The sequence below is a fragment of the Thunnus maccoyii genome, chromosome 13, assembly GCF_910596095.1.
Source record: "Thunnus maccoyii chromosome 13, fThuMac1.1, whole genome shotgun sequence".
In the NCBI taxonomy this organism is placed as follows: domain Eukaryota; kingdom Metazoa; phylum Chordata; class Actinopteri; order Scombriformes; family Scombridae; genus Thunnus; species Thunnus maccoyii.
In genome coordinates this window covers 1,785,990-1,840,451 of record NC_056545.1, presented here as the reverse complement: position 1 = coordinate 1,840,451, position 54,462 = coordinate 1,785,990, and the positions used below count along the sequence as shown (strand labels likewise).

At 38.3% G+C, this 54,462-nt stretch overlaps 5 protein-coding genes and 1 long non-coding RNA gene across 14 annotated transcripts; 3 read left to right on the top strand and 3 right to left on the bottom strand.

The window, feature by feature from the left end:
* Positions 1–4,406: 4,406 nt before the first annotated feature.
* im:7136398 (schwannomin-interacting protein 1) lies at positions 4,407–15,786 on the bottom strand. The gene is made up of 7 exons (XM_042431646.1): positions 15,773–15,786; positions 12,337–12,531; positions 10,024–10,133; positions 8,741–8,822; positions 8,459–8,572; positions 7,334–7,451; positions 4,407–5,520 (listed from the first exon to the last, which is right to left on the bottom strand). The coding sequence occupies exons 2-7, from the start codon at positions 12,523–12,525 to the stop codon at positions 5,426–5,428; spliced, it is 708 nt and encodes a 235-aa protein (XP_042287580.1). The 5' UTR covers positions 12,526–12,531; positions 15,773–15,786; the 3' UTR covers positions 4,407–5,425.
* An 863-nt stretch (positions 15,787–16,649) lies between these two features.
* On the top strand, positions 16,650–21,300 carry LOC121910146 (P2R1A-PPP2R2A-interacting phosphatase regulator 1). 2 transcript variants are annotated; one of them, XM_042431199.1, is made up of 10 exons: positions 16,650–17,579; positions 17,684–18,047; positions 18,734–18,818; positions 19,061–19,117; positions 19,595–19,641; positions 19,726–19,783; positions 19,975–20,039; positions 20,159–20,214; positions 20,997–21,081; positions 21,172–21,300. In XM_042431199.1, exons 2-10 carry the CDS (start codon positions 17,947–17,949, stop codon positions 21,293–21,295), a joined length of 678 nt encoding a protein of 225 aa, XP_042287133.1. In that variant the 5' UTR covers positions 16,650–17,579; positions 17,684–17,946; the 3' UTR covers positions 21,296–21,300. The 2 variants fall into 2 exon arrangements, with proteins under 2 accessions (XP_042287133.1, XP_042287132.1); XM_042431198.1 differs by having other exon boundaries at positions 16,650–18,047.
* LOC121910147 lies at positions 18,061–27,295 on the bottom strand. 7 transcript variants are annotated; one of them, XR_006099605.1, is made up of 6 exons: positions 27,019–27,295; positions 26,843–26,918; positions 19,689–20,009; positions 18,975–19,226; positions 18,707–18,805; positions 18,061–18,366 (listed from the first exon to the last, which is right to left on the bottom strand). It is a non-coding gene; the product is annotated as an uncharacterized LOC121910147 (long non-coding RNA). The 7 variants fall into 7 exon arrangements; XR_006099601.1 differs by having other exon boundaries at positions 26,843–26,931; positions 27,019–27,092; XR_006099604.1 differs by lacking the exon at positions 27,019–27,295 and having other exon boundaries at positions 19,689–20,012; positions 26,843–26,956.
* A 4,073-nt stretch (positions 27,296–31,368) lies between these two features.
* LOC121909807 (chromatin complexes subunit BAP18-like) lies at positions 31,369–33,924 on the bottom strand. Its single transcript, XM_042430532.1, has 6 exons — positions 33,601–33,924; positions 32,796–32,890; positions 32,501–32,602; positions 32,112–32,341; positions 31,902–32,006; positions 31,369–31,592 (listed from the first exon to the last, which is right to left on the bottom strand). The coding sequence occupies exons 1-6, from the start codon at positions 33,619–33,621 to the stop codon at positions 31,528–31,530; spliced, it is 618 nt and encodes a 205-aa protein (XP_042286466.1). The 5' UTR covers positions 33,622–33,924; the 3' UTR covers positions 31,369–31,527.
* Positions 33,925–34,041: 117 nt separating this feature from the next.
* rnasekb (ribonuclease, RNase K b) lies at positions 34,042–38,425 on the top strand. Its single transcript, XM_042430533.1, has 3 exons — positions 34,042–34,237; positions 35,662–35,744; positions 37,632–38,425. Exons 1-3 carry the CDS (start codon positions 34,160–34,162, stop codon positions 37,774–37,776), a joined length of 306 nt encoding a protein of 101 aa, XP_042286467.1. The 5' UTR covers positions 34,042–34,159; the 3' UTR covers positions 37,777–38,425.
* Positions 38,426–47,766: 9,341 nt separating this feature from the next.
* Positions 47,767–54,155, top strand: LOC121909806. Of its 2 annotated transcripts, none has more exons than XM_042430530.1 (6): positions 47,767–47,804; positions 50,300–50,605; positions 51,218–51,246; positions 51,743–51,777; positions 52,652–52,745; positions 53,069–54,155. In XM_042430530.1, exons 2-6 carry the CDS (start codon positions 50,302–50,304, stop codon positions 53,339–53,341), a joined length of 735 nt encoding a protein of 244 aa, XP_042286464.1. In that variant the 5' UTR covers positions 47,767–47,804; positions 50,300–50,301; the 3' UTR covers positions 53,342–54,155. The 2 variants fall into 2 exon arrangements, with proteins under 2 accessions (XP_042286464.1, XP_042286465.1); XM_042430531.1 differs by having other exon boundaries at positions 47,768–47,804; positions 50,423–50,605.
* Positions 54,156–54,462: the final 307 nt, after the last annotated feature.

Here is a 54,462-nt window from a genome sequence, read left to right as displayed (position 1 = left end):
TGATAACAGTAAAACTGAAACAGCAGCAACAGTTTAAACAAGTTTAAAGAATATAAAGGGGACAAAGAGTGCCAGGGAATTCATTTGTGACATTAAAAAAACATTCAGTGAAGGGATTGTGCAAGAAGCTTTATACATTCAATCAGAGCAAAATAATATATAAGAAAATAAATAAACAAATAAATAAAGGGGCACAGTTTAATAATTAAATAATACAGTCGATAATTTATATGTTTCAAATATTGTTTGGGTTTTTGTTGCTTTTCTATTTTTTAGCTTGACTATAGAATTGTAATAGAGGTTAGTATCAATTAGAAATAAAGTAAAGTTTGGTTTTCTATTGGTCCATTTCATTTTATGTATATGGAATTTGCCATAACTTATAAACAGTTGGATTAAAAAGCTAACATTTTTGTCCACTGAGCTATTTCCAAAATAAATGATAAACTACCAGAAAGCATGAACATTTGACCTGTTTTCTAGATAGAAAGTTTTGCATATCATTCCGAAATGGATCAGTGTTTCCTGAACGCCAAGATGACGTCCTCAAATGTCTTGTGTTGTCCAAAACTCAAATATATTCAGTTTACTGTCAGATAGGACTAAAGAAACCAGAAATTATTCACATTTAAGAAACTGGAATCAGAAAATGACTCAACAAAATTAATAGATTATCAAAGTAATTGGCGATTAATTCAGTAGCTGACCACTAATCCACTGATCTGACTAATCTTTGCAGCTCTTATAATTTCTAAGAATCTAAGGTGTCATTTCCAAATGTGTTTTTATGTTTGACCGACAGTCCAAAATTCAAAGTCATTAAATTTACAGTGAAAACCAGCATGTTTGACATTCTCCTTCATGAATAACTTAAAACTGTGTTTCCTGAAGGCCAAGATGACGTCCTCAAATATCTTGTTTTGTCCACAACCCAAAGACATTCAGTTAACTGTCATAGAGACTAAAGAAACCAGAAAATATTCACATTTAAGAAGCTGGAATCAGAGAATTTTGACGTTTTTTCTTAAGAAATGACTCAAAACGACTGATCGATTATCAAAATAGTTGGCGATTAATTTAATAGCTAGTAACAGCTCTTCTTAAGGTTTCTTCATTTTAAAATAATTTTTGCCCATGATTGTTGGCGGTGTAGTTTTTAGCTCAGAGCACCAGTACAGCACCAGTACAGCACCAGTACAGTCTCACTGAGCCACTAACATGACTGAAGACTGATTATACTGTGATCGTAAAACACTGACGCTACAAGGGGACACCAAAATATAGACCATCACCTTTTTGACTCTCAAAATATATTTCAGAATTAATGTTTACATTTACAAATACATTTGAAATAAATTTTATTTACATTTTTTTAAAAATACATCTCTAAAGTCACGGTGAAATTAAAAACAATCCGTTCACCTCGTAGCTAATCTTCAGGGCCATAATAAGAAGAACATATTACTTTTATCGTTCAACACTTTCAAACGATCCCTCACGATGATACATCCTGCTCGGATATGTTTCAAGAGGAAACACATCACATTAAGGATGCTTCGTTACTTTTACAGTCTTAAAATGACATTTCATTGTGACTTTAAATACATGTGAATAAAAAATAACAAAGAAACATTTTACAGTATATTGCCTTCCACGAATATGACATTCAGCTCCTTATTACAGATCAATATAAGAGACCACAGGAGAAAAAAAGTATCAAAATATAATTTCTTAGTAAGGCACTAGAAGACATTACCAGTGAAATATCTTAATTTGCTCTGCTGGTGGTGGTTTTTAATATCTTTTGAACATAAATGGCTGGTATATAAACCAACAGTAAATTTAAGCAGTCAGATGAAAACTTCTCATCCTTCAGGAAAAGTTTGAGGTTTTCACATGACAGCAGTAATATTTCACTGTACGTCCAACACTTCTCATCACATATACTAGGACATATTAAGTGGACAATTCCCTTGTATTTATTTATTATAAGTAAACAATTTAATCACTGACTGTACCTGAAGTGTTTAGCATCAAGAGGAATGCCACCAAAATTAACACAAAATTTATCAACTCCTGTTGTTTTATGCATTTAGGTGATATTATAAATTAATCTAATAGTATAAATTATAAAATAATATGGATGGATGGCCATGTTCCTGTATCTAATGTAAGAATAATATTTTTTGTCTGAAGTAAAAAAGACTGTCAGCAAAATCTGTACTTGCCAAATACTGATACCATACCCGGTATCAAAACTCAAAATAAATGTGCAGAAACTAGAAGAATATCTTCAAAATGATTATGGCAAAGCAAATTTGGTGAAATTCCCCTTCAAAATAGTAACAAACAAACAAACAAACAAAAAAATATAAATGTATCAGTTAAGCTGAGCTTGTCTTGCTACACATGCTGTATGAGTTTACTGTTCCCTTGTTACAATAACAGGTAAAAGTAATAAAGTATTTAACACAATACAATTTAAATAAGATAAGTTAAAATCCCTCATTTGCATATACATGTATGGATTTACAATACAAGTCCAAGGAGCGTTTTTGTCTCACTGTTCAACAAATAAAAATGAACTGAATTAGTAGTAAATTTAAAGATGAACACATTTTGGACTTTTGTGTTGAGGCTGACAGTGGAAATAGAAATGACATCTGAATGTTTTTTTGAAGATGAATTCTGTTTAAAATATGATCCGTTTTAAAATTTGACCCCAAATTTACACGCAAATCTAAAAGTACTGCTGTCAAACCTCACGTCTGGGAACCAATGGGAAGAGAGTAGGATCTTTGTTGGAGGTCATTTTTGTTCAAGACTTTAAGTAGCATTAATGTAATGTTTTCAGTGAGGTAAATATCTAGAGAAATATTCTATTTTGTAGGGCGTTAGATGTCAAATAAATACTTAAATTCCTGTAAAAATACAACCTGGTTGATGTTACATAAAATGCAGGTGATGTTAGCTGTTGGACAAGCTAATATTTACGTTCTGGGGACCCTACTCTCTTCCCATTGGCTCACAGACCTGAGGTTACCATACGCAGTTGGACCTTCTTGGTCAAAGTGCTCAACTGGTTCGATTTCCACCTGCGAGGGAACCTGCTGCTGGTCTTTCTACCTGAGAAAATCCACATTTATGTGTCCTACACTAAAGTTCAAAGCAATCGTTACATAGATAGTTTGAACACGTATCAAACGTCAGGCACTCATCCGTTTGAGAACTTTGAACTCTTAAGAAACCCTGCCATGGTTGTGAACATGTAACTCTGCAACGCTCTTCATATCATAAATTCCACGTTTCTCTTGTTCTTACTTGCCTGAAGTTTCTTATTTGCACGATTGAAGATTTCATCCTTTTTCCTTCAAGAACACCTGCATTTGTTTGTTGAGTGCATCTTTAAGATTTACCCGTTGACCACACCAGTCTTTTAAAACTAGAGTGTTGATTGTTTTTTAATGTAATGTTAATGCTAATCACGTTTGGATTCTCCGTTAGCATGTTGGAGCCCACGCATCTTGGGCAGACCGGATAGTTGTCTGATACCAAAAAAGCAAAGTGTTGAAAGCAGCCAAGAAGCATTAGAGACGGACTGATTCTGATTGTCGACACCACTTTTTCTCTTCTTCTTCAAAACACCAACGTTGTCTCAACTCCTCCCAAGTGTTGCACCAGCTGATCGTAAATCCATCACTCAGTTGCGCTTTTTAGTGCGGTTGAATCGGACTCTGATTGGTTTTTCCCCTTGGCGTGATTTGTTTGGGCAGATCTGAACACAGTGATCGTACTCATCTACGGACCAAAACAACCAAGACCCTTTAGACGAGGTGGTCTCAGTCTGGTCCCAAACAACTCTGGAGCGGTTCGTTTGTGGCGGGAATGTGATCCTACCTTGATCCGACCCAACTACCAGGCGTACTCCCATAGCCATCCAAGCTTTGTATACAATAACGTGGATGAGTGAATTTAACAGTCGCAAGCAGCTACCTGGAGAATTGATTGAGGTCCGACCTGGATTAGCACAGCATAGTAGGCTGCATTTGGCTGGAGGACTTTCTTCTTCTTCTTATGTTCTTGCTCCCGCCCCAAACACAACTAACCAATGAGCGGAGTGAATGTTCTCACAAGGCTTTTAGTGATGCATTTTGGTTGGTTTTTACCAACTCGTCCACTGACCCAGACCAGAACGGACTAACTATAGGTTTAAAAACGCCCTTATGGTCCTTAGTGACTACTAACTAGTTTCATACTAGTGATTTACTGAGTCAGGTTGCACCATTTAAACTTTAAAATTGTTTTATCTAGTAAACACTTCAGTCATTTGTAAACAGGAAGTGACTGTCACATTACGAGCTGTAACATAACTTCCAAAAATAACAGTTTTAGGGTCCAAAACATAAAATAATCCTTTGTAAATGTAGGTGTGACTTTGTTTTATTTCTATCTACATACCTGGAGAAATATGTGTGTTTTAGACTTAGTAGTATTCATGCAATTTACAGATTCATTATGCTAAGCTAACCAAATTATTTGGTCATTTAGTCTAACATTATTGGTTTAGTAATTTTAAGTTTACTGTGTTTATTCTGTGAAATGTTAACTGTCATGTCAGATATGTCAGATATTCCATATTACCTCTTTATATATTAGCTTCAATTGGTACATTAAGTTAGCTTAGCAACAGCTCCACCTGCAGTTAGTCGATGTAAATATTTAGTAACAACCAGTTTGTGGTGCAACTGGTTTTAATTGAGTGATTACATTAAAACTGCAGTTTGAACTTACGAACAGCTGGTGCAGCCGGCTCCAGGCCTTTACCTTCTTTTCCAGGTACAATACAAAGAACTGGTCTTAAAAATATAGATCCCAAGTAGCTGAATACGTAAACCACAGACCGAATGGCTGTGTGCAGTTTAGAAGAAATTATGACAAAATCCAAGAGCCATGATGTGCTCGTGTTCCTTTTTGAAGTTCTAAAGGCCTCGTAGCTCCGCCTGGTTCGACACTGTCCTCACTAGCCAGAAGCTGATCAGAGATGTTGACGTATCTTTGTTCCTTTGTTGGTTTGAAACATTCACCGTGACTTTCTGTCATTTCAAGCTTACTTCCTCTTGTTATTTCGAATCATCCGAATGCCACGTACCAACTCTTACACAAACTTTACTTTGGACGTCTCATCCTCATCGTCTTATAGATTTTCAGGTGATCCGATTTCCTTTTTAACCTGAGCATCCAGATGCATCTCCCTCTTACTGACACTGTTGGTTTGTCACTTTTGAGAAATTAGCTGGTAGAGCTAATGTTTAGTTGAAGTAAACGATTCCTGGGCTGACGTGGTCCCAGAGCAGCCAAAAGTCCACGCTGAGGCGGAGGAAACTCGGCTGAGTTTGTCTGGACCGTCCGGTCTGCGGTCCCGGCGTTAGGTCAGGTCCTGGACGTCCAGCAGCATGGCGTCCTGCTTCGTCCTCAGCTGGTCTCGTACCAACAGGTGAGCCACCAGCTCAGAGCTCAGAGCTGGAAGACAAGCAACAAGAACGAGTCAAAGAGGGAACGATGTGTTGTTTTTTTACCCTTGTTACCTTACGACAGTTGTAAATGGTCTGGGGAGTCCAGGTCTGGGAGCCAATGGGAAGAGAGTAGGATCCTTGTTGGTGGTCATTTTTGTTCAAGACTTTAAGTAGCATTAACGTAATGTTTTCAGTGAGGTAAATAACTAGAGAAATATTCTATTTTGTAGGGCGTTAGATGTCAAATAAATACTGAAATTCCTGTAAAAATACAACCTGGTTGATGTTACATAAAATGCAGGTGATGTTAGCTGTTGGACAAGCTAATATTTATGTTCTGGGGACCCTACTCTCTTCCCATTGGCAAACACAAACAGCTAGCCACCGCTTAGCCAAACCACGAGTGTTTGGAACATATTAAGTTGCTAAACGGAAGAACTGAAGAGGAAGTTGGGCTTAAAGAGTCAAAAAAATTTCAAAGTGACACATTTTTGGTCCTACTTTCAGGAATATAAGTAAAAGCATTTTATTTATTTGACCTTTATTTAAACAGTGTCGTTTGGCTCTTTTACAACAACGGCACGTTACCATATGAAATGAAAATAACAACAAGCGCATTAATAAAACAGAAATGAGACGGTATACAATGTGCAGGCTCAGTGAAAGCAGTCACAAGCAGGACGGTTACTGAGAGTGTTCTTGAAGTTACAGAGAGATTATTCCATGAGATTGCTGCACTAACAGCAAAGGCAGCCTTCCTTTGATCAGTTGAGGTTCTGTTTCCTGAAGCATAAATTAAACACTGGAGCGTGTTAAGTTTGATGGCAGAGTGCAGAGCAGCAAACATTAAGATATAAGATGGTAATTTTCCAGTAAGGGCTTTGTAGACTTTATTACGTCTCTTGGACAGGGAAAGCCAAACAACTTTACCATAAAGAATGCAGCGCTGAGTGTTTTAACTGCCTTCGCTAAAATTTCATGGAGTTGCCTCAGAGTGGAGGCAGCTGCATGTCGATAAATGAAATCCACTTAATCCAGAACTGAGAGGAAAACGTTCAACTTCATCAAGTTTATCAACTTTCATAAAGGACGGGTTCATGATTCTTCAAGTCTGTCTTAAAACAAGGTCAGAAGATCCCTTCATAATGCACTTACAATGGAAATGATGGAGGACAAAATCCACAGTCCAAAAGTTTATCTGAAGTTAATATGAAGCTTCAGCGTCCAAATGAGTCAAATCAAGTCTTTTTAGTGCCAAAGTCCCTCTTTTTGTTACTATAGATATTCTATAAATAGACTTTTAATAGCCAGTATGAACAGGAGGAATGATTACACCTCTGTTCATATGGACACCTGACTGCTGAAATGTCTTGTATCAGCTGGTGTTTAGGAGCTGCAGAGGAGTCCTAACCTGTTTGCCAGGAGATGACGGTCAGACAGAGTCATTCTGTAGGAGGAAAGATGCTTCGGGAACGCTTGATAACAATGTGCTTATTATAAGATAAGAGCGACACACACACACACACACACACACACACACATCAAAACACCCGTTTCACATAGAAAACGCATTGTTTGATGTGTGTTGTGGGCATAACGCGATGCTTCCTGACTCCAGTTTGTTCTCTGGATGTCACCTGCTTTATGGTGATAACGGAGGATATCTGCAAGTACAGTTTATGACTGACGGGTGCAGAGCTTCAAGTAAATGATCAACATGAAACTCTCATCAGTACAAAAGATGAACAACTGTGTTAGAAAATATCTGGTCAGAAGATACTGTAGAGTTTTCCTTTAAATAACATCATGTGTTTGTGTACCGTGTACGTCCTGTTGAAGTGATGTTCTCAGACTGCTGAGCTGCTGCACTGAACGCTCCTGCAGCTCCCAACGCTCCAGATGTTTCCTTTTGGCAACACCACTGCTGCCGGCCAGATGCTGCAACACACACAAACACACACACACACACACACATTCAGCAGCTTTAGTGATGAACCTACAGAGAATTATCAGAGACTCTGTAGCTCCTCTCGGCTTTACGGAGCTTTATAGTGAGTTTCAGCTCATTGTTTATCTGTCCGGCTGCAACTTTTACTGTTCTGGTTCACTCTCAGCGTCTCAAAGCGTCGTTCTCAGAGAAAAAGCTGTAAAAAGCCGCTGAACACTACCTGCTCACAGTTAGCTGTAGACTAGCTGGTGAACATAGTGGAGCATTTAGCAGCTAAAGAGCCAGATATTTCCCTCAGGAGTTGGTAGAGAGTAAAAACAGAACTAAAAGAGAGTGAATATTGGACTTACATTCACCAGGTGGACAGAAACACGACTCCACATGACTGATAATGTTGCTCCGTAACTGCTGGATGTTGAAATAAGCAACTGTTTGCTAACATGTTAGCCACAACTACTTTATAAGCTGATAGTATAACAAAAATGCTTTTTACAGACTATTCTGCTGAAAACAAGTGAACAAAAAACATCATGTCAAGTCGCTTGAACCAGATTAAAACTATAAAGGATCAAGAACAGAACCCTGAGGAACGCCACAAGTAATTATTGACATTATCAATGTGACGATAATGTTGCACCGTAGCTGCTTGATGTGGAAATAAGCAACGTTTTACTAACAAGTTCAACACATCAACTTAATATTGACACTCTGTGTCAGGTATCAAATATTATGATTACTGTTCTGGTTCACTCTCAGCGTCTCATAGCGTCGTTTTCAGAGAAAAAGCTGTAAAAAGCCGCTGAACACTACCTGCTAACAGTTAGCTGTAGACTAGCTGGTGAACATAGTGGAGCATTTAGCAGCTAAAGAGCCAGATATTTCCCTCAGGAGTTGGTAGAGAGTAAAAGGTGTTTTTATGATTCACTTGTGACTCGGCTGCTGCAACACTGATTTTCCATCAAACTTTCAATTTCTTAATTACAAAGTTCATCTTTACCTCCTTCTCCTTCTGTTCAGCCAGCAGTTTGTCTCTCAGTGTTCTCAGAGCGGTGGCCACTTCCTGTTTCAGCCCGGCGGCGTGGCAACCGTTGCGCCCTGTTCCCATGGAAACCTGAAGGAGATAAGAGTAAAGTCGGTAGTCAGATCACTGGACTGAAAATGTTTTTGAATTAAAGTTTCCATCTAAAACCTGAAGACCTGATCAGCATTAATGTAAAGAATATAGACACTATATGATATATTTGTATTAAGTTTGGTGAAACTACAAACAGAAAGTGACCTTTTTGTCGGCTCCTTCCTCGTCGTCTTCACTGTCGCTGTTGTTGATGAAACACAGCTGCAGGTTTCTGTGGTTGTGAAATCTGTAAACAGATAATAAACATCCTGAAGTTAGTGTTCACTGGTAGTTTAATAATCCTCTACTCCACATTTCACCTCTGATTACATATTTCCACCAAACATCATCCAGTGTTGAGACTGTTTACCTGACGTCTTTCTCTTGTCGCTATTTAAAGGGTTTCATGTTGATTTTCTTTTCCTCCGACTGCAGCAGAGTGTGAAGCAACTCTTTTGTCTAATTTTACACATTAAGCTTGAAAGATATTTAAAAAATTAACATTTTATGTTTGTTTATGTTTGTGCAATCAGCAAGAAAGTGTGTGAACAAATATGTGCTGTGTTTTCTGTAGATGTTGTGAACAGACCTGCTGACAGACGCAATAATTTGAGGGAAAACAATGTGAGGAGATGTTTGTTTATTCATAACAGATATAATATTATATTTTGGGAGGGGAGTAATTCTCTCAGGATCACATTTTTTAAATTTTACATCTTTCAAATCTGTCAAAACTGAATTGTGGTGAAAGAATAAAAAGAAACACGGTGGGTTGTTTTTTTCCATCGCTGTAGAAACTTGCATCATAATTTATTACGGTGATTTCATAACTTTTTTACACATTTAAGGAGGTTTTTCTAGAAAAATGATATTAATCAAGAACAATTTTGATAATTTACTGTCATCTAGCGAACAAAAATACTGCTTTTGTCTTAATAATTAATGTCTTAATAATAAAACAAACAATTTGAAGACGTCACCTGGTGTTCTAGGAAATCATGACATTTTATAGACATAATAATTAATTGATTGATTGTTACAGGACACTCTGTAAACGCCCACACACAATGTTATTACGACATTTTAACTACACGTCTTCATCAGGTACCTGAAACGTAATTGTACCAAATAAATCGGTGTTTGGGAGCATGTGTTCAGTGTGTGGATGCACTTTGGTCTTGAGTTTCATGTGTTGCATAAAATAAACAGCACACGGTTCAGTTTTTGTTGCGTCTGTCTTACCGAGGTGTTGATCCAGCTGTGTGCTCATTAAGAGGTTGTTCTTTCTGTTTTTGTTTTCGCTCAGAGAAACTTTGTGACATAAAACCGCTGAATTCAAGCTACTGACGACTCCACGAACCTTTACAACAAACCCACAGAGCTGACTCAGCTGATGGTTATAACCACCCAAACTTCATAAAACTGCAGACTGTGCAGTTCTCCGTTACCGTGACGCAACAACAGCGACTCGACACCTCCTGAAGTCTTCCTCCTCTTCCTCCCACACGCCTCTCCACACCGCTCCTCCGCTCTCCCCCATCCTCTCCTCCGCCCCCCTCTGCGGGAAGACAGGAACACATTACAGGAGGTTACTGGAAAATATAAACAGGAAATACAATCATAACCGGATCATTTTGAAAGTTCGTCTTCGCAGGGAAGAAAAAAAATAATCAAATCTTGTAAGAAAAACAGTTTCACAGCAGCCGGATTTATCTCAAAGAAGAGCAACGCATGACGGAGAGCAGACAGATTAGATATGTGGATGATGTTGGGAAGTTATGATTATGCCACCCAGGAAAGTACAAATATGCAGCGATAACAGTATCTCAGTCATGTTCGGCTTGTTGAACACTGTCACTACAAACTGTGTTTCCCTCTCAGCTGATTTACAGCCACAACAAACTTTACTGGACTGGAGAAAGATAAAGTTACTGGATCTTCTTCAGGTGTGGTCACCTGGTAGGCAGCCAGACTCAGAGTTACATCAAAGATATGTTTAAGGTCATTTAGTTTTACACTGTAAAATGTCCCAAACACTACAAATCTGTGCTGTAATTCTTTAATAACCAAATTTAAGGGATTGTTATCAAAAATGTTTATGTAGAAAAACGACTGATGGAAGATAAATCTTTATTAATTTCTTAAATTCTCAAATATTTGATTTTGGTATCAGCCTCATAAATCCGGTGTCGATCGAGCTGCTGTCGATATTTTGCCTTTTTTCAGTCCAATAAATGTTTGTGAACATGGAGTATTTTCCCTGTTCATGATTTGCAAATGTTCAAGTCATTAAGACGGTTGTATGATTACAGAGTTGGTCGTGTATTAAAATAACAACATATTTAACCATTTATAGATGCTAACAGTCATATTGTGATTTGTCCTTATTTACTAAACCACCTCACTGAGGCTTAATAATAATAATAAACTTTATTTCTATACAATTCATGCATAAAATGCAACACAAAGTGTTTAACATAAAGCAAAGGAATCATCAAATTTACAATAAAACAAGGATCAATACGATAAAATAGGATCAAATTAAATTAAAAAGAGGTTTTCTGTCACTAAAATGGAAGAAAAGCAGCATTTCTGAAAACTGCATGTTTGGTTTGATGCAACATGTATTTTAAGGCGTTTGTATGTAGATAAATACTCTCATTTACATCTTTAGTTTTAGTAAATATCCTGCTAAATAGAAAAATTGTGGTGACTGAAACTTTTGCACCCCTGACAGTAATTTTGCTTGGTAAACGTCCTCCAGTACCCGTTAAATTTGGGTTTAATCACCTTGAACGACGGTCTTTAGCTGATGTGAGGCGTCCATGTTTGTTTGGTTAATTGTAATTACGACCTGAATGTTGACGTGAACACTACAAACTCATAATTACCACAACTCTGATATGTTGTGAACGCAGCATTACACTCTTCATTGAGGGAGGTAGAATGACACCGGGGCTTCTGGGAAACGAAGGCTTTCTGTGGCTCAGGCGGGAGAGCGGGTCGTCCACTAATCACAGGGTTGGAGGTTCGATCCCTGACTCCTCCTGTCCGCATGTCGAAGTGTCCTTAAGCAAGTTACTGAACACAACGATCAGGCTACACCCTGCAGGATGTCTTGCTGCCATCGGTGGGTCACTTATAAAGGATAAAAGTGATATATAATTGCAGCCTTTTACCATCTTTCAAGACATGTAATCTTACTGACGGCTAAACTTGCTCAGCTAACAGAACCAAACAGAGACTTGGGTGTTGTGTAGTTCAGTCTGGTTAAATGGAGCCAACACAACCGTTTAGAGGAAGTGATCTCAGTCTGATCATAAACTAATCCTGGACTGGTTTGATTGTGGTGGGAACTTGATGAAGTTTACCAACTTACGCACTGATTCAGACCAGAGCAAACTAACTACAGCTTTGAAAACACCCTGAAACACTGAAGCCCAGATGATCCAGTAAATACCTTCCGTCTCACCATACCAGGCAAACAATCAATCTCCTGGTGCCTACAGATCATCTGGTGATTTCTAAATGCTCGCTAGTTGCTGGAACGGCGGCGTGAACGGCCTCTAACAAACCTACGTCCCTTACATTTTGTCAAGGACTCGCCTTACTCCCCCCATCCTCCTTCTTTTAAACTCTAATTGTTTCCACCCAGCTTTAACAACGAAAGCTGGGAGATTGTCAGTCTCTAGTTGAGCGAGGCGTTTAAAGACTGACTCGTGAGTCTAGTAAATACCAACACTCTGGTCCTCATGGCTGACCTTTGCCCTCTCCCTCCTCTCCTGCTCCTGTTTCTCCAGCTCGGCTATCCGCTGGCTCAGGTCCTCCCAGTGCATGATGGGAGGTTCCTGGTAGTCCATAGAGGACGATGAAGCTGCGATGTGATGATGAAGCTCTTTCTCCTCTTCCTCCTCCTCCTTCTCCTCGGCCGTCTCTTTCTCTTCCTCCATCCTCCTCTGTGGAAATAAACAACAGACTGATGAACAATCCAATAAGACTGAGTACGACAATAATAGATGTCATTAATAAACCGTCTGTAACCCTGTAAACCTGCACAAAAATACTGTAAATACTGAAGCCTGCATGAATCAACCTGTTATGAAAGTAGAGTCGACTCTATTGACTACTAATAAACACAACCTATTATTAAATACTCTTAAAACCCCATGATAGTAAACCTTTAGCTCTGGCATTGTTAATGGAGGAGTCATTAGATCAAAAGGAGAAATTAAAGGACATTTAACTAACAAAGTAATATATTCTAGTTTGTATAACTAAGGGCTGCAACTACTGATTATTTTCATTATCCATTAATTAGCTGATTATCTTCTTGATTAATCGTTAGTCTATGAAATGTCAAAAATTAGTGAAAACACCCATCACAGTATCTCTGAGTCCAAGGTAACTTCTCCAGATGTGTTTTGTTTGACCAACAGTCAAAAACCCCTCAAAGATATTCAGTAAAACAATGAAAAGCAACAAATCTTCACCAACAAATTATTGGCATTTTTGCTGGAAAAATTGGACAATTGATCGATTATCAAAATAGCTGCAGATCCCCCCCCCCCAATCAACTAATCAATTAATTGACTAATCGTTGCAGCTCTACTCTTGATTAGTTTGACAATGTCACCAATTTCCCCTTAAATAGTGTAGTAGTGTGTATTTGAACATAGAAAGTCTGCCATAGGTAGAACTTGAACAGTTGGTCAATCAATCGATTAGTCAACAGAAAATTAATTAGCAACAATTTTGACAACCGATTAATCAGCTTCTTACATGTGAATCTATCTATCTATCTACCTATCAATATATCTATCTATCTATAGCTGTATAGATTACACTGTCTGGTCACAAACTTGATTAAGTTTATTAAACGTTTGACTAAATAATCTTCTTCCTTATAAAAGCTGTTTAAAGTGTGTCGGTGTGCGGGGCTCAGGAGTCCGCCTGCTCTGTCCGCAGTTGTTTACCCGCAGCAGTTACACCTCTGAGTGTTTTACCCACCTAACAGTCACATCCAGGCGGCCCCGGATCCCTCCGACATGTCGCCGTCCGTCACACCGCGGATCCCTGAACCGCGACTCGAAGCTGCGCACTTTTTTTTTTACTGGAATCCCAAAGGAAAGTTGGTAGAAGTGGCCTAAAAGTTGTTTAACTCCGTCTGAAGGAAGGCAGGACCTTCCTTTTCCCTCCTCCTCCTCCTCCTCCTCCTTCCCCCTTCCGCTGTTCCCACTTTAACCTCTTTGACTTCGGCAGAGTGACGGAGGTTTGATCGGTAACAGCAGAGAGAACCGGGGAGCCGCCGGTGGCTAATAATATCAGTCATACTGCTGCTTGTTGTGTCACTACTTTCAGTCCTTGTTGTATCAGTGATATTAACTAGTTGTTAAGGTGCAAGTACAGTTTTTGAGACTTGAACGTGACAAGATGTCGTCTCTTTCCCGCCACAAACATGAAGAGGAAAAATGAAGGACAGGTTTTTTTTAGGAAGAAGTGATGGGAATTACGGCTCTTTGCAGGGAGCCGGATCTTACGGCTGTTTGAATGCTGCCGGATCTTACGGATCTTTAGAGGGAGCCGGATCATTCCGGATCATCGTTCTCTTTTCTTTTTTTTTTTTTTTTTTAGGGGGCGGGGGTTTGTGTGCACATATATCACTTAAATTATTCAGTGTAGTTATACTAAACCTTATAATTTCCAGAACACCATAATTGTACATAACTTTATTTATACTGAACTATCCAAAACACAAACCAGACAAACAAATCAGACTCAGAGCGGAACACAGTGTCATATAGCAAATAAAAATAAATGACAATGTGCAAAACAGCAGCATGCAGCAGTTTTAATCGTATCTATGAACAGTGAAACATTATCTTTAGGGCTGATTAGAGACTAAGTGCCTCAGATTAGAGAGGCTGATCCGGTTTCTTCTCTCTGTTATTGAGTTGTATAGATTAGACTGGAGTGTCAGACCATCACATACACACCAACACAACATTCAGTCAGTGCACGGAGCGTGCCTGGCTGAGCAGTGTGATGAAAAGATCATCCCGTTATTCTGTCTTGTATTAATGTACAACAGAAAGAAAGAAAAATAAATCTGCTCTCAGACGGGAGCCGACTCGTTCAGGACCGATACATCACTACTTAGAGGCCAAAACCAGGGCTGGGACCAGGATTTTACAAACACTCAATTAATGAGACATTGCACCACAAAACGTGGCCCCCTCAGAAAATCAGAACCTGACGAAACTGCTTTGTTTTTCTTTTAAATTTGGATTTATCAATTTATTTAAAGTTCAGTTATAGTTTCACACACATACAAAATCCTAACTTAAAGGACGGGTTTGCAGATTTTCAAGTGTGTCTTAAAACCTGTTTGTCTTGCTGTAATCATTCCTCCTGTTCATACTGACCATTAGAAGATCCCTTCATAATGACCTTACAATGGAAGTGATGGAGGACAAAATCCACAGTCCAAAAGTTTATCTGAAGCTAATATGAAGCTTCAGCGTCCAAATGAGTCAAATCAAGTAGATATCTTTCAACGTTACAGTCTTTTTAGTGCCAAAGTTCCTCTTTTTGTTACTATACTTCCACCTGCAGCTCAACAGGGAAACACTGTCTGAGGAAACAAGTCTAAAAATACTAGAATCAGCTTATAAAATAGTCACCATGTGTCGTTTCTTTAGACAAAACCCCCAAATTACCATAAAAGATACTGAAGACATGACCTCAGTGTCCTCAGCAGTACAGCCTTGAAGGCCAAAATTATGATTTATGTCGTAATTCTGATTTATTTAGTCTTAATTATGAAATATTGAATCAAGGCTTCACATATGTGAAAAATGAGATACTAAAATGTGAGTAATTCTGATTTAGTAAAAGTATTATTAGCAAAATAAGTATCAACATTAGAGTCTGTGAGTATTGTCATTGGATCATTAGTACAGGTGCATAAATGTTTAAGTAGCATTTGTGCTGTTGTAGCTAATCGAGGTGCAGCTAATTTTTACTGTTTATATACTACGTATAAAAATGCATTATATTTCATATCTCATGTTTTGTTTGTAAAATCTTAATACGCAAAGTAACTTGTATCTAAAAGTGCAGTAATACTTTCCTCTGAAACGAGTGGAGTAAAAGTAGTAAGTAGCAGAAAATAGAAGTACTCGAGTAAAGTGTAAGTACCTCAAATGTGTACTGAAGTACAGTACTTGAGTACATGTACTTTCCACCACTGGTCACTGTGTGTTTTTCATCCTGGAAACACAAACACAGTCGATGTGGGTTTTTTTTTTTTTTTTTTTAAACATTCCTGTAAAAACAAATCTGTTCAGTTTGAAGGGGAAAAAAAACTTGAACAGAGTCTTTTCAGAAAGTAAAATATGTTTTTAAAATTCTTATCTGAGAGTTTGTTTTGCGTCTGACTGGTCCGACTCTCCCGTCTGCTCTCTGTTTGTCTGGAGGCAGTGAAGGGGTTAAAGGCCGAGCCTCCTGGTGTCCTGTTTCACCATTTTTTGGAGATGACGACTGGAAGCAGATGGAGGATTTGGGGGATTCTGGGAGAACAGCAGACAGTTTATTGTCACAACAACAAAGGAAACACTACAGCATTCCTGTACTATCTGACAGTGTGGTCCTGACTTCATAATATATCTTCCTGTTTTCTCTGATATTCTTAGAATATTTCTCTTGGGAGTGTCTGTTGAAGTTAAAGTGAACTTGTACTTTTCCTGCTCAAGTATCGCTACGTTACCATCATATATTACATGATACTTATTGATGTTGATGTTACTGTACTTTAATAGTATTTTAGTTCCTTTATTGTCTTTGTAATGTTTCATAGTGTGTTTATGGAGCTCGAACATGGTACAATTTGATTTATCACATTTTTCAAGCAACAAATACCAAAAAAACGTTGGTATTTTTTTGTTTTATATCTTCATGAGCTGAATATCTTTGGCAAACAAAATAAGAAATTTAAAGATGTCATCATGGACTTTATTTTGCTCTTTTCTCACCATTACATTTCCTGACATTTTATAATGAACAATTTATTAACTGAAAAAAAAAAATATACAAATTAATCAATAATAAAATTTATAGCTAGTTGCAGCTCTAATTTACATACCCAGGGAATAGTTATATAAACTTATGCCAAAATACTTTTATTCACTTGCACACATAAATATATAAAAGTATTCATTTTAAATCAGGGATAAAATTAAGCACATTACTTCACATCCATTCAACATAATTTTTTTCTTAATTGGCATCTATGAGGACATTACTCAGCTGTACCAGAGAAATATATGACATTATATTATTACACCATATGTACACATATGTTTGTGCTAGACTTCTTACTTTGTTTGCATTTACTTTTAGTTCTTATCTATTTCCTGCACTGCTGTAACATGCAAATTTACTAACTTTTGAAAACTGTATTTTACAATAAAACAAGGACAAAAAGTAATAATTAAAGAGTAAACAACTTCCAAATCATAAAAGATAAAATGGGGTTTAATAAAAGGACAACTTATCACAATCGGTTAATAAAAAAAAATTCTATACAGGCTCTTTAACAGCTCAGCTGAATCTGTTAACACCCACAGAAACAGAAACAGAGTCCCTGCAGCAGAGTCGCTGCTGCAGTTCCCGCTGCTGCCGGACAGCGGCGCTGTTTCCACAGTTGGTGAACTACCTCTTATTTGGTGAAGGACTATGTTGTAAAAATCTTTCAAACTGTTAATTTTCAGTGATTCTTTGTCTCTTTTGGAGGTCTGCTCGGTGTTTTTAGGGGCTGTGTGACCGGCTCTCCCTGCGGACGGAGAGGCCGGCCCGGGTCTAACCGTTTCGGGCAGCTGCTCAGCGGTTTTCTGATCTCTGACGGAGGTTTTACTGCAAACCAAGTTAGCTCAACAGCTAATCCCAAAAGTCACGTCACCTGTGCGGACTCGAATTAAAAGTTTCACCCTAAATCCAGGACAGTCGGGTGAGTTGTAACTGTTTGCCCTTACAAAACTTTGTGTCGAGTGTTTTTACGCAGGAGTCGTATTTTCTCTGGCTTTTACGCAACCATAAAATTTGCGTTTTCAGACAGCAGCAAGTGAGACGCAGCTGCGGGTTTTAAATGACGCTCGGACCCGCACACATACTCGGATAAAGTGTTTTTTCGGAGAGAAATGCGGTAAAGAGGAGGCAGCTTCGCTGTTCAGCCCGCTGACTCGGCGGCTCTGGGTTTGCTGCTAGTGAGGCCTGCGGGTCGGGCTTCCACCGGGTTTGAGTAGAACCCGACGCCGCCGTCGAAAGGTCGGAGGCCGGCAGTTGGCGCTGCCACCGCCGGGCCTGCGGACCTCGGGATGGAACGGATGGAAGTGGACCAGTGCGCAGGCGCAGCTGGCGGGGCAGGAGGCGGGGCTCTCCGCAGGTCTAACAGCGCCCCCATGATCACCAGTGTCAGGTCGGTGGTATTACAGTTTATTTTAATGTATTTATTTTATTTTCACACATATATAACTGCATAAAATCCAGATAATGAGAAACACATAAAATAAACAGAAAAAACTGACCAATCAGTAAACAACAATCCAGTAAAAACAGAAATATATGAGACACAACACAGAAAAAAAGATGTCAAGAAATAATTAGATCATGAATTAAATGTGACAACAAATACCTTTTTTTTTTTAAATTTTGGAAAGATAAGGAGCTCTTGATAACGTGTTCCTTGATTTGAATGTTCCATATCTGTACACCACGATACGGTGAAGATGATCAACCTGTCGAGTATTAGAAGAACAAACTTAGTTAAATTGAAGAATGAAGAAGTTGCTAAACAATGACGGTAGAGAAAATACACCAAGCAGCACATAGTAACATAAAACCTAAACTTTAGTCTTTCCTTTCACAAACAGTAGTGGTGATATTTAGAGCTTATAGAAATAGGGTATGTAAACGTCATGAGATAATATATAATGCGTGTAAATGATGTTTTGAATCAAACAATGAATTTTTGAGTAGTTACATCCCTGCAGACAGATGTGAAGATGTATTGTTAATCCTACAAAGTCTCTCTTTCTGTGTGTTGCTGTATCATGATATTTATAATAACAACAGTACCGTATGGTTACCGTCTGTCTCTGTCAGCGATGGGATGACGGTCTTCAGTCCCGTGGTCTCGGCTCGATACAGACGCAGCAGCGTGTCCATCAACCCCAGCTGTCCTTCACAGGTCGGTGTGTTTGTTTCAGTGATTTATAAGAGATTTCCTGTCTGGTTCAGTCTCAGCTGATAAACCCACCGTATTTCAATAGATTGAAATATATAAATTGAGAGGAATAAAGGTGTAATTTTCTTAGAGAAGATGTTGTAATAAGCAGCTGTTTACATGTTAGCAGCAGCTGACAGCTGGTTTTTCATGACCACTTCTGTCCCGTTGACTCTCATCCATCGTTTCTTTTCTCCGTCCTTCAGCTCGTCCCTCTCTCTCCTTTCTCTCTGACCGGAGACAGACTCGACCACAAGAGGCAGGTGAGGACGGACCCGGTTCAGACTTCTCTTTCATCTCTGTTCTCTTCAGCTGTGGGACGAAATCATTCCAGTCTAATGTCTAAACTGGCTGGAAATGAAACCAGAAAATCTAGAAACAGAGATCATTTTTAAAAAAATCAAAAAGTTTACTGTCAGGTTTTGTGTGTGAAACATTGTTGAGAGGTCGATGTCTGTCCTGGAAGTTGTTTTAAAATGTTGAAATTATATTTTTAAAAGGATTTAAATACTCTTGAATAAACTACAAAGTGTTTCAAAAAGCAGAAAGGTGAGAATGTTTCTACTGGAACACTGAATTTAAGACATAAAGTGTTTATTTAATATCTGACATTTGAATTGAGATTCTTACCATTGTGTCCATTTTAATGTTATATTTTTTACATCCTGCCAGTTTGAAGAACTTTGCAGTTTAATTTATTAAATTCTCGACTTTAAAAACATAATTTGTGTTCGTTACAGGAGGAGAACATGGAGATGACACTCAGAGGGAGTCTGCAGAGACTAAGGTACGAGACACCCGTCGTCACAGCTTTTTAAACCAGTTTAAACCTACCAGTGTGATTCACCTTCCTTTCTTCTTTCTCTCCCAGTGCTTCCAGTCTGATCCCAGTTCCTCCAGTCAGTCAGTGGCACGATCACGCATCTGTGGTGAGCATCTTCACACCAGCTGCGTTACCACCTGACTCCTGTTTTGATGGATTTTGTTGTTTTTTTTTTTTTGTTTCTAGAACGCAAAGGCTCATGGGTAGTGTAGTCCAAACAGTTGTCTGGATGTGTGAGACGATGATCTGGACTCCAACATGGTTCAGACTGACTGTTTGTCTGCTTTTCTTCTTCAGTGGTTCCAGTCGCAGGACAGCGGCATCACACCCAACTCCTCCCCGAGTCCCACCAGGAGGTTCAGGTACACACACACACACACACACACACACACACACACACACACACACACACACACACAAATCATAAAACACACACACTCACCTTGTATTTATGTCTTAATATCTGTTCATTGTCCAACAGACCAGCAGTTAGCGCCACTGTCAGATGGCCGGCGTTAACGCCACTCAAGAGGAAAGGTAAATGAGATCAAAATTTTACTATTATTATTATTATCAAAGCCTCTGGAAACGTGGCTTGAAATCATAAAAATGCATATATTATATCAAAGTTGAGTGTCTCATGAAGCATCCAAAAAAATCAGGATGAAAATAAACATTTATAACTATTAGAAAACTGAGCTCAGAAACAGCTCATTTGGCTGCTCAAAGCATTTCTCAGGACTGTGTGGGCGTGTCCAGATCACGTTTGATTGACAGCTCACTTTCAGCTCAAGTACCGTTTTATTTTCTATTCATTCACTAAAATGTTTTGCTGAAATGGAATAAAATACTAAATCTATCAAATGGACCCTACTTGGTTAGAAAGCTTGACTAATCGACTAACTAGCAAAACAGGTTAGACCACCCAAATCTATGTTTTTATTTAACTATACCTGCTGGAGTATGATGCTAATCGTTTTAGCATTCTCCATTCACTTACATGAAACGGTTAGCATAGCTTAAACGTTTTGCTATTAAGTACTAAATCTATCAAATGGACCCTACTTGGTTGAAAGCTTGAATAATCCACTAACAAACTAGGTTAGACCATCTGAAACTCTGTTTTTATTTGACTATACCTCCTGGAGTACGGCGCTTTGTCGTCTCTCCATCTTGTGCTCGGATTACATCGATAAATGACTCTTTTATTGCGCTCACAGTGACGTAACTCTCCTCCGCTGTCTGTCTATATATGTGTTATATTGGTATCTGTCTGATGGTAGTTGTTCTTGGTTTTTGTGAACCTCTTCGTCTTCCAGGAGGGGTGGAGTCCGACGGTCCACCCAAGAAGCTTTTTGTTGCCGGGGTAACAGATCCCGCCCACCGCAGCAGCTACACAGTGAGGTGAGGATCATTAAACATGTCCTGTATATATATATAATATAGAATATTTAATGATTAACGGTGATTAAAGCTTCTGTTTCCTCCCATCAGCGTCTCTCAGTCGGCGGCAGACTCTCCTCCTGCGGGAGGCGTCAGTCCTCAGTCCAGCCCTCTGTCTCTCTCCCCTCCCCCCTCCTTCACCCCCTTTACCTCCCACCAGCACCCTGGACACTAAACCCACCCCCCCACCCCCCTCCCTTGCCCCCCCCCCACCACCACCCCCACCTCACCCCCCCCGCTCCTCACCCAGAGTCCCGACCCTGTCACTGTGGGTGCAAACCGACCACCAGCAGCTCCAGAGGAACCACAGGAAGCCGAGATCTGAGTTCAAATGTGAATTTCTGCTCAGTGGAGGAGTTCAGTCTGGTTTCCTTTTCTCTGAGTGGGTTCTTTTCATGGAAAGTGTCTCTTTTGGATCCCTGGATATTGGGTTTTTTTTTACCAACTAGAAGCTCCAGAAAGAAAATCTTCTCACATGCTTCTGATCTGCCCGGACGTTTAACCACATCTATTGGATAACAGCTCCGTCACTCTCCAGTTACGTCCATGTTGGACCACGTTGGTCCTCTAAAAGCAGGACAGAAGGACACTTAACTCGCTTCGCCCCAGAAGACGTGTCCACCAAATTAAACAGCCTACAGATGATTCATCAGCAGCATCGGCAAACTTTTTACAAAAACCGAGGACACACTGGTTTGTGTCGTCGGGAATAAAGGCCGCGGCGTCCGCAAGGATGTACAAGAAGAGAAGGGTGTTATGGGTAACCACAGGAAGCACACCTTCGAAATCTCAACGCGTCGTGCGTAACTGAACGTCAAGCAAGTTAAGTCGGCTGATCCGATCCCTGAGCGACGCCGTTCACGTAGCGTGGACGAGAAGCGTGAACCAGCCTGAAAAAAAACTCAGAGGAGACCTGGAACGAGACGAACGCGTCGTCGGGAAAAATCAGTTCTGTGGACGTCAAAGGAGTCGGAGCCCGAAACGGGGACGCCGCTCGTTTTTTGCCGCTTCCTGGATGGATCCGGTCGGACCAATCGGTGGAGGCCGTTCACGAGGTTCCGGGTTTTTTTTTTTTCTGATCAATCACTCTGAGGTTCAAGAGACGTTCTCATAAAAAAAGGTCTTGAGTTGTAATCAAGACGCCGAAGCAGGAAGCTCTTCAGGAACGTTCGGTTCCGCCGTCAGCGATCCGGTCGACACCAAACGGAGAAACTTCAGCCAGAACTCTGCTTCTTCTTCTTCTTCTTCTCCTGTTGTACTTGTCGGACGTCAAGTATGTAAACTTATTGATCTTTCTATCAGGAAGATGTAGGAATCATCTGATGTATTTAGACGCGGTTGTAGAGTCATGAGTTTCATGACTGATGGATTATCTTCCAGCACTTAATCAGATCAGTGAAGCAGGGTCACACGCTCCACGTGCATCATATCATTTCCACAAAACCAATTTTCTTATGATATGTATTTAGAAAATCTGCTGATGATGAGTTTTTTTGTCTTTGGTTAACTAAACTAATTACTGAATATGCAGAAATTTGAACATCCAACAAAATACTGTAAAAAAAAACAACCCTCTGAACCCCAGAAACCAAACGAAGCGGGTACAGCTTTCAGCTTTTTTTAAAAGGCCAAAACTTGTAATTGTTGAGATTTTTTTTTTTTTTTTGTCTGATATTTTTAATCCCAACCAGAGTCGGAACATGAAATTCAGCCACTGAACCAAGTTTCAGTCAACGAAGTCTGAGATTTTTGTGTTTTAACGAAAACTTGTTTTTTTCTAGTCGTCTGTCACGGCTGCGTCTCGATGAACGAAGCCTTCTGTTTTTTTTTCAGAAGAAACTTGACAGACTTCGATTATTCGTTTATACCGTTTGTTCAACTTTTGGCCGACGGTTTCACTGTAGGAGGACTTTGTCCCGGGATGAGATGCTGGTTTTTTTAACAAACTGGCTCCCAGTCAGCAGACGTGTGAAGATCTCGGTGGTCTGCGGGCACCTCGTCTGTTTGTTTATAGTGTATCTATATGTGAATATTGACAGTCGGAGCAGCTGATATGTGCTCAGTTTTCTTCAGCCTGCAGGGTTTGATTGTACATATTGAATCTGCAGGAAGCGACCGCACTCTTCCCCTCTTTAAAAGGTGCATTTATACATTTGCTTTTTCAGTTCACCAGTTCACCAGTTCACTGACTTCAGTCTGTTCTACTTGAAATCAAACACATTGTCCTTCACAAACATTTTGATTCTTGCAGAATAGTTCAGGAAGGTAATCTGATTGGTTGGTAGAAATCCCCATAAAAACACAACTACTCCTGAGTTTCTGACATCTGTTCTACTTTTTAAAAAGGAGTTTTTCTGTTATTTTGAGTTAAAACAGCTGATTTATTTAACAGCTCTGGATTCTTTTTTTCTGGATCCTTTCCTACTTTTTTTTTTTTTTGCACTTAATGGAAAACTCCTTAATTTAAGAATCCACCAGTTGTTGTTAACGGTAGTCCTAGGGCTGGGCAATAACTGAATCATGTCTGTTGCCCAAATAAATGATCTGTAATTCAAATTTGATGCACAACAGTGAAACACATTTCATTGTTTTTCCAATATCATCATTTATTTGATGCGACTTTGCACATATTTGCCATTTTATCAGAAAATATCAACCAGCCCTAGTTGGTCCTGTTCATTATTTCATAATGTTTATATTTCTAAAACTACGGAGGCCCTGAGGGGACATGTTTCAGCTCACTACGGTTTATTCAGCACTTACAGAAACTATCTGGTGTCTCTTTGGGGCTCAGTTAGTTAATCATCCCCCCCAAAAAAATATTAACATTAATAAGCAACAATTCACCAGTGACAAAACAGTGACTTCACCAAGAAACGTGTAGTTTCACCAGACGGGTCAGAGGTCAGAGGTCAGAGGCGGTGATATTATCTGTGTGAGAGTTTCAGGATTTAGCTGCAGTTCTGCTTCCAGCTTTTTTGCACTTGCACAGTATTGTACAGTTTTGTACTTTTCACTCATCATCGTGCCTAAAACATGTCGTCATATTTTTGGAGGAGCGACGGGTCGGGATTTTTTTTTAAAAAAAAAACATCAGATTTGAGAGATTTAAACTTCCCACACTGACGTACGTTTGTGATCAGCTGACCTGTCACCTGTGAGATGTGTTTGTACATAAAGTCTATAAGCTGTTTTTAATGGAAGTGTCTTTATTCCCCCCCCCAAAAAAAACAAAGAATGAACTGATGTGAACCAGTGAGTTCATAAAAAAATGTTTCACTGACAGATTTGACATCATATTTTCTGTTGTCACGACTTTGCACAATACTAGTTTTAGACCATTTTAATCTTTCTTTCTGTTACATGATCGGTATCTTCATGTAAAGAAAAAATGCTGTTAAGTTTTGCTGCTTTTTTGCTGCTTTTTCATGCTTTATTTCTTTAACTTGTTACTGTCTCTGAGAGTCTGTCCTGTTGGGATGAAACGCTTCAGTAAAATTACAGCTTTAAAACATCCAAAAAAACCAATGCAAAGCGTCTTGAGATGGAGAGTAATCATGACGTCACATCAGAGTTGTAGTTTTAGGTTTGTAACTTGCTGACTTGGTCTTAGACAATAATGAAATATTTCCTTAAATGTTTTTCTTTAGGTTTGTGTTAAACAGCTTTTATTCCATGTGAGATTTGGTCTTAAGTAGTTAATTAAATTTGATCATTAGATGCGACTTAATCTGTTCACTTTGAATACTTAAAATATCATAAATATCGTAACATATCAACGTCATATAATGATGTTAATTGTTCAGCATTTGTGAATCAGTTTTTTTTTTTCTGTTTCGTATCAGCACAAAACTCAAATACGTGTTTTCGTCACGGATGTATAAAGAGAACTGGATGCAGCGTCGGAGGCTTTATTACAAAGTAATTTCCTGATTATTTGAGAGGTCTTAATAGCTTTTTTGTTCGTTGTTATCCTGGAAATACAGACAAAGAGTTGTAGTTCAATACAGAGGAGACGGATGTCAGGTGTGATCTGAGACCGACTCTCTCTTTAGCATGACGGCTAACCGTTAGCATACTGACAGTTTCATTCATAAAGAGCTGCGAGCGTCGTAGCAACAGCCTTGACAACCACAAATTAAATGGCTGACACGCCTACAGACAAATCAGTGTTGAACTCAGACGCGTGATGCATGTTTATGTTTTCATGTTGGGTTAACTTATATTAGGTGAGATAACGTTAATGAGTCGGACAGATCATGATACACGTCTATGTAAGCGATGGAAACAAGTATAATAATATAATTATTATTTTAATTGTGGTGAAAGCCAGGACAATTTGGTACTGAATGTTGGAAACCGGGACATTTTAGGTTTTTACAGATATATGTCTGGACTCGGGACACCCAACTCGAAACCGGAACAACGTCCAGTCACCATATACTAATTTCCCCGGGAAAATGTTAACTTAACCTACTGCGCATATTGGCCGAATGAGCTTAAGTTACCTTTAATTATAAGGTTGGAAGCGACACGGCGCATTTCACTTTGCTCCATCCTGGAAAGACTGGGGTGAAATACACCGTTAGAGGTGTAATCTCTCAAAAGTTGATAATATTCGAAAGTTTTCATTTTTGTGGATGTAGTAATACTGTTGTAACGTCAGGTACCGAGCAGTGACAGAAACTGTTAAACTCAACTCTATAATGTTGTTTGTCTAAATGGAGTTGCCGTACGTAGCTGTCAAAGTTTACGCGCATGTGTGGTGTAGATCGAGCAGTGATGCGCATGCGTGATACAAATCGGGCAGCGACAAGCGCATGAAGCAAAAAAAAAAAAAAAAAAGAACTTCCCGGTATGAAAGTACCCGGATCTTCCGCATTGTGCGGCCCAATGAGCGTGCGCACTTGTGACTTTCGCTAGCTGAGTTGGCTACTTCCGGTTTAGCCCTCCGGCTAACTTGATTGGGGATAAAACGATTCAATCACGCGGCTCTTTTAGACTTTTGAAATGTGATCGGACCGAATGGATTTAATTCTGATAGTGAGACGAGTCATTTCGCGGAGGTTGTGACGCTCAGAAAAATGTATCCGCTGATTTACAGACGTCTCTTTCACAATGTAAGTTTTAATTACACGGTTTGGCTGCTATGTCAAATTGGCTTCAAAGCCTGGCGCCTGTATACAGTTCTCTTTACACATCCATGGTTTACGTACGGTAACGTCGTCCCAAACTGTCATGTTTCCGGTTTTTTGGTTTAAATTTCTATAAGCAGCAACAAGACTCAACCCTGTTATTTTGACGAGGTTTAAAAATGTTTCAATATGTTTACTTAATCACCAATAATATAGAGTCTGAAGTGGCGAGAAGCAGGACGGATTTCTCTGAGAGGTAACGAAACGCTGCCAAATTCATTTAGCTGTTCAGACACAAACTGTAGCTTTAAGACCATTTGTATTGTCTGTATTATTTTTTTTAAAGTTTGCACACTCGCCATCACGTTTTAAGTCTGAAGAGAGAAACTGTTTTTATGTATCTGGATCAAAATGTGATGTGGACTCTGTAGTAAGTCTCTAGTTTGACGTCTGTAGTTTGCACTCCGGTGCTCGTACGAATTTCTGTTTCTGAGAATGTTTGTAAGCCAAAAATATTTCAGCAAACATGCAACAGTTTTGTAAGAACAATCTTACGATATCTGTAATATAAGAAGAACAGTATTCACCTGTGTGGTTTTGTCTTCACCTGATTTCACCGTCTTGGGTTCTTTTAAAGGACCAGTTTGTAGAATTTAGTGGCGTCTAGTGGAACAGACTCGACAGAAATAGAAAATAATATTCATAAGTATGTTTTAATTAATGTTTAATCACCTGAAAATAAGAATCATTGTGTTTTCATTACCTTAGAATCAGCCCTGATATCTACAGAGGGAGCTGGTCCTCTCCCACAGAGGCCGCCATGTTGCACCTCCATGTTGCACCTCCATGTTTGTATGGTAGCCCAGAACGGACAAACCAAACCGTGGTTCTAGAGAGGACCTCTCATGTTTCTCTTGGCCACTAAATCCTACAAACTGGTCCTTTAAATGTTGTTCAAAGCTTCCCATCAGCTCATCAACGCCACAAGTTCCCAGAAGTGTCTCAGGACTCAGATCATTATTATTATTATTATTATTATTATTATTTTGAATACTGAAAATACATTTCCAGTGTGATTGGATATTCTGCTCATCTCCAGCTGTCACTTAAAAATAATTTTGTAATTTTCCTTTTTTAATCCTTCGATTCAGATGTTAGCATGTTAACATGGTAAATGCTAACATTTAGCATACTTTATTTAAACCATAGGATGTTACCATGGTAACGGTGCATCAGAATCACTGGATTGATTTGAAAGCAAATACCACAAATTTTTTTGTTTTCAGTATTTTCTAACTTTATATAAACTAAACAATTAATCAAATATTCGGCAAACAAATCAGCTAATAGATGATGAAAATAATAATAATAATAGTTACAGGATTAAACTAACAACAGTCTTTCCATCTCACTATTGAAACTAATTTAAAAATCTTAATTATGGTCATAACAAAATTACAGAAAACCTCCAGTCACTCTGGAATTCAGTTGTTTTTATTGATCTTGTTTTTAATGATTTTGGTCCTGCTGACGTGTATTTTTCGGGGGATTTGTGGCGAAGCTGCTTTATTTTTATTTTCTTGTTCTTCATACTTGGATTTAAAATACAAGTTAAAAGCTTTCTGTCGACCTGATGCCAGTGATATTTAATCAGTCCTCGAGAAGGTTGTTGGTTGATGTTGAGGTGAGTGTGCGACGTGTTTCTGACCCTGTTTGTGTTTTTCTGTTTGTCGTCGTCGAGACAAAACGTTTGTAGCGAGAAACCAGTCGACAGTTTTCAGTATTAAAGTGACGTTTCGCTCTGAAAGATCAGTCGTTTCTCAGCACCAACAATTTTAAAAACACCAAAACTGACCCTTCCTGAGACCCGTAGCCCCCCTCTGCAGCGGTTAGTCATGTACGGAAGCCCAGAGAGGACAAAATTATTTGAACTCAAGTCGTATTTGTAAGAACATTTATGATTTTGTTTCATTTTTTTCTTGATCAGAAGTGATTTCACTGCTTTGAAGTAATAGTAGTGGTTAAATAAACCATTTTTTTATGATCACAAATTTATTACATGCCAATTTAGAAAACAATTTTATTCTATGAAAGGAAAACATAAAAAAGATTTATAATGTCCACTCTGTCTGTAGTTTCGAACACATGCCCAGGTGCTGTTTTTATCCAACTTCTTAGAATTAAACCTTATAATTAAACTTCAAAGTGCTTTAAAACAACTGAGTAAACTTCCTGAGTAGCCACAGGAAGTCTGTATAAAACTAGCAATTTGGATGAAATGTAGAAGGATTATTTCCTGTGAATATGGCGTAAAAACCCCCCCAAAAAACGTACATTTTCTTAGCAATATGTTGTTCTGCTAAACAGTTTTTTTTTTTTAAAATAAGTACATTTTATTAGTGTTGAATCTGTTAAACTCGTTAGTTTGATCGATTAAAGACGTGTTATAGATGAAAACTGACAGCACTTTAAACTAACACTAAAACTCTGTTATTAACATACATGATGTCGTTTATGAACCGGACTTTGTGTAAAAAGAAAAAAAAACAAACCAAACTGACACCAGCAGCGTCTCGTTCGGGTCAGAAGTGCTGAAAAAACGACGTCGATCGATCGGAGCGATACGACTTTAAAAAGGGCTGCTAGAGTTTATTATTCAGATGATAAAAGGGAACTAAAAGCACATCTATGGAAACATTCACACAAGTATTTTCAAACTGTAAATAGTTTTTTTTTTTCTTTCTTTTTTTTTGTTTCTTTTGGACAAATTCTCTACATAAAGACAAATGAGATGATGTATTTTTATGCAACTGAAAATAAAAAAAAAAAATCTATATTCAAGTGTTCATTCCCTCCTGATGGCTGTAAAAATGACGCAGAATGACTTTAGTTTTTAGTGGAAACAATTCATGTACACACTATAAATATATATTATATTGTATATGAAAACTATCAATAAAAGAAAATCTGTATCATATCTGTGTCTCTAAACGTCTCTGCTCTTATTTTAGTAGCTTATTTCATTCTCAGGGACTCGAGGATCAGCTGATTTAGATTTTGGTGGTCAAAAGGTCAAAAGGTCACCGTGACCTCACAAGACACGTTTTTTTGAATTCATTCACTAATTATGACAAAGTTTCACAAAAAAACGTCTTGATAGGATGAAATGATGTTTTATATCCGAAAGGTCAAAAGGTCAACTTCACTGTGACATCATAATGTTCTGCTAAAACACATTTCTGGTCGTTATTCAACATATTAATGACCGTACTGAATGAACCGCTGACTTTAATTAAAGAAGCTTCTGTTTCCTCTGGTTTCGCTGTTTTTACTGACCAAACGATGAGTCGATCGATTGACTAACTGATCATTTTGATCATTTAAACCATTTAAAAAGCTGCAAAGTAAAAACTTGCTTCTCCAGTCTGTCAGATGTAAAGATTGGCTGGTTTTTTGGCTTTTCAACTGTTGGACGAACAAAACAAACAATATAAATATAAAAATATAAATATAAAATTATTAATTATTGATGAAAATCATCGTCAGTTGCAGCCACAGATGTGATACCATTCAGATGTTACTAATGACTATTGTTATTAACTATTAATTGCTTGGTTTATAAATATTAAACAGAAATCAACTGAATGAGACAAACTCCTTTAATTCAATCAATCATCCAACAAAAACAAGAAAAGACAAAATACAGTTTACTTCCTCTTTTTGTTTTACTGAACATAATTAAAAGGTTTGTTTTGACATCATCACAGCCACTGATTGGTAAAAGATCCCATCATTGATCACCAGCTGATGTTCTTCATGTGCAGAGTCGAACCGACAGCGTGATAAACATCTTCTTCCTCTGCGTCCGTTAGAAAGAAACAAAACGTGGATTCATCCGCCACTGAAAATAGTCCCCAACAAACGCACTATTACTTCCTGTTTGAGACTTTTTTTTAAACTGTTTATTTGTGAGTTTTTTTTTTTTTAAGGCTCTTCAGTAGGAACCAATGAGCTTGGAGCAGCAGAGGAGGAGGACAGTATTGAGAGACGGACCGACACCATGTTGGTTGGAGTTTGCACATGAGGTTTGTTAAACAGCCTGTTTGAGCTGAGAGGGAAATATATATTGATCAATTATTCCAACAAATGAGTTATTAGTTCGTTCAGCGTCAACATCAGTTTAGTTCCTTTATGTTAATATATATCTGCTTTGTTTATCTTTCATTAATTATTTAATTAATCAAAGAGCGAAACATTCGATTCCTGCTGTTCTCAAATATGAATCTGCTGCAACATAAAGATGATTATTAACATGTTTCTCAAGTTTTTTCTGACGCTGGCAGGAAGTGACGTGTTATTTTACAGCTGCAGCGATTAGTCGACTGACAGAAAATTAATAATATATATAAATAATATTTTGATTATTGATCATTTTAGTCACTTTTTTTAAAGCAGAAATATTTGCTGCTTGTTAAATGTGAGAATTTTAAACATGTTAAACTGTTGATCAGACGTTTTAAAGACAAACTGATGAACCAATAAATGAAGCTTCATGTTCGACACTCATGTTTATTACCAGTATTTTATATTTTCACGTGAAATTAAGCTTTTAATTAAAAACCTGAGAAACAAGTTAGAAATCTTTTCCTCTGGATGGTTTGAAGAGTTTTTCTCTTCTTGTAAATCTGATTATTTGAGTTTGTTCAGAGTTCTGGTGTTTAAATAAAGTTATGTTGAAGATTCTTTGAGCGACAGCAGGAAGTTTTGTCTCTTTTTTCAGAAGCTGCAGATTGATTTATTGGTTTTAAAGGAACAAAAATAAGAACATCAATGATTTATCAACTCGTTTCCATGCCGACGACATGCAAGCAGGTGATGATGATGATGATGATGATGATGGTTTCACACATTATTCTTCAGAGAGCGAAGGACGTGAAAAGAAAACTGACAGATTTCGTTTCTTTTCTGCACTTTTTTTTTCAGACTTTTGATTTTCTAAAAGTTTTCAGAAACGATGAAACATAATTCTGTGTCAGTAAAAGGAAAGAAAAACAGCTGAAGCTCATCAGTCAATATTTCTAAAAAAAAAAAACATTAAATAAAATAAATCGTGTGACTTCTTACATGTGAAGTTTATGAACTAAAACAGACGTTTCCTAAATATTGACAGATGAACGTCAGACGATAAAAGAATAAAAGAATACGTGTCGGTGACGGAGGCGACTCAGCGTGAGGATGTTTCTCTGCTGGGAGTCAGCTGGAAGGTCAAAGGTCAGCGGGACAGGAGGGGGAGGTCACTGGAGTTCATGATGAGGCTGGAGTCCAGGTTGAGGCTCTCTGAGGAGACAATAAACCCATCGATTAACTGATCGATTAAAAACTGTTTCGATAGTAATCAGATGATCATTTAGATCATTTTAAAAGCAAAAAGCAGAAAATCAATTAATCAATTAATTAAGAAAATAGTCAATAATGAAAAGAATCGTTAGTTGCAGCCGTAAACACTTCATCATTTTCTAGCGAGGCTGCAAATTAAAAGCATCAAATTAGTTCTCTGAGTTTAACACCTGCAGGATTGATGACATCACCACTAGTTTGAGCCAATCAGACGCTGAGGATGCGACACGGTGAAGGAAAAACACCGACCTTGGTCAAAGTTGAGCTTCTTGTTGGACGAGCCGTCGCCGAGTCCTTCGATGTCGACCAGGTCGCTGTTCACGTCCGAGTCGTTCAGAGCGCTGAGCGTCACGTCTGCGGAGGAGGAAGAGACGACGTGTCATCATCATCATCATCATCATCATCATCATCGTCACGTCTCAATCTGTCTGACGCGACTCACTTCTTGTCGTTTCTCACCTGCCGTCTTCTGCTTCTTGATGGGCGGGGCCAGAGAGGGGCTGCTCTGCATCCCCGTCGCCACGACGACCTGCGAGCTCGGCACGGCGATCATGGCGGGGGCGGCGGGGGCTGGCGTCGGCGTCATGGCGACGGCGGCTTTCTTGACGGTTTTCTTCGGGGATTCAGAGGAAATGGGGACCCTGCTGTCCTCGTACAACTTCCTCTTCACCGTGCTCTTTATCTGAGCGCTGCAGAAGAAGAAAACAACTCCGAGTCAGCAGTTTATCATCCGGACGTGTGTTTAAAGTTTAAAATAGCATTAATCTTCTGTCTCTGGTTAAAGAACATGTCGACATTATAAATCCGACCAGAGGTTTGATATCCTGTTCAAACACAGGCGGACTCACACAGTGCGCTCTTTGATCACAGTGCTGATGTTGTTGAGGTCGTCACCAAATCGTCGCACCGCCAAACGCAGCATCTCGATCTCCGTCTCCGTCCATTTGGCTCTGAGGACGAAGACAGACGGAGTCAACTTACACGTACGATTAACAAAATCAGTGTCCATATGAACAGTGAGATCATTCCTCCTGTTCATGCTGGATGTTAAAAGATCCTTCAAATGTAGACTGATGCATCCGTACAAGTCGGAGAAAAGCTTGTGTTTGTGTTTGTGTGTGTTTGTGTTTGTGTGTGTCTCACCCTGCAGGACTGGAGTCAGACACCGGGTGCAGCTGCATGGTCAGCTCTCCCAACTTGGTGAAGGCAGCTCCTGCTGCTGAGAAAATCTCCCCAACCTGCAGAGAAGAGGATTATGTGTTGATTTTGGTTTAATTGCAACATCTGGTGGTAGTTAAACAAACTGTGTGCATGTAAGAAAAGAAAAAAAAAAGTTTAGAGGGAAAAATCACTATTTGGTGGAGCTGTTAACAACTCATAGACATGTGAAATGTGACCCCGACTACACACTGCTTTTTGTAAGACGTCAAAAGCCAAAAAGGTTGGAAACCACTGGTTTCATCTTTAACAATGTGTTGTATTTTAAAAGCTTGTTATATTATCCATTGTGTCAAATCTTCATCTGAAAAGTAACTAAAGCTGTCAAATAAATGTAGTGGAGTAGAAAGTACAATATTTCCCTCTGAAATGTAGAAAGTAGCATCACATGGAAATACTCAAGTAAAGTACAAGTACCTCAAACTGTACTTAATTACAGTACTTAGTTACTTTCCATCACTGTCACTGATGGTTCACATCACAACTGGCTTGTGCAAAAGCTATTTTCTATTTAAAGATGACATGTTAGGTGTATTGGCTCTATGCCGAATCTACAACTAGATTCTGTTAATTTCACAGAAAAAAGTTAAAGCGCTTTTCATTAAATCTACATTTGCACCATCGACAATAGTGTAAAATTAGCAGATTTCTGATTGGAGTCTTGTTCACAGCTCTCAAACTGTTAATGTTCGGTTTGATGCACATTGTAATATAACCAGGTAGGACTTACCTTAGCAGAAGCTGACGTCATGTCGGTAAATTATCTGAAGCTGTTTTCTTTGAACTTTTTCTTCAATCAAAACAAAAACACGAAACTAATGTTACACAGCTAGCTGCTAGCTACAGTTAGCTCCTAGCTCGCTGTCGTTAGCGGGCTTCCATCAGATAAGCTGGCGAGATTTCTAGAACAGCACAACAAGCTTTGGAAGGTGCGCATCCGATTAGACGCTGTGAATTAATTTGAAATTATTTATATATCACATATTCAGGAGAAAATATTATAAATATCGAACAACAAAGGTAGACGGGATAAAGGGAATGTTGCGCGAGTTTAAAAGTTGAACGCTATTGGTCAGTTTCAGAGGAAAAGGCGGGGCGTGTTGCGTTGTATATTTTGATTGGTCGCTTTGCTGTGGGCGACGATAGTTGCCGAGAGGAGCCGAGTGCAGCCGAGTCAGTCTACAGATCAGCTGACCGAGAGGCTCGAGCTGTCGATGGAACATTTCTCAGTTTCGTGAATCTAAAGTAAAATATCAGTTTCTGATTGATCGATCAGTCCGAACACAGACATGCCGTCGCTCCTGTTCTGCGGGCCGAAGATGGCCGCGTGCGGGATCGTGATCAGCATCTGGGGCGTCATCATGCTGGTAAGAAATATGGATCCCCGGCGAGGGAGCCGACTAATTCCTGGAATGATTCAGCATTGACAGAGGACATCTGTTCGTCGTGTCATTTTTATAGAAAATAAATCTTTTCGGTGTAGTTTCATCATTTAATGATATTGTTGAAGTTCAAGTTAACTTCAATATGATGAAACAAAATACGTAACCATCTTCAACAGATATTAATTTTTCACTATATAGACGGAGCCCAATTAGGCCAAAATGCATGTAATTAAGTAATACTGAGCTCTATCTAAACCATAATAAACTAGTCATATTTTTAAAATAAGCCTGTACTAAACATCTGTGCCTGTGTAATTAACGTTATGGAGGTGGCTAAAGTTTAGTTTTCCAAATTAATGTTTCCATCTGTTGAGGACTGTTAAAGGCTCTTTAAAAACGATTAAACGCATTTTGTTCGTGTAGTTTAGTGCAAAAACTGTAACAGACAACATGTTTTAAAACGACTACAGTCTGATACCTGCTGAGGTGATGAAGCTACTGCTCACCACCATTTAAATAATGATTACTGTTGTTATTATCATTATTATTATTATTATTGTTAAGTGTGTTCAGTCTGTTGACTGATTGAAAACATTTTCCCTTCATGTTGAGTAAATATGTTTTTATCAAAGTGTCATAATTCAGGAACTTCAGTGGCAGAAAATCCCGATTTAAATGAATCATGTGACTCTTTATTTTTGCTCTCATGTGATGTGTCAGAGCAGGAAGTCAGTGTTTCCAGTCAGAAAAAAAAAACCTACAAATGTTGGAGGTGGAAATAAAGTCAAACCATAAAATATATATGATGAAGGAGAAACGTGTTTCACTCACTATCAGACGTCACACCCACTGTAACAGCAGTGGAAAGTAACTACGTACATTTACTCAAGTACTGTACAGTTTGAGGTACTTGTACTTTACTTGAGTATTTCCATGTGATGCTACTTTCTACATTTCAGAGGGAAATATTGTACTTTCTACTCCACTACATTTATTTGACAGCTTTAGTTACTTTTCAGATGAAGATTTGACACAATGGATAATATAACAAGCTTTTAAAATACAACACATTGTTAAAGATGAAACCAGTGGTTTCCAACCTTTTTGGCTTTTGACGTCTTACAAAAAGCAGTGTGTAGTCGGGGTCATTCTCCCATTAATCATCTCACCACCCCTCAGATTTATCTGCTGACCCTTTGGAGGGGCCCCGACCCCTAGGTTGGGAACCACTGGACTAAACTCCATATGTGTAATTTCACAGTTCATCATAAACACATTGTAAAAATCAGCAGAATCTCTCTAAAAACAACAGTTTGTTTATTCCGGGGCGGTAAGATGCAGACCCATGACCCCTTGCTGTGTCCCCGAGCCTCATGTTGACCCTCACTGCTGTTGTTTTCTTGCAGGCGATGTTGGGAATCTTCTTCAGCGCGAAGTCGGCCGTGCTGATCGAAGACGTGCCGTTCACCGAGGAGGACATCCGTAACGAGTGAGTCAACATGAAAAATAAACGTTCACGAACAGGAAGTAGTTTAGATCACTGTTGTTAGTATCGGCCTATCACAGCTGTCGGTTTGGCACCTCAGAATAACCGCAGTGTTTTCTTCAGTTATCCTGCCCGAGGAGATTAGCTTGGCTGAGTCATGGATCTCTTTAAGTCTCTTCTTAAGACATTTTTACTGGAAGGCCTCTACTGATTTATTTGAGTTTCTATTTTCATTGAACTTTATTTCTGTTTTCATTTTCTTATTTTATCATCCACTAAATTGGATTTATCTGTTTTTTTTAATCTGATTTTATGATTTGTTTGTTTTATTTTGCAGCACTTTGTAACGTGGATTTTAAAAAGTGCTTTATAAATAAAGATTATTATCATTTAAAAAATTTTTTTCCTAAAACAGATTCAGTAAAATGGCGTCATTCCAGTGGAATCACGTCTTGTCTTGATCATTTCTATGAATTTATTTTTCAGAGAATAAAGTGATTCATCCTGAAGTTTTAATCAGAGTTCATAACTGAAGATAAAAATGATCACGATATGAGAGGATTATTTTGCTTTTTTTAATACCACCGGAGTGACAAACCAAAGATGTTATGAAATAGAAATATAATATAAATCGTATAAATATATATATTGATATATTACAGGGATTATATATGTTCATATAACACAAATATATGATAAATTAGAATACAACAGAGTACAGCAGCATAGAAATACAGTGTTATATTATTGTACAGTAGGATAGTATAATATTAATAATAATATTAGTAGTTATTGATACAAATTATACTTCCAGTGTAAGTTTATTTTTTAAATTCTTACTGTTAAAGCCTTATTCTTTATGATAGGAAACAAATAGCTCCTCTTGATAAATCTAATATAAACCTCTGACGTAGAAGGAACCGAACACATTCAGTCAGCAGGAAGTTTGAACAAAGCCATGAAGAAGAAGACATTACCCATAAACCCCATGGATGTATAAAGAGAACTGGATACAGGAAGAGCGCCAGGCTTTGAAGCCAATTTGACAAAGCGGCCGAACCGTGTAATTACAGCTTTTTCCCAGAGACTTACATTGTGAAAGAGACGTCTGTAAATTAGCGGATAACTTTTTTTTTCTGAGCGTCACAACCTCCGCGAAATGACTCGTCTCACTATCAGAATTAAATCCGTTCGGTCCGATCACATTTCAAAAGACTAGAAGAGCCGCATGATTGAATCGTTTTATCCCCATTCAAGTTAGCCGGAGGGCTAAACCGGAAGTAGCCGACTCGGCCAGCGAAAGTCGCTAGTGCGCATGCTCTATGGGCCGCACAATGCGGAAGATCCGGGTACTTTCATCCGGGAAGTTGATTTTTTTATTTTTTTTTGCTTCATGCGCCATTGAGCAACTTTCATAGGAATGAACGGGGCCCCGCCTCCGACGCTGTATCCAGTTCTCTTTATACATCCATGCTAAACCCCCATGACGTCAGCTACTGATCCAGATTGTAACCATGGCAACCAGGAAGCGTCCACAACTATGAACTAATAATACATTATTAACATACATATATATGAATTAGTACACCAAGAGCATAAATTTGCTATTTTTTTTCGCCATGTCTCTTCCGTAGATTTTATGATTTTTGTGTACAAAAATAAAAATTTATTGACTGAAATATTTAGTTTATTTTTCAGGCATCTCAGTACAGACTGTATGTTGGTCACATTGCTTTATTAAAAATGTTGGTTTATGTGTTTATTTAAAAAATGAAATATCAGCTGACATATTTGTAGATTTTTTTAAACTCTACAATAAAAGCTAGAATACAGTTGTTTTATTAAAATGATCTCATGTGACGCTGTCGTCGTTCTTCTTCTCTCCTGCAGTAAAAATCCTCCTCAGAACATCTACGCTCTGTACAACCAGGTCGGCATCAACTGCTTCATCGCCGCCGCCATCTACGTGGCGGTGGGCGCCGTCTCGCTCTGCCAGGTCAGGCTCAACAAACGTCAGGAGTACATGGTCACTTAGACGGCTACAGCGACGACAGAGCCTGACCTCTGACCTCTGACCCCCCCCACCCCCCCGCCCCGGACATCAGCTGCTGGAGGACGTTACAACATAAAGATCTGCGTCACACTGGTAGTGAGGGGAGGAGGTCGGGCGTCACCTGAATTTATTTATTTTAAAGTTAAGCCGTCGATGTGTTTGTTGTTTGTCGTGATGTTTGTTGTTGTTGTTGCATCATTCCTTTTGAACGGGTTATTCATGAAAGCGACCAAACGTTGGACCACTTCCTGCATGCACACATTTACTGAATGACATTTAAATCAATGAGGAAAAATTAGAAATAAATAAACCTTCAGCTGATGCAGCGAAAGCAAGAATCAACATATCTCTAATATTTGAAGTTACACCTCCGCCGTCTGAACTGAATCTGTTTTATTCTCCATCACTGCTTTAAAATCTGTTTATTTTCAAAGGAAGAAACACTTTTGTACCTGCTGAAGGTGTCGACGTGTCTCTTCCATCAGGCTTCCTGCTGTTTCCTGAAGAAAGTGTTTACATGCTGTTTGTCATTAATGCTACTGAGGATCAAACTCGACGGTTGTTTTATGTGACAAGAGTGTCATGGTGGATAATCCTTTGCAATAAAGTGTGTGTGTGTGTGTAAATACTAGACGGTTATTGTCTTTATTTTCAGATTTTTCTTTATTTGATATTTAATCTGTTGTTAAAGACATTTAAGTACTGTTTCAGGAAGATTAAAATGTAATATGTTGTAAAATGGTGAACTGATGGTTGATTATAATCAGCGTATTAAACATAACAGAAGTCTGTCTTTCTAGAAAAGGAATATAATTTTTAGTCAGGTGATGTTTTTAATGTTTACTAAACTTAAGAATGATGTTATGTACAGTAGTATCATGTTCTGTCTGTCTTGCATACATTTAACATTTATTTTCATACAGTAACATTCTCACTATGATCATTTCCTTTCAGTCTTGTGACTGGTAGCTCATATTCCTTTTATTAAAATTAAATCCCGACCTTGGTAATGAGCTAATATTTTTCATCGTGGTGTTCAAGTTCATATAGCCTGCATGAAAGATCCGCTTTTTGTAGTCCATCTCCAGAATATTGTAGTTTCACCACGTTTTTCTCCCTTCCAACATCTTTATTGACATACCAGTTCACACATAAACAGGGAAATCCAGTGTATAGATAGAACATTCAAGAACAGACAAAACAGTCATTAATACATACAAACGAACGCTGTTCGCATAAAGACGTCGTCCAGCGTCGGATTCTCCAAGTCTATTTGAATTCTCCCGCACACATCTGTCCACATCTGTCCCGGACCTCGTCACGTTTTCCATCCAGGTCAAGTGAAGGCGGTTAAGAGAAGACGAGAGGAGGGACTTTCCGACTGCAGCCTAACGGAAACATCCCATGAAAGAGGAAAGAAAGAGGTGAACAGTCCAGCTGTTGTTGAAGAAAAGGAGAAAGTGAGTATTTAATATTTATAACAACACGTTGCTTATTAACACTAAATTAAAGTTTCAAGCAGCGATAAACGAGCCCTTTTTCAACTTTGGCGCGTCGGAAGGAGCATCAGCCGTGGTGTCGCTATTACAGTCACTGTTGACAGGCTCTGATCATCAGGATTATCAGACACTGTGTGAATGATTCAGTTTTTATTCCCTGTGTTTGCACTACGTGGTGCTGGAGATGATGTATTTGAGAATGTGTGTATATTTGATGAACTATGGTCCTGTTTACACCTGGTATTAACATGCGGATCTCACTTCCCCGCTCTATGTGCAAATAAACACGGACATTATTTCCGTTTTCAAAGACCAAATTTGTACGTCATTCATCCAAAGCTGAGTTCAACTCGTTTGATAACAGGATCAATATTCAGGATATAAATAAATATTCCGCGTCGGGAGAGAGAGAGAGAGATGCAGCGATCTCCATTCAGAGACACTGTTTAAGCATAAAATACACATGAAGCATAACTTCATTGATTATTTAAATCTCTGCTGACAGGATCTAATGTTAATTAATGTTCTGTGTTCTTCTACACATCCAGTAGATCAGCTGTTACACACACAGTCCAGGTTCAAACTGTCCTGAGTTCATTATGTCGACCAGCAAAACTAAAAACTGTCGTTATCAACTTGACAGGACAAAGGAAACTATCCAGCTACGTAGTCAAGCGAATAGTTAATGGTTTAATTTCTATTCTAACTGTGGATATGAAGAGGGAAACCTGTTAGGAGACAAAACGGGAGGTGGATTACGTTTTTAATTCACATGAAAAAATAGTTTATCCTGTTATCAGGCAGGTTGAGCAGCTTTGGACGGAGGGTCTTGTGTCTAGTCTGCCGGAAAATAGAGGACGTCAGTTGAGTAGGTGGTCCTTCAGTGTGGCCCAGGATGCATTGCGTTTACACTGCTAAAAGAACGTGACCACATGTGGCCCAGACCACCTCCGAATGTGGTCTTAGTGATCGGATCTCAATCCGTCCTCAATGCGTCTTGGGTGCGTTTACACCTGTATTCACAGCTGTCCACTAGTGATTAATACCAGGTGTAAACACGGCCTATGTGTCACTCACTTCCTGTTGCACGAAGGCAAATCTACATGAGTGAAATATGAATGCAGCGATATATTTACCAGAGGGCAACTGACATGGATATACATGTTCATGAACAGTAACTTGAACCTTGACATTTTCAACTTTATGCTGTTACACACACACCTGTGACAGGCCTCACCATGTCTGGGTTTTTTTCCTGTAGTTTGCTTTATTAAGTGAAATTTCCGCAGGCAGCTGTTTAAATCACACAGACTTCATGCTGTTTACAGGATCTATAATGAGTAGTTTCACTACGAGCTTTCTGGCTTCTCTATAGACAAGTTTCCTCTGCCCGTCAGTCAACAGAAAGATGCCTGTTATGAATCAGAAAGCAGTGGTGACCTTGATCAAGCATTATAGATACCATTAACAGGTTCACAATATATATACACTGGAATGTATGATTTGAATGGCTGTCTGTGGAGATTACCCTTCACTATGCGGAGAGGCAGACATCATCAAGTCATATTCCTCTTGACATTATATATTTTTTACTGTAATTTAACATTGTGTCTCCTTATTTTTACAGTTGAGGAGACACGTGGACAATCCTCAAAACCTGGTTCAGTGGCAGTGAGTTGTGTTTTTGTTTGTTTTAACATGACAAATTAGAGATGAGTTAGTGTAGAAGATGTGTGGCGTTGCTCTTGAATTTCATATTGAGCTTTATACTCGCCAACAGTGAATGTACCCTGGACTGAAACAAAAAATAAAACACTGTGGAACAAGATCTGATCCGAGTATTAGTGTGAACATGTTAGAGGAGTTACTCAGTAAATATGGGCTCCATCACACAAGTTGCAGCATAGAGTTAAGATTAAGGCTACAACTAACGTTTATTTTTCATTATCGGTGAATCTGTCGATTCTTTTCTCGATTTATTGTTTAGTTATTTGGTATGTAAGAAAATGGTGGAAAATGTCAATTATTATTTCCCAGAGCACAAGATACGTCTTCAAATATCTTGTTTTGTCCACAACCCAAAGATATTCAGTTTACTGTTAAGGAATCAGATAATTTTGGCATTTATTTTTTTTAAATGAATCAAAACAATTTAATCAATTATCAAAATTGTAGGCAATTATTTTTTGTCGACTGACTAATCGACTAATTAACTATAGTCTAAAAGAAAGCTATTTTTTCTGTGTGTATAGAAAAACAGAAAAGTGCAAAAAAAACTTGTCTGAGTTACATTTATTAAGCAATTTTAATTTTCTCTTAATGTGTTTCAGCTGCAGGTCCCTCCGCTGGAGCAACTGGTGGAAAAACAATGGCAGAAGGTTGGTGTTAATTGCTTTTAATTGGTTATTTTAATTGAATTGGTTTTGCAGCAGATTCCTCCACCATGGTGTTCAGATTGATTAGAAACCCAGAATCTGACAATACAACCTACTAACTTATTTACTACATGGTTGGATATCTAGAACATGATCAACAGTTATGAAAGAAAACCATAGTCACTCTTAAATTCTGAGTCTGTCCACCCAAGAAAAATGACTCAACAGGTCGTAATGTCAGTCGCCCAAAAACGACACAGTTAGTAGCGACAGCTGCCATCTAGTGGTCGTAGTAATTCTGACCCGGAGCAGTGGTGCAGTTCAGATGACGAATATTTATGTGGAGACGGTGGGCTGGGTGGATGGTATCACCCGAACAGTGGACTTTCCCAACCCGTCTCCAACTGGAAATCAGGACAGTTTTTTAAAAAGAGTGATTACGATCGTCCACTAACCATAACCCCGTGGTTATTATTGTAGCCATGACGACGAGGGTCTCCTAACTTTAAGGAAGTAGTAACTTTAACCTACATCATGTTTCTCTAACCTTAACAAAGAGATCATTTTAACTCAAACCATGATCTTTCCCTAAACCTAACCAGACATTAAAGTTATAATATGTAACTATTCTGCATTAAACGCACAATATGTCATTTCAACTGCTAGGGGTCTCAATCAAAACAATAACAAAAGACAGAGTGTGATGACGGTGTGAAGTAGCAAGGGATCATGGGAGTTGTTGTCTTCATTGTTAAATAACCAGCTTCACCAGGATAGGATTACTCCAGTGTTCATCATTCAGGATGTTTTTGCCCGCAGAGGTCTCCTCCTCTCCAGAACATACGGACCCGGAGATTACAGGTAAAAACACTGAATAAAACTGTTTCACCTAAAAAATCAGTGTTTCTCCGACGATGACCACCGGACTTCCTGGAGGGGCTGTTAGCCGAGCTGCTGCTAACGTTTGTCCAGTTTATTTCTCTGATAACTTAAGATCCAGACGTCCAATGACTAAAATCCTTCTTCCGGCTAAAAGATATAGTTAAAAACCACCTAAATTTATCATGAAAATGTGGCTTAAAACTGAATAAAAGTCAATTTATAACAGTTTGTGTGGAACAACCACAACGCCGATGTATTATCTTGTATGTGTGTAAGTTACTCTTTGGTAGACGCCATTGTAGCGGACAAACACAGCGCCGCCGTATGCATCTTGTGCGTGTTTACTCTTTGGTAGAGGAGGTATGACGCCATTGACAGGCGACCAAATGAAACGGTCCGTTACTTTGATTAAAAGTAACATTTTGGATAATGTAAGTACAACAACATATATAACATAGGTCTAGTTGTATTTAGACATTTTAATGTGGAATAATTACATATTATACCTTTGAGATGTCTAAAAACAACTAGACCTATGTTATATATGTTGTACTTACATTATCCCAAATGTTACTTTTAATCAAAGTAATGGACCGTTTCATTTGGTCGCCTGTCGATGACGTCATACCTCCTCTACCAAAGAGTAAACACGCACAAGATGCATACGGCGGTGCTGTGTTTGTCCGCTACAATGGCGTCTACCAAAGAGTAACTTACACACATACAAGATAATACATCGGCGTTGTGGTTGTTCCACACAAACTGTTATAAATTGACTTTTATTCATTTTTAAGCCACATTTTTATGATAAACTTTTTAGATCTCAGTTGTTTTTAATTGTATCTTTTAACCAGATGAAGGATTTTCGTCATCATATATCAAGTTATCAGAGAAATAAGCTGAGCGTTACGTTAGCAGCAGTTCGGCTAGCAGCCCTTCCTGGATGTCCTGCCGAACATCGCCAGAGACACATTGATTTTTTTTTTATGTGAAACTGATTTATTCAATTATTTTACCGGTTTTAATCCCTGTGTACGTTTGTTCTGGAGAGGAGGAGACGTCTGTGGATAATTCGGCTCCTGGTAAAAACATCCTGAACGATGAACACTGAAGTAATCCTAACTCGAAGAAGCTGGTTGTTTAACAATGAAGACAACAACTCCCATGATCCCACGCTACCTCACAACATCATCACACTCCGTCTTTTGTTATTGTTTTGATTGAGACACCTAGCAGCAGAAATTAACTACCGTAGTTTTAACCCATAGACTGCATAAAAATATGGACGTAGTTACCGTGACGTCACCCGTTGGTTTCTGAAGAGCGGTTTTGAAGCTCAAAGTGAGCCGCTCCGGCCGTCGCCATCTTGGCAGTACGTGACGCTGCCTAACTCCCAGCCAATCAAAAATGGGCAAAGAGGCGGGCCGAATGGCTGAAACAAGCCACCTAGCGGCTGGCGGACCTGTCACTCAAAGCAGCCATGTCCTTCATTATGCATAACTTTACAGCTTAATAACATTTAAACGGATGAGTTATAAAAAAATTCACCCCCCGTACAGTTGTCATGAAAGAGGAAATTAGCTACAGAGACCAAAACCGTTGTTTGTACCAGGCTGTAAACATGTTTATTTCTGCTGTAAAGTTGGGCATTTTAACATGGAGGTCTATGGGGATTGACTCGCTTTTGGAGCCTCAAGTGGTCGTTCAAGGAACTGCAGTTTTTGGCACTTCCGCATTGGCTTCATTTTACAGCCCCGGAGGTCGCCGCTTGGTTTAACCACAACATTGTTGCATCAGAAGGCTTTTTTTTAATTGTGTCCGATAGATTAGAAAACGCTCCTTCTGGAGTCACATGGTCAAACAACCTATTTGGTTGTTTCATTTGGAGGACTTGTTGTAAATTCTTTTAAAACTTTGGACAGAACTAGGCTAGTGGTTTCCAGTCTTTATGCTAAGCTGAGCTAACAGTCTCCTGGCTGTAGCTCCATTCTTACGCACAGACATGAGAGTGCTATTGATCAACGCATCTAAGTAAAGTAAGAAAAAAAATGTCCCAAAAAACGTCATGATGTTGTAACTATTCCTTTAAATCTGGTAATACCATGTAGAATTTACAACAAGTCCTCCAAATGAAACAACCAAACAGGCTGTTTGACCATGTGACTCCAGAATGACACGTAGGAGCGTTTTCTAATCTATCGGCAGTAATCAGTAGGATCAGCATCATTTGTCTGTGATTTGCTGTAGCTTCATATTTAGTGGACAGATACAAAAGTGGTTTCAATCTTCTCATCTCACTTTTGGCAAGGAAGCAAATCAGCATATTTTCTAAAATGTCAATCTATTCCTTTAAAGATAATCATAAAGTCTAAGACTTGATAGTTTTACAAAATCACATTTGATCACATTCTTTCAGACTGAATGAATGACTGAATGTCAGACGTATACACTTAAAATATCGAAAGTAGTTGTTTTGTAGTGTTTTGCAATGAAACCCCTCTTCAGAAGAAATGTATAAATTGTCTATAGTTTTATTATCTACAAATCCAATCAATCTGTGTTTTTCTTCTCCTCTCTCCTCAGACAAGCACTTTGTGGATGAACATAGGGTCGATCTGATCCAGAGAGTGACCAACATTGATTCCATTTTGGATGGGCTCTTGCATAATCACATCCAATTAGAAGCTTATGATAAAATCAGGGCTAAGACTACATCTCAGGAAAAGATGCGAGCGCTCTACGATGCCCTGAAAGCTGGTAAAGAAGTCAAAGATGCCTTCTACAAACTCCTTGAGAAATATGAGGGATGTCTGGTCAGAGACATCAAGAAGAAGACCAAAGATACCTGAACAAAAATGTTCTTTTATATCAGTGCTCTTTCTCTGTGGAGCTTTCCAGCAAAATTTCACAGTTTACAGTGGATGCTTAATGAGACTCAACTTTGATACCATATATGCATTTTTACTATTCCAAGCCAAACTTCCAGAGGCCTTAAAAATCTCACCAGACATGTTTTTTTAAATCAACATGTTTTTTTTTTACAAATGACTTTATATAAATGAGCTACCATAAATGAAAACAGAGTGATCAGAATGTTTGTATGTAAAGTAGGTTTAAGCTTTCATTTATTCCAATTCATTCCATTCTGTTCAATTACAATACATTTATATTAGAGTGGTCCGTCAAAAATGTTTTTATGTTTTTAAATTTATAATAAAATGTTCTGATTGCTGTGTGGCTCTTACATTTGAGTGAGTTGACTGTTCTGAATGTGTGACTTGTGTTCAGATCCCAAACATTTAAAAACATTACAGGGGTTTTAATTCTTTAAGAAGGTGCTACTGTACCATTGTTTGACCTGCGTTTACACATTATGATTGGTTGTACATCTGAAAGTGGGTCGGAGAGTGTACGGATGCCGTGAGTTGGTGCTGCTACCATTTGAATTTGCAAATTTTGATTGTGCAATTGTATTTGTAGAGAAAGATCTAAACTTTGCCAAACTTCACATGTAATTATTTCATATCTGTTTGTGTAGAGAATGTAAGTTCACTATATATGTATATATATATATATAAACTGGATGCTCTGAATGCTTGACCCCTACAGTGAGGGGGTCTGGGGGCTCTGTTATGCTGTGGGGGGCATTTTGCTGGCATGGTTTGGGTCCACTTGTCCCCTTAGAGGTGAAGGGTCACTGCTAATCAATACAAAGTTGTTGTGAGTGATCACCTTTATCCTATGATGATACATTTCCATCCTGATGGGAGTGGTCTCCTCCAGGATGACAATGCCCCAATTCACAGGACACGAGGGGTCACTGAATGGTTTGATGAGTATTAAATGATGTGAATCATTTGACAGACTGAAACAAACATGAATGTTTTGTTCTTTGGTTCATTCATTTCATGTTTTGAGTGACTAATGGCCTTTTGCAGGTCAAATTAGGTGTTGCGCTGTGAAAGGATGATTACACTTAATATTTTGAGAATTTTAATGGAAAGAGACAATGAATTTGTGGAAGAAAATGTATCTTGTTGTATAAAAATCATTTACTTACAGAAGCCCTGAAAGGCAAGTGAGAAAAAAAATATTTCTGAAGATCCAATTTCTAAGTCTGATTTAAATTCTTTTCTCGTCTGTGTTTATGACTTAAGAACAAGTGAAAAAAAAAACGTTTTGAAGTTTTTTTTACTTTTGTGAAAATAGCAGGTGGATTTTTTTATTTATTTATTTTTTATTTACAGGATTTTTCAAAGTGTTTGTTGTTGTAATACTCATTTCGGTCATAGGAGGGCATAACTGCACCACTACCCCATGTTCTAAATAAGACTGAAAGCATTCATGTTTTCTTCCAGGTGAGTTTTAAGTTCTCCATATGCTCTAAACACAAGGTACATATACTGTGTGTTAGCAAGTTATGTAACATTACTGTTATGTCTTTCTTTTGGCTAGAAAAAAAAAACACAAGCCATCTGTACTTTGGAGCAATATTTATACTTGACTTTAGTTTTGAGTGTTTCCATTTTATGCAACTTTATACTTTTACTTCACTACATCGTAAAGGGAACTATTAGATTTTCCTCCACTACATTTATCTAACAGCTAAAATATTTTTTTCTGATTAAGATGTTATGATAGACAGATGAATAGAGTACTTTATTTATCCCAAAGGAAAATCAAATGTAGGTGAGAAACAAATGCAATTGAAGGTTAAATTATATAAATAAATAAATAGACCAACTCAAATATAATATATAATATAAAATACATAATAACACTCTAAAAGGGGTCATTTTGCATAACAAGTACTTTTAGTTTTGAAACTGTAGGTACATTTTATTGCTAACACTGCAGTATTTTTACAGTGTGTTCCTACATTTGATTACATATAAACTACAGTTATTACTGTGTTTGACAGGAAGGTGAAAGTACACACAGGGTTCAGACTGGGCTGAACCATTGTTCACTGGAAAAGGGGAAGCGGTGTGTTTGAAACTGGATATTATGAGGATTAACAGTCAAAGTTAGAAAAGTAAAAGATTGATGGTGAAATATCTGTCCTCATATTAATATTTTAGCATTTAATGTAGATAAATAAGGTGGCAAGCAGGTTTTAAAACATTATTTAATTTGGTATCTGCCATTCAAATGTACAAAAAAAAACCCCGCCACTGAGAGCAACTCTAAGTGTTAACACCTCATGAATGTGAAAGAAAGAAACAGTCCGGATGTGGTTGAAGAAAAGAACAAAGTGAGTATTAATATTTCTCACAACTTGTTCATTCCCTTTGAAAAATGAATCTACTATTAGATAAGACACAGCTTCATGTTCTGGCTGTTTGTGTTCCTGTTTTAACACAACTGATATGATTATAGCTGTACAGGAACTTAAAGGTAAACAGGGTTCATTGTTTGTCTTGAGAGGATCGTTTGTTCCACAGATAACCGTCAGCCGTGTGTTTATCAGCATGTTTTACTATATTTAATTATGCCTGATAATATTCTCCTTTGAAATCAAGTGCTGGGAGTTGGACTGTTGGATTATTACATCATCAGGGACATGCAAAAATATAATTATGTTTGGACAGAAGACACTCAGAAATATACTGTACATGTCATACAATAAACTACTGTTATCTGAACATAGATATAATAGTCAAGTTCAAGTTCTTTATTGTTACATCTCATTACGCATGATTAAGAGAGTAAAAATCTTAGGTAGTTATACTATTTGCTCCGTATATGGTTCCCTTGAGTCATATTATTAGCAAATTTAAAAGGTGTTTTTTATCACTGTTACGCTGATGACATTCAGCTGTATGTCTCTTTTAAACCTGTCTGACTGCCATAAAGGACAGGATGGTTAGCAACTTTTTACCAACTGTACCAACTGATAAGACTGAGGTCCTTATCCAACCCAGTCGCTAGAAGAAAACATTGGCATTAAATGTTTCTGCAAACCACAGAAACATTCAATATATACGTTTCAACACGTGAAATACGTATCATATCAACATTTCTACAAACGTTGCATATTAACATTTCTACCCGTTGAATAATGATGTTTTATAGTGTGACAGCGCTTTGGTTAAGGTCTGGTTAGGGTTAGGGAAAGATCATGGTTTGGTTTAAAATAAAAATAAAAAATAAAAAAAAAACGGCCGACATCTCACTAAAAAAAGCTGTATTCTCGCCAGAAAAACGGCTGCAAATGTCCTGACGTCTCGCTAAAAACACCCGCCTTTGTCGGTTGAAACGGGAAGCGGACATTGGTTTCGAGGTGGTCTCGAACCGTGTTCTGTTTAGAAATGTTGAGATGATATGTATTTTGGAAATGTTGATATAATACGTTTTGCTGAGGTTTTCATATGATACGTATTGTTGAAATGTTAATATGCTATGTATTTCACGTGTTGAAATGTTCAGCCTTACAGTCTAATCTTAAAAACCTGGGTGTTATATTTGATCAGGCTGCACTTGGATCAACATATCAGATCACTAACCCGTTCATGTTTCTTTCATCTAAGAAACATTACCAAACTCAGGTCTGTTGTATCACAACCTGAACCAGAGATGATTATTCACACTTTTATATCATCTAGGCTGGACTATTGCAATTCCCTTTTGACCTGCCTCAGCAAGTCGTCCCTGGACCGTCTATAAATGGTCCAGAATGCTACTGCAAGGCGGTTGACCAGGTCCAGCAGGACGACTCACATCACACCCATGTAATCTTCTTTACATTGGCTTCCCATCAAGTTTAGGATTCATTTTAAGGTTCTTGTTTTCACATACAGAGTCCTGCATGGTCAGGCACCTGTGTACATCACTGACCTGCTCCATCCTTACATCACCAATAGGTCATTTAGGTCTTCTGACCAGGACTTACAGGTTGTCCCTCGCGCTCCAATAAAAACAAGAAGTGATCTTTGAAGTGGTGGCTCCAACACTGTGGAATTCTCCTCCTAGGGACATATGATCTGTGGTCTCTGTTGACGCCTTTAAAAAGCAGCTAAAGACTCATTTATTCAAACTGGCCTTTGTCTCACCTCACAGTGTCTAGTGTTTGTATTTTGTGTTTTTAAGGTCTGTTGTTGCTTATGTTTTATTGTTTGTTTCTTTTATCATATCTTATATTGCACTATTTTTAAAAGTTTTACTCTTCTTCTTGAAGCACTTTGTGACCTGCTCTGTGAAAGGTGCTACATTAAATAATCTTTACTTACTTTGTCTTACTTACATTATCTAAAGCACTTTGATCTGCTTACTTATTATTTGAATTAATAGGTACTTAATATATTAATGATGATTCCATCTCCAAAATCAGTGAAACAATGATACACATTCCCAGGAAGGACCTTATTTTGTTGTTAAATGGTTTTACAGCTCTCTCAGTGAACTGGGACTTTAATCTAAATAAAATATCTACTGAAAAATATTACTTTGTATTTCAGTGTTGTCCAGCAGAGAGCAGCATAGACCTGCCAAAACTAAACAAAGCACTGTAAGCACATTAGTTTTCATGAGGAGACATTTCCTGCAGCAGTTTGCAGAAAAGCAACATTTGACCACAATGGCTGTAATGAGGATTTAATAAATAAAAATAACAGTTCTGTGGATTATAAGTCTTGAAAAGCTTCACCTACATTTGGAATAAAAATATTTTACAATATTGTAACATGTTTTTTGTGAGGGTGGTCTGGCTTATTTTTCTCACTTTTCTTTGTCACACTCTTTGTTTGTCAGAGATGTCAATAAATATTTCAGAGAGTAAATGGAAAACAGCCCTGACCTCCATCCTGGAGGAGCTGGATGAGTCAGAATACAAGAAGATGCTATTGTGTTCCTGTCTTGACAAAATCCCTAAAGGTGTGAAGACTGGCAGGTCCAGAGAGGAGATGCCCCAAATAATCATCCAGTATTTAGGAGTAGATGAGTCCATCTCTGCAATCAATAAAGCAATGGAACAATTACCGAGGAACGACTCTGCGGTCCAGGACCTGCTGCGCCCCTTTGTAGACAAACCGAGGAACAAATGTGAAGAGAACAGAGGTGAGTTCACACAATTATTAGTGAATGAATGAATTAAATTTTTATCATTGTGTCATACATACAAGTATATGCCCAGCCCGCAACAACACTGATTACCAGTTTCTCGGAGAATCGACTTCAAAATACCACTGCTTGTCCATAATTTACTGAATGGTTTAGGTCCAAGATACATATCAGATGTCTTGACCCAGTATGAACACTGCAGACCTCTCAGGTTGGCTGGTTTTCTAAGAGTTTGGCCAGTGTCATGTTGTCAGACCCCCAGTAAAGAGGTCAGTTTGTATAGGTTAGACACTTACACCATGTCTCTGGAATTCAAGAAAGGTTTGTCCTTAAAATAGGAAAACAAGTCTGTCTTTCTTTCTCCTGCAAATTAAAGAAAAGAAATGGGCTGTCCTCTATAATCTTTTAAATATATTGTCAAATTTAAACAAAATACAGTAAACAAATGGGGATAAACAGACAGAATGATGTCAAACAAAACCCAGTTTGTCATATAAAGTCTGCTGGTTAATGAAATGAGACCAAAACAAACAAGAGCTCTGCTGCACTGAAGAAGGCATCAGTGTGGAAACTGACTGACTGACTGACTGTTTGTTTCTTCTTTTAAAGATCAACCACAGAGCAGCCAACCTGACAAGGTAAGAGATTAAATTAAGGTTAATTATGAATTTTACGCATTGCACACAGTCTCACATACTGGCGTTATTTTATACACATTTATGCTGTATTTATGATCAAATAAATAGTTTTAGTTTCAAAGTAGACACAAACATGAACGAGACAAAGACAAAAACATTTTATCCTAAGATAAATCTACACCCATGGCCACATCCATCACATGGAGATACTCAAGTAAACTACAAGTACCTCAAAATTGCACTTAAGTATAGTACTTGAGTAAATGTATTTAGTTACTTTCCACCACTTCCCCCAACATGAACCTCAACACCAAGTCTGGACCCTCATAGCAACACACACACTCACACACACTGAAAGTCACACTGATGTTTGAAAGAAGCTGGTGGATTTCTATAAGCCACATGGTTTCTGAAACTGAAAGAAACAGAAGATAAAAGTGGGATGAAGCTTTATAAAAGGAGCTACTGACTCATGTTTCTCACTTTGCTCCTGCAGGAGAAGAAGACCAGCAGTGTGACAGAAAGTTGCAGGTAAAGATTTCTCTCCTCAGTTTATTTATTTCATGTATTCATATTTCATTTCATTTCATGTGCTGCATGATGTTAGCACGTTAGCTCTGCATGCTCTCTGTGAGCTGTGGTTAATTATGGTTTAATGTTAATTAAGTCACACGATGAGCTGTTTTTACAATTACAACTTACAATTTCATTTAGCAGAAGCTTTTATCCAAAGCAACGTACATCTGAGAGCTGATACAACACAAGCAGGGATCTAGTGTAGTTTGTTTTTTTATGTGAGAGCAGTTTACCCTTTAGAGAACTGAACAGTCCCTCCAGGATTTCCTTTTGTGTGTGTGTGTGTGTGATTATTGTGGCCAAAAAAGTTTGATTTTGCAGTTGCTTTTCTCAAAAACAGCAATACTACTTGTGATGTTTTATGTGCTCTTTTTGTGCTAAAATTGCTGGAATTGGAGAGTCATAAAATGGATAAAAAGCATACTGCATATCACAGAAACAACTACATTTCAGTGCTAATGTTGAATGTATTTTCTGAACATAAGGGCCATGGGCTCAAAGTTATATAAAAAAGTAAATACTGTACTTGAGTTCCATTTATAAGCCTTTATTAAATAAACTCTACTTCGTTAGAGTTTTGAGGTGCTTGTACTATACTTTAGTATGTATATATAATATTATATATCACTGAAAGTATGGCCGTATAAGACCAACAATACAAATAAAGAATACAAATTAATTCTAACCTCCATCTCTGGGTGTCCTGATGCCCAAAACATACAAAGTTTTCAGCACTAAGAGAAAGATTTTTCCATTTCTTTGAAAAGTGAAGTCTGTCACCTGGCAAATACCTGACTCACTAAACCTTTTTTAACCATTTTGTTGCTAGAATCGTAGGTAAAGACCACATCAGCACTGACCAGGAGCTGCGTATGGGGGATTTCCTCATCAGCAAAAATGGCAAATACCAAGCTGTTTTCCAGGTGGGGAAACAAATATTCTTATTTTGGTCAGTTAATTATTATATGGTTCAATTTTATGTTCATATGGACATGAAAGAGCTCCCTGTATAAATACACAACAGATATCATTTTAAAATGAGAGATATATTCTTGTCATTCCATATATTGTGATTATTGCAGCACAAAATGACAAACCTCATATGCTGTTTTGAAATCAGTCCATTATGGATTATTGAAACCAACTATTAGATTTAGATTTTCTAAGTGTCCTTCTGCTTCAGTCCAGCATTGTTACCATATTTTAGCTTCCCTGTCTATTGATGTCCAATTTGTTTCCCCCACAGGAAGATGGCAACTTTGTCATCCTTGCCGATGGTGATGAGCGTCCCATTTGGGCAACAGGAACAAATGGTTGGAACCCATTTCGACTCATTGTACAGCAGGACAACAACGTGGTTATGTACACCAAAGAAAACAAGCCGGTTTGGGCCTCAGGCACCTGGACACATCGCCCTTGGTACAGCACTAGGATGCGCCTGACTATGACAAATGATGGTTTACTGGTTCTTGACAAAGATGGAAAGACTATTTGGAGTGATGGAAAAAAGTGGGAATAATGATATTTTCAGACTGAAGTCATGATGTGGCAAGAAACATGTGCTTTGTGCTTAGATCCTAATAAAGGAATGTAATATAAAGCACTCAGTAATTTATGGTTATTATTATTTTGTCAAAGGTTTGATCACTCTGTGGAAGAGATATATTGATGATGATATTTATATTGATGGTGATGAATATTTGTATTTCCTGAAGAAAATGCTTGTGATTTCTGCATCTGCTCCTGCTGCAGGGACTGCCAATTGGTCCGTGGCTGGTGGCCCTGTCTATGGTGCTCATTAAAGGGCTTTCAGTCTAGTGGGAAGTGCTAAGTACTAGGTCTAGTTTTTCGAACTACTAGGGTTTCTGAATAATTGGCTGTCGGACCAATGGCATGGCAACGCTGCTGCTCGCCAGCCCAGCTTCTGAAAGAGTCCCAGCAAGAAGTGTTGGTGATTCATGTCTGAAGATACCACTCAAAGTCGGTGGTAATGGAATCATGTGTTTAAGAGATATGCTGGTGTTTTATTAATGGCCTCAAGGGGGAGGTATTGGTGCCATATGTCATGCACATGTTCATGGTGAAGTTGTGTACCAAGTTTCATCTTATTAAAGACAACAGAACTGTTGAAATATCATATTATATTGTTACTGTAGCACCCCCTGTTGGTGATTTTGCATCAAATGTTACACACTTGTGAAATGTGGCTGAATGTACAACATTGCCAAATTTAGTTGCAATCAAATTTTGCATTGAAGCGTTATGGCCCATTAAGTGCCTTTAAAATTTTGGTAACCAGTTACAGACAAACGGTGAACAATATCCAAAACAAACTCATAAGTTTTTTTGGTGAAATGTGCCAAAAGAAGCAAAAAGTATGTTTATTAGGCAAAAAAATCCAAAATGGCACACATATGATTTACAAGTCAAAACTGGAATGACGTGTTTATTTGCAAATATGTGTGAATAGAAACGATTCAAAAAACATACAGAAGAAGAAAAAGAATAATAATAAAATAAATAATAAAATGCAGAAATCTGAAATTAATTTTGCTTGAAAATCCTGAGAGCTGAAATGTAAGACTGATAGAATTGGCAGCTGAACTGCATAACCTAAAGAAGCTGAGAGTTTTAATACAG

Excerpts from the sequence above, each read along its gene's own strand:
- LOC121909806 (XM_042430530.1), top strand. The coding sequence starts at position 50,302 with ATGTCAATAAATATTTCAGAGAGTAAATGGAAAACAGCCCTGACCTCC. Across the intron at positions 51,247-51,742 it reads AGAGCAGCCAACCTGACAAG|GAGAAGAAGACCAGCAGTGT; the intron begins GTAAGAGATTAA and ends TTGCTCCTGCAG. Across the intron at positions 51,778-52,651 it reads AGTGTGACAGAAAGTTGCAG|AATCGTAGGTAAAGACCACA; the intron begins GTAAAGATTTCT and ends TTTTGTTGCTAG.
- LOC121910146 (XM_042431199.1), top strand. The coding sequence starts at position 17,947 with ATGGAACGGATGGAAGTGGACCAGTGCGCAGGCGCAGCTGGCGGGGCA. Across the intron at positions 20,215-20,996 it reads AACGCCACTCAAGAGGAAAG|GAGGGGTGGAGTCCGACGGT; the intron begins GTAAATGAGATC and ends TTCGTCTTCCAG. Across the intron at positions 21,082-21,171 it reads CGCAGCAGCTACACAGTGAG|CGTCTCTCAGTCGGCGGCAG; the intron begins GTGAGGATCATT and ends TCCTCCCATCAG.
- LOC121909807 (XM_042430532.1), bottom strand. The coding sequence starts at position 33,621 with ATGACGTCAGCTTCTGCTAAG. Across the intron at positions 32,603-32,795 it reads TCTGACTCCAGTCCTGCAGG|AGCCAAATGGACGGAGACGG; the intron begins GTGAGACACACA and ends CTTCGTCCTCAG. Across the intron at positions 31,593-31,901 it reads GAAGCTCAACTTTGACCAAG|AGAGCCTCAACCTGGACTCC; the intron begins GTCGGTGTTTTT and ends TTGTCTCCTCAG.
- rnasekb (XM_042430533.1), top strand. The coding sequence starts at position 34,160 with ATGCCGTCGCTCCTGTTCTGCGGGCCGAAGATGGCCGCGTGCGGGATC. Across the intron at positions 34,238-35,661 it reads TCTGGGGCGTCATCATGCTG|GCGATGTTGGGAATCTTCTT; the intron begins GTAAGAAATATG and ends GTTTTCTTGCAG. Across the intron at positions 35,745-37,631 it reads GAGGAGGACATCCGTAACGA|TAAAAATCCTCCTCAGAACA; the intron begins GTGAGTCAACAT and ends TCTCTCCTGCAG.
- im:7136398 (XM_042431646.1), bottom strand. The coding sequence starts at position 12,525 with ATGGAGGAAGAGAAAGAGACGGCCGAGGAGAAGGAGGAGGAGGAAGAG. Across the intron at positions 10,134-12,336 it reads AGAGGAGGGAGAGGGCAAAG|AGGGGGGCGGAGGAGAGGAT; the intron begins GTCAGCCATGAG and ends GTCTTCCCGCAG. Across the intron at positions 8,573-8,740 it reads AGGAAGGAGCCGACAAAAAG|GTTTCCATGGGAACAGGGCG; the intron begins GTCACTTTCTGT and ends TATCTCCTTCAG.